Source organism: Ambystoma mexicanum, chromosome 8 (assembly GCF_040938575.1).
Source record: "Ambystoma mexicanum isolate Mex_15411 chromosome 8, UKY_AmexF1_1, whole genome shotgun sequence".
Classification (NCBI taxonomy): Eukaryota; Metazoa; Chordata; class Amphibia; order Caudata; family Ambystomatidae; genus Ambystoma; species Ambystoma mexicanum.
In genome coordinates, this window is record NC_090929.1 from 1,514,146,779 (window position 1) to 1,514,218,867 (window position 72,089).

Below are 72,089 nucleotides of genomic sequence, written 5' to 3' on the forward strand. Positions count from 1 at the left end.
TGTGCTGTCGCAGGTAAGGGTTTCTGGCAGGGATTCTGTTCTGTCCAACCCACCTGCATCAGGTGTAGAACCCTCTATGGGGATGTCAGTGTTGGTAGGTCTGCCTTTGGCGGTTACGGATGCAGGGTCACACTCCACAACATCTGATCCTGGGCCAGCAGATCAGAGGGGGAATGCAGTCCTGCAGCCTCAGGCAGTGCCGCACAGCAAGGTGCAGATCGCCTTGCCCCAAACAGGTGAGGTGCCCGCCGACGCGGTTGCCGTACGCCATCAGGCAATACTGTATGGCAAAACTCCATTTACAGTATAGCAGCACAACAGGGAGCATCGGTTGAAATGATGGTTCAGGCAATGGCGAGGGTGGCCACTTCCATTCTCCCCCCTGAAAGGCAGATGGAGCAACAACAGCAGGCAACAGACTCCATTTGCCAATCACACAGGGAAGAAATGTTGGCGTCCAACAGGGACCGACGGGCGGCACTGGAGACTCTGCGCGAAAACCATATCAATAGAGTCACAGGGCCACAGGGATGCCCTGAGGGTAGAACTCCATAACCTCAGGGAGACTCTGGTTGAACTTGAAGCTTCCTGAAATTTTAGGGCAGAACAGCAGCTGGAGCAGCTCACACGTTCACTCTCAGTTGAGCTGCAGGCTACCCGTGAGGAGATCCGGGCATCACGCGAGGCCATCCGTGCAGAAATGCAGGCAACCCGTGAGGTGCTGCATGGGGATCTCCGCACTATCATCCTCCAGAATCATACCTTCCACACCCGCATGCTTGCTGTCATGGAGGACCATACCAGGGCTTTGCGTGGGCTGCCTCCCATAGCACCACCACCTCCTGATGTAGCAGCAGAGGGTGATGAGAGCGACAGCAGTTCTCCCACAATGGCATAGCAGTGCCGGCCATGAGCCCATGGAGGTATTTTTTTTTCCGCAACATCCACTTAGGTGGCTGTTGGTGTGCACCCTGTCCTAGAACCTCCTGGGTGGCGTCCCCCCACTGGCCCCCACATGGCCACTTTTGATTTTTTTTGTTTTTTTTGTTTTTTACAGTGTGTTGCCTTGTGTGGCTCCCGTGGGCATCCACTGTGTATTCCGGCTGGGCACATGCAGGCTTGTCCTGTTTTTGGATTAGATGCTTGGGGTCCCCTCCTGCTTCCTGTTTTCATGGGCTTGCAAAGGGTATGACCAAGTGACAGTGACTTACACAGTGACATTGGGCTCCGATGAGCTGTGTGGGCAGTCTGTAGTCAATACTGTGTGGACATCCCTAGTGGGTATTGTTGTTGTATTGAACACAGCATGGTGTATTGATATGTGCTTGTGCATCCATGTCTTCCTCCTTATTCGCAGGTACCTTCTTCATGTCTTCACAAGACCGTCTCCTTTGCAGATGCAGTTCATGTTGTATGCAGTACACTGACACATTTGCCTGACAGCAACACTCTGCAGTTGGAAGGGATCAATGAACTGGCTTATTCAGGTTGTAAGACTTACACTACTTTGAGTTTGTACTGTCATATTTATGCAATGTTTCATGCTGTGTTGCTGTATTGTGTTGCTGGTAAGTATTTGGTCATGTGTGCTGTTTGTTATTGATTACTGGGAGCATATTGTCTGTGGCCTGTTTCCATTTGGGACAGTGCACTTTGTGACACGTGTGCCAGGTGTTGTGCATTCCTTTGTTTGCTTTCACATTGCATGACATGCCATGGTGTGTTGGGTGGCAGAGATGGGGAGGGGTTGGGTGACATGGCGCTATTTTCATGTTGTATTGTGCAAGGGGGTTGTCATTCATGCTGCATAAATGTGTCTCTTTTTGTGACACAGCATTGGTTGTCTTTCGGTAGGTAGGGATGCACACAATGTGACAATTCCAGGTGACCAATCACAGGCTGGTATGGTTGTGACAGTTGACTGTCCCTTATGTCATCATCATTGATTGTCAGCTGGTATGTGCCAGGGCTGTGTGCACTCCACAGGAGTGTGATTTTAGGTGAAGTAATTAGACACCAGCTGTGTACGGGCTGCCTCACCACGTGCCCTTTCCCCTCCCATGCGCAGCGGCCGTGCATGTGGTTGGGAATGTGGGGGCACCACCATGTCCACCGGCAGGCCCCGGCGTGTTGGAACATTGTGCAAGACACATGCTGCCACTATGATCCTGCACACTACTGGGGGAGCGTATAGCAGCTGCCCACCAGAGCGGTCAAGGGAGCGAAAGCGTGACTTGAGCACTCCGAATGTGTGCTCCACTATGCCCCATGTTGTAATATGGGCTGTGTTGTATCTTACCTCGGGTGGTGTGGTGGGGTTCCGAATTGGTGTCATCATGTGGGTGCTCAGAGGGTAGGCACTGTCCCCTGGGGAGGTGATGATGGGTATCATTAGTTGGGTTGTGACATTACTTAGTATCTGGCATGCATGCATGTGCAGTGGCATTTATACTCACCAAGCAGCCATGTATCTCCATGCCGCCCAGCTTCTAGGTCCCGGTTTAGGGTTGACATTCTGTAAATGAAACTGTCATGGGTGGACCCTGGATAGTTGGTATATACTGTGGTGATGATTCCCTTGGCATCACATACTACCTGCACGTTGATGGAATGCCAGTGCTTGCGGTTTTTATAGATGTGCTCAGTTGCCCTTGGAGGACGTAGGCCTACATGGGTCCAATCAATGGCACCTAGCACTTTGGGGAAGTGTGCGACCCCGTAAAAATCCTGGATGGCAGCCTGCCTTTCTGCAGGTGTTCTGGGCAGGTATATGTGCTTGCGGACTGATGGGCGTGCAGTCATGATGGCCAACACCTGGTGTAGGCAGCGTGACTGCATGGCCTGTGACACCCCCCCACTATGGCACTTGTCCGCTGAAATGAACCAGTGGCCAAGAAGTGCAGTACATTGAGCACCTTTTCCAAGGGGCTCAGTGCTTGGGAGCACAGGGTGGGTGATGAGAGGTCATCCTCCCACTCACTCTCCAGGTCGAGTATTATGTGAGGTGGAAACCTGTACCTCCCATTCACCTGGTCATCAGGCATCCCAAAAAGGCTGGTCCTGGGTGTAAAAATTCTGGCCCTGACTATCCTCCTCCTCCTCCTGCGGTATCCCACAAACACTGCTGTGAGGAACAGTATATTCATCGTAGCGTCTAAACTTGTTTGTTGTTTGCGCGCACTTTTATGCTGCATGGGTCCGCGTATGCCTGCTTCCTGCTGGCATACGTGTTTCCGGATTAGCGTGTCTTTTTTGGCACACGCGTTAGCCCTGTTCGATTACATGAATACGTGTTGCAGGCGCGCGTGTGGGCGTTCTGTGCATTTGCCTCCTGTACTTCCCCCATACCGCCCACATTTTCACGCGTTGTTGCCCATTACACGTGTTACACCCCGTGTTCCGCCTACTTTTGTTGTGTGCGCCGTGCTATGTGCGCTTTCGCTGTGCACGTAGCGCACGCTGTTTGATGCCATGTGCGTCCACGTGCGGCACGTAGGATTTTAGCGCACATCCATGGATTTACACGCGCATGGACTTCCATGAATCGATGTGCGTGGCTTTCACTGCGATTTTCGCACTTGCACTGCGATTCGCACGCTTTCACACGCTTGCGGGAAGATTTTCGGTGCACATTAATTCCATGAATCGGCCTGTTAGTATTTTCATAACACTTAATATTAAACTTCTAACTATTCCATTTTCTTTAACTATTCCATATGCTTATTATATCATGTTTGAAATACCTGAAATACATTTCGCTGAATCAGGTCCAGTCCCTGCAAAGAAGTATTGTAATTGCTTGCTAATACATGAAACTCAAACCATTTGTATAATGTTTCATATTTTTATTTTAAATTGTCTAAGTTCATAAGTACTACAAATTAATGCTCCACACATAAGCATATGATACTTTTGTATCAGTGTATTGTTTCCTGCCATGTTGTTATTTATTGAGTGTAATAAAATATGTATCAAAAGAGGTGAACAAAGAACTAATTTATATAATCAATAATGTCATATATGTAATGATAGATTTCCTCTGTGATGTCCTGTATGATGTCATTAGTGACACCATTAATGATACCTCTTGTGATGTTATCCGTGATGTCATTAATAATGTCGCCAGTGATGTCATCATGGTGGTGACATGCTGCACAACAGGGGGTGCATAGTTAAGGTGAACTTATTGGAATGTAAGTGCTGAATTTCAGGGGTTTTGTTGCATTAAATCTGATCACCTTAACTCTCGCTTAACTAAATCTTATTCACTGAATTTCAAGGGTTTTATTCTTCAGTTTCCTCAGGGACCACTAGCCATGGCCCTCAGCCGTGGTCACTGTACACTCTGGCGGGTCAGAAGAAGGATGCGGATACAGTGATGACATTTCCAAAAAGTATTTATTAAATAATAGAATAATGCCTAACTTTCCCTATCACTATGTGGGTGTTCCCTTCCTATGTAAATAACTAAGGTGCTTGTCAGTCATCAGTACATGTCCAAATGAATAAGGCTGTTGTCCAAAACGAACTGTAGCGCTGACCCTACCACTATTGTAGCAAACTACGGTCAGGAGAATGCATGCCTTCTGCTGATGGTCACTTTTTGCACTTATATTCTTTTACTTTAGACTTCCAGTTAATATGGTATTTTCAATCTCTGGCACCTTCTGCATCATTTCTTTTAACTCTCTCACAAGGCTTTTGGATTTTCCCTCCTCTTTAGGATTTGTTTTCCATATTTCCCTTCTTGTCTTTGGCGTATACTTTGATCCATGTTAATGGACCCTGGGTAATCTTGTAAAGTACAGTGTTCTATGTGCCGGTAGCTATCTGGATGATTACAGTTTAGACTTTTCTGGAGTCGTATGTCTTGTGTATCTTCCTATGTGCTTCTCTTGCCTTCACTTCATACTATTCTCTCTCTGATATATTCCACTACTCTGTGCTTCTTAAGCAACAGGGTATTTTCCCCTCCTCCCAAGGTAGTGATAACCAGGTTTTACTGATCTCCCTCTCAGGATTACTTGTGATTCTCTTTCTCACAGTGTTACAGTTTAAGTTCATCAAGTTTGTTTCCAAGGTTTCATCATTTGTACTGGGACAGGTTTTTCTGCTTGCATAGCAAGCCCTTGGCATCCTCCCGGTCTTCCCGTTCTCCCCGCCACCTTTAATATTACCGGGGGAAATCTCCTGAATCGATGGTTGCTTGGGACCTCCGTACTATCATCCTCCAGAATCATACCTTCCACACCCGCATGCTTGCTGTCATGGAGGACCATACCAGGGCTTTGCGTGGGCTGCCTCCCATAGCACCACCACCTCCTGATGTAGCAGCAGAGGGTGATGAGAGCGACAGCAGTTCTCCCACAATGGCATAGCAGTGCAGGCCATGAGCCCATGGAGGTATTTTTATTTTATTTTTCCGCAACATCCACTTAGGTGGCTGTTGGTGTGCACCCTGTCCTAGAACCTCCTGGGTGGCCTCCCCCCACTGGCCCCCACATGGCCACTTTTGATTTTTTTTGTTTTTTTTTGTTTTTTACAGTGTGTTGCCTTGTGTGGCTCCCGTGGGCATCCACTGTGTATTCCGGCTGGGCACATGCAGGCTTGTCCTGTTTTTGGATTAGATGCTTGGGGTCCCCTCCTGCTTCCTGTTTTCATGGGCTTGCAAAGGGTGTGACCAAGTGACAGTGACTTACACAGTGACATTGGGCTCCGATGAGCTGTGTGGGCAGTCTGTAGTCAATACTGTGTGGACATCCCTACTGGGTATTGTTGTTTTATTGAACACAGCATGGTGTATTGATATGTGCTTGTGCATCCATGTCTTCCTCCTTATTCGCAGGTACCTTCTTCATGTCTTCACAAGGCTGTCTCCTTTGCAGATGCAGTTCATGTTGTATGCAGTACACTGACACATTTGCCTGACAGCAACACTCTGCAGTTGGAAGGGATCAATGAACTGGCTTATTCAGGTTGTAAGATTTACACTACTTTGAGTTCTTACTGTCATATTTCTGCAATGTTTCATGCTTTGTTGCTGTATTGTGTTGCTGGTAAGTATTTGGTCATGTGTGCTGTTTGTTATTGATTACTGGGAGCATATTGTCTGTGGCCTGTTTCCATTTGGGACAGTGCACTTTGTGACACGTGTGTCAGGTGTTGTGCATTCCTTTGTTTGCTTTCACATTGCATGACATGCCATGGTGTGTTGGGTGGCAGAGATGGGGAGGGGTTGGGTGACATGGCGTTTATTTTCATGTTGTATTGTGCAAGGGGGTTGTCATTCATGCTGCATAAATGTGTCTCTTTTTGTGACACAGCATTGGTTGTCTTTCGGTAGGTAGGGATGCACACAATGTGACAATTCCAGGTGACCAATCTCAGGCTGGTATGATTGTGACAGTTGACTGTCCCTTATGTCATCATCATCATTGATTGTCAGCTGGTATGTGCCAGGGCTGTGTGCACTCCACAGGAGTGTGATTTTAGGTGAAGTAATTAGACACCAGCTGTGTACAGGCTGCCTCACCACATGCCCTTTCCCCTCCCATGCGCAGCGGCCGTGCATGTGGTTGGGAATGTGGGGGCACCACCATGTCCACGGCAGGCCCCGGCGTGTTGGAACATTGTGCAGGACACATGCTGCCACTATGATCCTGCACACTACTGGGGGAGCGTATAGCAGCTGCCCACCAGAGCGGTCAAGGGAGCGAAAGCGTGACTTGAGCACTCCGAATGTGTGCTCCACTATGCCCCAGGTTGCAATATGGGCTGTGTTGTATCTTACCTCGGGTGGTGTGGTGGGGTTCCGAATTGGTGTCATCATGTGGGTGCTCAGAGGGTAGGCACTGTCCCCTGGGGAGGTGATGATGGGTATTATTAGTTAGGTTGTGACATTACTTAGTATCTGGCATGCATGCATGTGCAGTGACATTTATACTCACCAAGCAGCCATGTATCTCCATGCCGCCCAGCTTCTAGGTCCCGGTTTACGGTTGACATTCTGTAAATGAAACTGTCATGGGTGGACCCTGGATAGTTGGTATATACTGTGGTGATGATTCCCTTGGCATCACATACTACCTGCACGTTGATGGAATGCCAGTGCTTGCGGTTTCTATAGATGTGCTCAGTTGCCCTTGGAGGACGTAGACCCACATGGGTCCAATCAATGGCACCTGGCACTTTGGGGAAGTGTGCGACCCCGTAAAAATCCTGGACGGCAGCCTGCCTTTCTGCAGGTGTTCTGGGCAGGTATATGTACATGCGGACTGATGGGCATGCAGTCATGATGGCCAACACCTGGTGTAGGCAGCGTGACTGCGTGGCCTGTGACACCCCCCCACTATGGCACTTGTCCGCTGAAATGAACCAGTGGCCAAGAAGTGCAGTACATTGAGCACCTTTTCCAAGGGGCTCAGTGCTTGGGAGCACAGGGGGGGTGATGAGAGGTCATCCTCCCACTCACTCTCCAGGTCGAGTATTATGTGAGGTGGAAACCTGTACCTCCCATTCACCTGGTCATCAGGCATCTCAAAAAGGCTGGTCCTGGGTGTAAAAATTCTGGCCCTGACTATCCTCCTCCTCCTCCTGCGGTATCCCACAAACACTGCTGTGAGGAACGGTATATTCATCGTAGCGTCTAAGCTTGTTTGTTGTTTGCGCGCACTTTTATGCTGCATGGGTCCGCGTATGCCTGCTTCCTGCTGGCGTACGTGTTTCCGGATTAGCGTGTCTTTTTTGGCACACGCGTTAGCCCTGTTCGATTACATGAATACGTGTTACAGGCGCGCGTGTGGGCGTTTTGTGCATTTGCCTCCTGTACTTCCCCCATAACGCCCACATTTTCACGCGTTGTTTCCTATTACACGTGTTACACGCCGTGTTCCGCCTACTTTTGTTGTGTGCGCCGTGCTATGTGCTCTTTCGCTGTGCACGTAGCGCACGCTGTTTGAGGCCATGTGCGTCCACGTGCGCCACGTAGGATTTTAGCGCACATCCATTGATTTACACGCGCATGGACTTCCATGAATCGATGTGCGTGACTTTCACTGCGATTTTCGCACTTGCACTGCGATTCGCACGCTTTTGCGCGCTTGCGGGAAGATTTTCGGTGCACATTAATTCCATGAATCGGCCTGTTAGTATTTTCATAACACTTAATATTAAACTTCTAACTATTCCATTTTCTTTAACTATTCCATATGCTTATTATATCATGTTTGAAATACCTGAAATACATTTAGCTGAATCAGGTCCAGTCCCTGCAAAGAAGTATTGTAATTGCTTGCTAATACATGAAACTCAAACCATTTGTATAATGTTTCATATTTTTATTTTAAATTGTCTAAGTTCATAAGTACTACAAATTAATGCTCTACACAGAAACATACGAGACTTTTGTATCAGTGTATTGTTTCCTGCCATGTTGTTATTTATTGAGTGTAATAAAATATGTATCAAAAGAGGTGAACAAAGAACTAATTTATATAATCAATAATGTCATATATGTAATGATAGATTTCCTCTGTGATGTCCTGTATGATGTCATTAGTGACACCATTAATGGTACCTTTAGTGATGTTATCCGTGATGTCATTAATAATGTCGCCAGTGATGTCATCATGGTGGTGACATGCTGCACAACAGGGGGTGCATAGTTAAGGTGAACTTGATTGGAATATAAGTGCTGAATTTCAGGGGTTTTGTTGCATTAAATCTGATCACCATAACTCTCACTTAACTAAATATTATTCACTGAATTTCAAGGGTTTTATTCTTCAGTTTCCTCAAGGACCACTAGCCATGGCCCTCAGCCGTGGTCACTGTACACTCTGGCGGGTCAGAAGAAGGATGCGGATACAGTGATGACATTTCCAAAAAGTATTTATTAAATAATAGAATAAGGCCTAACTTTCCCTATCACTATGTGGGTGTTCCCTTCCTATGTAAATAACTAAGGTGCTTGTCAGTCATCAGTACATGTCCAAATGAATAAGGCTTTTGTCCAAAACGAACTGTAGCGCTGACCCTACCACTATTGTAGCAAACTACGGTCAGGAGAATGCATGCCTTCTGCTGATGGTTGCTTTTTGCACTTATATTCTTTTACTTTAGACTTCCAGTTAATATGGTATTTTCAATCTCTGGCACCTTCTGCGTCATTTCTTTTAACTCTCTCACAAGGCTTTTGGAATTTCCTTCCTCTTTAGGATGTGTTTTCCATATTTCCCTTATTGTCTTTGATGTATACTTTGATCCAGGTTAATGGACCCTGGGTAATTTTGTAAAGTACAGTGTTCTATGTTCCGGTGGCTACCTGGATGATTACAGTTTAGACTTTTCTGGAGTGGTATGTCTTGTGTATCTTCTGTCCTATGTGCTTCTCTTGCCTTCACTTCATACTATTCTCTCTCTGATATATTCCACTACTCTGTGCTTCTTAAGCAACAGGGTATTTTCCCCTCCTCCCAGGGTAGTGATAACCAGGTTTTACTGATCTCCCTCTCAGGATTACTTGTGATTCTCTTTCTCACAGTGTTACAGTTTAAGTTCATCAACTTTGTTTCCAAGGTTTCATCATTTGTACTGGGACAGGTTTTTCTGCTTGCATAGCAAGCCCTTGGCATCCTCCCGGTCTTCCCGTTCTCCCCGTCACCTTTAATATTACCGGGGAACATCTCCTGAGTCGGTGGTTGCTTGGGACCTTCTCTTTCTTTCCTTTTCTGTTGGTTCGCTTTTGCCAGCGTCCTCTTCTGGCAGCTCTCTCTCTCTTGCTTGGCATCTCTGTACCTCTGCAGGTAACCAGACCGTTTGCTGATTCCTCAGTGGGGTGGTGTCAGAATCACTGACTGGGCAGCCTACCCAGCACAGTTCTCACGGTCATGCCACCACTGGGTTCTGTGCTCCTGTTTCCTTGGGTTCTCACTGTCTGCACCCACCATGTCTCCAGTGTTTGCTTCTCGTGTTCAGAGAAGTTCTGATTGTCACAGGCACCAAATTTCTTTTCAGCACCTCCTCCTTCAGGTGTTACGCTTCCAGAGAGCCTCCACTGTCTGCATATGCATTCCTCTCGCTCGCCTTGGTTCAGTGTGTACTCCTTCAGCCCCCTCATCGCAGTTAATTTGAGGTTTTTCTTTAGAGAGACCGATCCACTTTCTTGCTTATAATGGTGAAGGTTAGCTTTCTCTTCAGCCAAGCTTTGGGATTTGGGATTTGATACTGTTTTGCATATTGGCTAGTTCCATGCATACTATCATGGGGAATAGCTGAGGGAGTTCCTCACCAGAACGGGAGTCCTTGTCCCCTAAGGGGGAAGTCTCTCCCAGTGAGGCCCCACTAGCGAAGCATGATGGTCTCCCTAGCCTCAAAGAGGGAGGCTCCCCTTTGGGGCGAAGGGACGAATTCCCACGATTCGTCACAACACATCGCACCAACAGTTTTCTTTTGGGCCCACTAGCCATGGCCTTTAACCTTGGCCAGTGGCCATGGATGAACATGTTGCATAGTTTCTTGAGGTCTCACTAGTCATGGCCTTTGGCCGTGGCCACAGTATATGTTGCACCAATAGCTTTCTTTTGGGTCCACTAGCCATGGCACTGGCATGCCACACCAATAATTTGATACCAAACACACATTGACCCCTGCCCATTAGATGTGGGTGCTGCAGATGTTAAACCTTTTTTTTGTAACTACTTATTCCCACAATAGTTTTGCAGTAATAATTTGCGGATTCCCACGATAACAGAAAAAAATGCTCTGAATTAAAAACACTTCCCCCATTGTCACAGGCACTCAACATGTGTTCCCTTTCTTTTTTCTACGCCCTCCCCCTCCACTCAATTGCTTTTCCCCTCCCTAACCGTCTCCTATTGCCCCTGATCACTCATTGCTTCTTATGACGCACATTTGTTTCTGAGTACGTCTTGCAGGGTTATCGCTATAATCTCATGAGATTCCTGCAGTATTCCCCAGATAAATTGAATATTTCCAACCTGGGTCTTGCTCCCAAACCCATCCCTGACTTCCCATGGTGTTTTCTTTCCCACTAATGACCTCTAGCCTGATGTGATTGCTATTGGTATTTATATAGCGCCTATGGCCAGGCCAACTAAACGCTGTCATTTAAAACAATCAGTGCTCCCCTGGGAGCGATTACATAAACAGAAGAGATTTGAGTATCTTTCTAAACCCGAGAAGGTTATTAGACTCTCTACGGTCATGGGGAGTTCATGCCAAAGCTTGATCGCATCCCTTTTCCTCCTCCAAATGGCATTTTGAGTTCTTTCATTTTCAGCTTCTCCCAGTATTATCGTGGGAATCACTTGTGTCGTGCAAAATAAAATATTCATTCTCATTTCTGCAAAACATGAAGGGTGATACGTAGGAAGAATTTAATGAGCAGGGGCCACCCCATGTCTCTGTTGAATATTTTACAAACTGCAGAATGGATATACCACAGACCAGTCAAGGAAATAAAGTCAATCCTTTGTGCCCAAATTGTTTCTTATTTGGTCCAAATCTGCAAAGTGGTTTTTGTGCTGCAGCTGTTAGAAAACTGCACTTTTCCTCAATGGGAAAATGAATGGGAGTAGGCTGAAAACTGTGTTTTATGTTTTCTTGATAACTAATTCATTTTTTAACAAATTGTATCCAACATTTCCAATTTGAGGGCACTTGACAAACCTTTGTTTGGCAAATTTCATCTAAATTCATCCTGCAAGTCAAAGTTTATTAGCCATTCTGCTGCAAAGCACCAAGACTGATGTAAAGAGTTTAAGGAGCGGGGGGCACCACCTTCCCTGTCGAATAATTTAAAACTATTGGATTGGATTACCCCAAACCAGTCAAGGAAATTACGTCAACGCTTTGTGCCCAAGTTGTTTCTTATTTGGTCCAAATCTGCCCAGTGCTTTGTGAACCACGGCTGTGCAAAAAGTGCTCTTTTTCCCTATGAGCAAATAAATGAGAGTAGGCTGAAAATAAACTGTTTTTTTTGTTTCAATTGTTAAGGAATTCTTCCCAAAGTTTCCAGTTTGTGGGGTGGGGGGAATTTGACAAACATTTTATTCTGAAAATGTCTTCCAAATCCATCCAGCAAGTCAAATGTTATTAGCCTCTCTTCTGAAAAGCAACAAGGCCGAGCAGGGGGCATCCTGTTCTCTGTTGAATATTGAAAAAACTACTGGATGGATTTGTCCCAAACTAGTGAAGGAAAATAAGTCAAGGCTTTGTGCCCAAGTTGTTTCTTGAGTGGTCCAATGTTGCCTAGAGGTTTTCGTGTTACAGCTGCTCAAAAACTGCAGGTTTTCTGTATGGGAAAATGAATGGGAGTAGGCTGAAAACAAACTGCATTGTTTTTCTTAATTACTTTTTCAGTTCTTAACATATTGTTCCCAACATTTCCAGTTTGGGAGGGGTGTGGGCGGGCTCTTTTTGTTTGGGAAATGCCATCCACATACATCCAGCAAGTCAAAAGTTATTAGCAGTCGAATTTCAGGGAAAATGGCAAGTTTTCATTTCTGAAAAGCCTCTCTGCTTCAAAGCACCATGCGAGATTTGGCTAATTGTTTTGTGAGCAGGGTGCATCCACTTCCCCATTGAATATTTTTAAAACTCTTGGTTAGATTTGCCCCAAACCTGTCCCGGAAATTGAATCAATGCTTCATGCCCAAGCTGTTTCTTATTTGGTTCAAACCCGACCAGCAGTTTTTGCGCTTTGGCTGACCAACATGTGCATTTTTCACTAATAGAATTTTGGTATTTGCTTTAGTTTATGGGTTTCAACACCCTAACATATATAAGTCAAAACTATTACATTGATGTCCAGCTGAAGGTAGATGACATATGAGGAATGACATATGGGTTGTGGTGTTGATTGGTTATTTACACACCCACTGACTGCCCATGACCATACCAATCCTTCCGACCATTCCCACCGGCTAGCTGCCACTGCCCACCCAAAACACACAACCTCCTGGGCACTCTTGACCTAACTCGGTCAAATGGTAATAAACGTATTTCTAAGCACTTCTCTGAGAGTTAACGGCTTCATTTCAATTGCAAATGTGCTGCTTGTGCAGTACACATGCCTGATCAAATGTGACGTTAGCCACTTCATTTATATGTGTTCCTTAGACTGGAGTCCTGTTAAAAACAAGCAGTGACATAGCCTTCAGCTTTGGCTAGGTATTTGCCTGGCACTGCTATAAAATGCCCAGATAATCAGACCATTTTCCAGCTGTTGACATCTTATGGCCAGGAAATAACGTTATGCCACTGCCTGGCAAATGCCCCCACGCCTGCACAATAGCCAAAACTCTGGGCTGTGCCAGTGCTGTTTTTATGTTGCAGGAATGCACATTTGTCAGTAGATTCTAACGATATATCCCATTGAAGACTGTATTGTCTTAGGTTTATTTCATTTCCATATAATAGACTTTTTTGAAATATCTGACTGCCCCATAACCTCTTCTAAATGATGGAGAGTTTCAATTGTGTTTTTTTTTGCCATGTATTTAACCCTAAGGCCTGGAAAAGGATCCCTCGTGTGTCACTGTCTGCAAGAGTCAAAGTTATTTGCTCTGCTACATTTTAACCTGTGCCTGAAAACCTTTTTTTAATATGTTCTACAATGGAACACATTGGTAATGTGTGACAAAAATCATTCATTTACAATGACTGTGGTAACTAATGTTTGCAGCTGCTATATCTTGCTGCAGATTGATGCAATCCTTACACCTATTAATTGCTCACTGTTGCACTTAGATCTGCAGCCATTCATTCACTAGACCCACCCAGGCTGGCACCATTTCTAAATGGCTGAATCATGATCATGACGGCTGATTCATGGTGAGGTCCTCATTGCACGCGTGACCTAGAGGGTTGCTGCCTCAGAGACTGCAGAGAGCCAAGGCTGCATTTCATGTCGGGTGGCATCAGTCAGCTTGCATTGTAAAGACGCTTGGTTGGCACCAGCAGGATGGAGATGGCTCTTTTCATTGCTTTCACCTGGGTCCAGGCCATCCTCGTTGTGCCATTGACTGCAATGGATAAAATAATGGAACCCGCCATGGGTTAGCCTCTGGCTTCTCACAAGTTCTAAAAGGAATATCCATTTTTTTAGATGAAAGGGTGACGGGCGATATGTTAATAAGCGTTCACACTGTTTATAGTCATTCACAATATTTGTAGTGATATGTTGAAACATATTAAAGCATACATCAAAATTCAAAAACAAACGTACACACAGATGCATTCCATTGTCAATAAGCACAACCACCAGATTCGGAGAGTTTGTCAATTATCACAAAATGACCAATTTTCAGAATTTGTCAGTTGTCAATAAGTTATGATTTCCAACCTACCACGTTCACTTGGGATCAAGCAGCGAGAGAAATTAAGATAGAAACTAAATGTTAGTGAAAAAAGTGTGACTCTACTCTCAAGGTCAACCAATATCCACAAAGTTGTGTCTAATATTGCCTGATAATGTGGCCAGAGTTCTTATATGTGCTTGACAAACATTAAGAACGGATTCTAATTATCAAACTGTTAATAAAATCATAGTCAAACTTACTTTCTAACTGTAGTGGCAAACGTGCCTACCTCTTGGCGGTTTCTGTTGTGTACACAGAATTCTTCCCATTGCTTATAATATGCCAATGGTGCTATCATAGATTTGCTCCAGGGGGAAAAGTCCACTATCAGAAGCTCTTCAAGCCACAAAAAGGCCTTTTTCGTTTCCCACTGACATTTTGAAACACTTAAACTACTACTTCACACCCCTGCACTTCTGTTGACATATGCAGGCTGGTTTTACCAGCAGTAGGCAACGGTGCTCCCAAATACTATTTTGAAATGAGTCCCCACCCCTGTCCAGCTGGCCCGCCTCTTTGGTATTTGTATTTATACTGTGCGCTTGGTTTCAGGCCCTGTGGCGTGAACATCAGAGCACCGCTAAACTGCAAAAGCGGGGGATGGAGCACTCGAGCATACCGAAAGAGAGGGGATTAGAAGCATGGGCGCAGGACATTGAGAGGGTGTGCATAAAAATATGCCCAAGCCCCAGCCAGGGCTCACATTTAAGCTCCAAGCATTGGCCAACACAGACTTGCAAGGCCGCACAAAAACATACGGAGGCCATTCACCTATACAGCAGAGGATCAAGGGTGCACATTGGGAGCCGGTATATATTGACATGTACATGCATTTTCTATACAAATGCCACAACGCTGTTTAATATATTATGCATTGCCTTTTTCAAGGAGAAGGGCGTTACGATTATTTTTGCTGCTTACGCTATACTAGTGCCCCTAAATCATCAGGTTACTTTGAGATTGTTTCTAGTTTATTTCCTTAGAGTTGAATCACGCTGACTGCACCTGATATGTTTCACTGCAAAAAAACATTACAAATTCTATGCATCTATAACTGCTTCCCAGGCCCGGTCCCCCAGCTGGAGGTGACATCTATTGCTGTGACACTTTGTCCCTCTTCACACTCACTCAACATGCTTAGCATACATGGAGCAACAAGAAACTCTGTTAGAACATTTACGATTGAGGTATTTCGTTATAGTGTACACTGCCAACTGAGTCACTTCTAGGTGATCCCAAGTAAACATATAGAGAAACTAATGCACAGTGTGGGGGTCACACGATTTGCCCAGGATCACACAATCTGGCGAAGACTGGATATTCTCCAAGATGTCCCTGTACCCCAGGCCTGGCTTACAAAGTGCAGACACTGCCTGAGATATCAGCCTGACATTGTATACGAAATCCTCATGAAACCATATAAAGTAAAAATGAGGATGAGCCAATCTCAATAAGGGCCGCTACGTGGGATGTGTGCTCTTTTTCATAGTAATGTCTAAGGTAGGCAAGGGAAAACACTTGATGTATACTCTAATATCAATAGGTCTCACTTAAGACACACCCCTCAACCTCTTCCCACCAACTCACACCTGCTTGAAGTTTGGATGGTACCACTTCTAAAGCTTGGTCTCTGACATGAGGGCAACCTCATTTCACTAGTTCAAACCCAGCAGCAGGGTCCACTTAACCTTTCATAAATTCAGTACTGTTCAAATGAGGGTAATAATACCTGTAATTACATTGCCTAGAAGCTGAAAGCATCTAGCATGAAGCGCTATGACCAAAGTGTTATTATATTCCATAAAACAAACTATCACAGACCTGAACTCTGTCCCTGCCCAAAATAAACCATTTGTTGGTGCCCAGCCTGCACATATCTTAAAAGAAAACAGGCGCTAATCTTCTGTAGGTCTTGGCTAAGCTTCACCCTGTTTTATTCAGCCTGGCTGTTTCTGTCAGCGTACTTTAGTAGTCGTAGTGCAATCAGATTTTGGGGGTAGAGCGTAGGCAGTATGTGGATTTAGTGACTTCTGTGTCTGTCCCCCCTTCCAAATATCCATGCTCTGACAATGGGCCTTTTTAAGGTCATGAATCTGGCATGCCTGTTCCAGCTTATTCTGAGAAGCTATATGGGGTGGTTGGTCATGCAAGGCAAGCAAGAGAAAACCTGTGAAATGTAAGCCAGGATATCGAGCGTGCTCTGAAGACTGAGGAGAAAGTGCTGAGTAAGTGTAGATGAGAGTTGTAAGGTGCTGTGATGAGGGAATGGGAAGCGAGGGACTGGGTAGTAGAGTGTGGGATTGCAAAGCGAAAAAGGGTAGAAAGGGTTCAGAGGACAGAAAAAGAGAGAAGCAAGGGCAGTGATTGAAGTGTAAGAAAAGAAGTAGTGGAACTATGTTCCCTGCTGGTCTGCCCCTCTCCCCACAAACCCCATTGCCCTGCCCCCTCCCACGCACAATACAAACCCCCAAACACATTTGCCTGCTGTTTAAGGGAATGTTCAGTGCAGTGCACTGAAAGTGCAAGTTTCAACTTCTCCCTACACTGTTATTTTAAAACGAAACTGTTCCGGAACGGTTTCTTTTTAAAATATAAATATAGGAGCTGTAAAACTTAATTTTAAAAAGTAGAGGAGCGCCGCTCCCAACCGCTCCCGCTCACTTCAACCACTGAGCAAGGGAGGGGAGAGATGGGAACGGAGTGCAGATGAAAGATAGGCGCGGTTTGCAGCATGGGGTGACCAGTGTGTGCAGGGGACAGAGCGGTGCAGGAAAGACCAGAACACAGGGAGAGTGGTGTATGGCGGAAATGGCATAGGAGGTATTTCGGGTTTTGCAAATGAGAGAGAAGTACAGACAAGTGAGAAAGTACAGGGGGCAGTGTGTCAGAGGAGTGACTTGCTGCTGGGTGCAGGGAAGGAACTTGGGAGAAAAGGGTGTACAGTAGTCGAGAATGTGGAGTAGAGAAGGGTACAGAGGGGAGATTTGTACGGGGAAGAATGGTGCCTCGACTTATGTTCCCAGATAAAGGGTGCAGTCACAAATGCGTCTTCTTCTAATGCTTGATCCATGCTCACGAGGCCTTCATGAGGACGATTAGAAATAATTTGTTGAAATAATTGCAGATATATACACTACACCATATCTATCCGTGCATTTATTGGGCCTGATAATACACAAAGTGGCCCCCCGCTCCCAGGTGCAGGCCGGCATGTGGAGGATTTATTAGAGGGAACGTCAGGCTCGGGCTTGGTGCTCTCCCACTGCCCCAATGTCATCTGCGCTTCTGTCTGGTTCCTCTCCAGGAAGAGATAGTCACAGCAGGCTGTTCCTGCATCAACTCCCTTTTCACTCAATCCTACCTGCAGCCTAGATCTGAAGTCAGGACTAACCTTAACTGAGGTATATATTCACCTCTGGACTATCCTGTAGTGGGAGCTTGTGCCAGGGTGCGTGACATCTTGCCTTGCGACACAGCATCATGTTATTTGGGCTACTTTAGCAAACTTTCATGGGTTTTTGGTGGATGGATGCCACGTGGGTCGCAGACTCATTTTACGCCTAAACCTATTCCTTTAAAAAACACTAAAATGATCTATAAAGGGCACATAAAGTGCCAGTTCTGGTTTAGATAAAGCCACTGATTTAGGGATGTTTACTACAAAGCCCTATGTAGTTAATAACTTCATTGGAGCTGGGAACATACTACTGGTGTGATACAAATGTCTCATCAAGGGATGCCTTCATCCACTCCTTTTCTCCTTCATTCTTCACTGCACCTGCACTGTCTGAAATGCCCTCAGGCTGACCATGATAGTTATTCTTCACATTCTTAATTGTTTCAAGGACCTGTAAGAATGTACCTGTATTTCTCCCATGCTCCCTCCCCCCTTGAAGCGCTTTGAAACACATTGGGCCTCATTATAGCAGTGGCGGTACAGTGATAACGGCGCCGGTAGTGCTGCCGGTGCCGTTATCACTGTACCGCCACATTACGAGTTCTGCTCGCGGGGGCCGCTCTGCACGCCTGGTCAGACCAGGCGTGCAGAGCAGCACCCGCAAGCAGAACTGGATGGTAGCAACGGTACCGTTATGAACGGTACTGCTACTACCATACTCCCCATTCCCATTTGAGCCCTATAGGGGCTCAAATGGGAATGGGGACGTACTGCCTCCGGGTCCAGCGAAAGGGGAATTACCGGGCCCGCCAAGGTAGGAATGGCCCGGTAATTCCCCTTTTGCGGGACCCAGAGTCGGACCTGAGTTTGGGGGTAGCCATGCCGGTATAAACGGCATGGCTACCTCCAACCTCGTAATGATGCCCATTCTGTATAGGCGCTATACAAATAAACAATCAATCAATCAAAAATCTATCAATCACTCTATTAGCACTATGCATTTCTTTCACTGAAGTCCTGCTTAAAACCAGCAATGGCAAGCGTTTGCTTGTCTATACGTAATGGGCATTTACCAGGCACTGCTATTAAATGTACAGGTACGTGCACCATTTTGCAGCTGCTACCATCAGTGGGTACCTAATACCACTATGGTGGTGCTTGGCAAGTGCCTTTTCCATGCCTACATTAAAGCCCAAACGGTTGATGTTGCCAAAGCTTGTTTTGAAATAGGGATGCAACTGCATTTTTGGTACCCTCCACCAGCTAAATAATGAGTTGTAGACACCTTTTAATAGAGGCCACCATAAGCCATCTGGATGATCCAGAAAAAAATAAAGCAGAGCCTCGAGATTCAAAACAGCACTTTTTGAATATCCGCTATCGACGTAAATCCAGTGAATACCCTGGTGCCGAGGTATGATTGCAGCCCATACACTGCTGTAAAGGGGCACACTCATGTTCCATCATTGAGGGTTCAAGTGGAATAGGATAGGATGGGTTGGCGAAACTCCATAACGCATCTGCACTTAAAGCGCAGGTGAGAGTATTATAAAAGATCTCTCTAAAGGTCCATCACTGGGAGGATTTTATACTTTGAATTGCTTTTCTTTTTCTTAATTTTCTTTGGTTTTCTCTTCTTTACTCTTTTTTTATGCAGTGATGATAGATGAAAATTTTAATTTTGTGAAAAGTCGAGTTCTGTGATTAAAACACAACACATAAAATAAAAACAAAGTCCCTAAGGTGTCCCTTGTCCCACCCCAGATTTGATGGGTCTAATACGCCCCTGACTAGAAGCTAAACGGGACTTTGGAGGTAGTCACAGGACACCTGTACATGAATAATTCTGGCTGACGTTTCTGCTACCAACAGCGCTTAATCCAGTGATGCAATCACGGTACACCCCATTTGGCGCGGCCAGTTCAGCGACGGGATGTTTTGGCGCTGGGATGTTTGGCGCGCCGTGGGATTCTCTGTTTTTTTGCTTTTGGACAATCCTTTGTTCCCGTGCCAGTGCAGTGCACAGTGTGGCTGCTGAATAACCCCAGCATGAACGTGATTGTTTTTGGATGGGAGAATCCAAGGCCGGTGAGTTTCTAAAGGCTGTGACCTGGGCGCTCATGTTTTAAGTTGTGGGCAAGTTCTGTGAACAAGACATCAGCCTATTTGAAGCCTCTTTGTGGGTTTGAGGTATCAGAGCAATTTTTACCGCAAATTATGTACTGTTTCTTTGCCACAAAATGTAGATGATAGCTTTGGGTTAGGCAATATCAGATTTTGCAGAACACGTGGTATGAAAACGTGCAGTAAACAATTAGTAAAAATATGGCTGGTAAAAGCACATGGGCCCATCACAGCAGATTTCAGTACCAAGGCTGATGCAGTGATGTATGCCAAGTTGGCTGTGCACAGTTTGCCAACCTTATAATGGTATCTGAACTACCCCATATCATATGTTTCTCTTCGGCTCTGAAGGAAGTTGTGTGTTTATTACCAGTGCACGCGCTTACTGGTAATAACTGATCTACTTCTTGGCGCTTTCGGCAAATTCAGAAATCAGCGAAACAGTGCAACATGAAAATAGCCGCTCTCCCTTGCGACCAGTTCAGCAGGACAATTCTATGCGGCCAGTTCGGCGCGGGCTGCCGCGCCGGCTCCCGCGCCGAACTGGCCGCGCCAAATCTGCCCGCGCCGAAACGGCCGCGCCGAAATGTCCTGCTGCGATGCAATCATGCTCGTTTACTTTCTCCTTGTCCTGCACGGCCATCTAGTGGCGTAACGGAAAACAGCACTCATCAGACAATAATAAAGCAAAGGCTGAACTCACCAGCTCCACAAACGAAGGGCTCAGACAAGAACGTCATTTCCTTTGGAGAAAGCCAACCCACGTTATCAAACTAATAACGCATTGCTCAAAACGTTTTGCTCAAACACAGGAAAAACTGCAAACACCTCAAAGATCCCTAAGCAAGTATTGCGGATGAAGTACATACTGTAGGAACAATAAACGACTTCCAAAACATCCCAGAGCAAGTGGCGTCAAAGCGACGCACGAGAAAACAAGCAATGGCAAAACGAATGCTTTTGCCTTTTCCAGTTAATCAGCGCATTTTTGCATTTAAAGGCCTGACTGCGTTGAGTCTATGGAGAGCGCCCCTCTCATGGAACTTTCCAGTTGAAGGTTGTGGGAGTCTGGGCTGGCGAGTTTGTTCTGATGAGAGTCCCTTTGTGGGTGCCTGTTGGAATGCAGAGTGGATGATGGATGCGCGTTGGGGTGGGTGCCCCGAGGATGACAGTCCTGAGTGGTTCTTCCTTGTGAATTGAATCCACGATGGGCCTCCTCCTCCTACTCAATACCTCACATGTGGACCTCCTCTTACCTGCTTGACGTAGCACCAAATGAAGTGTCTTCTGCCAACCTGACGTCTCCTGTGTGGTCCAGGGGACCTGACACTTTCTTTAATTGCTGCACCGACCATCACGTGATTACTATTACGTCCAATGTTAGCTTCTGCTGGTGGATTAAATGCTTCTAACGTTTTAAATCGACAGCTGAGGCACAAAGCCTGCAGTTTATACAGCTTACACAGCCGTTTAGGAAGGCCCATACAATACTTTTGTTTTCTGTCCCTTCTAGCTTGGCTTACTCAAAAAGGTTAAAACACACCTTCAATCCCAAACGTCCCTTGGCTGTTAACAACATTGAACAGAACTGTTTAACGCCCAAGAATCCATTTACTACGGGGCCAAAAGGTAGGACTGTACCACTCCAGAAGAAAATAACTATATGAAACTATATGTACGAGGGCATATACCGCTTGATAAGAAATACTTGCTGCAAGGTAACAATATTGTGCTGTGCGCACACCTAGCCCCAGTTTATCATCCATGCTCATGCAAAGAGGGCATCAACATATAAGCAAAGATGCTCCTCTTACTGATGTATGGAAGATCCCATTAAGTGAAGGCCATGTGCCCCTTTCTGGCTGAGAAACTTCTGGGTGGCATTCTTGTCTGGCCATTTACCCCTGGGACAGCTGAAGCAGCAGCTCTACTCAGTCCTTGCCTGGAAGTTTCATGCTTAACAAGAGAGCATAAGTTCCATGCATGCCTGCAACCCTGCAAACAGGCAAGGCCCCCAGATGCAAAATGTAGAAATACCATGCACAGATCAATATGCAGGCTTAGGTGGGCAGTTGTTTCAGCATAGAAAGGTGAAATCCTCATAAATGACATCACATTGTTTACATTCAGTGTCCAGTCCCCTTACAAACTCTCAAGGCGTCCATTCATTCTTTCTTTTCCATCTCCTGCGCCAAGGAGGCGCAGCTCTTCTTACACTACCACCAGCAGGTGATCCAGGAATTACACATGGAAATAACCAAGAGCTAGAAAAAATCTACAGGAAAACACAAATGGAAGCCAGTCTTAAGCGCTGGATTATTATGCCCCAAAAACACCAGGAGAGAGAGAGAATAAACCACAACCAAGCGAGAAACAAACATGACAGCACATAGCTGTAGCGCATCGCTATGAAGTGACCCGATACCACACAACAAAGGACCCACCAAAGTGAACAACTGGAATAAACACTCAACAAGGAACAAACCTAAAAAAAAACACAAACTCCATTAACTCTAATCATCTTGACACATCACATCACACGGCCACAACCCATGAAGCATCACCACTGTTGGGACACACTCCCAGGTAAACCAGAGGGCGACTAGGAGTTTGTGGACTCTCAGAAGACCCAACACCTTCCACAGGAAGAACGGAAGACTCAGTCAAAAGGCAAGTTCGAACGGCGGTTTATTACAGCAAAACCAACAGGGATCATTACAAGGGCAGAAGAAATCCGTGGGTGTCTCAACATCTCCTGGCTCGCAGGCCAGTTTTGACCTAAAATTGCATCAGAGTGATGTTACAACCTGGGCCCCTCACCAGAAAACCTATAGGGCTACTGAATTGGTAATCAGGAGCCTAATAACCTATATAATCACCTGTATGTGTTATTCTACTGACTCTCGCCTGTCAGGTGGCTGACCTGGCCCATCCCCAAATTACCATCTCTAACAATGTTGCACTGTGGGGGTCTTACCATTGGTTCTTGCTTGTTGCTAACCACCCCTAGAATACTGAACTGTGGTTGGCTAGAGCTGACGTCCCCAGACTTGGCTGTCAATTGAGGTCTCTTTAGTTGCAGCCTGGGGCTCCTCATCCACTCTGGGGTAGACCTGTACAGCATCTGGTCTGTAAGGTTGGCTGAGGGATATCTCTCAACATACTTATCAATCAATGTAGCACTAGGAATTGGTCTGAAATAGTATGGGCGTTCACGGTATCTCCTGGCCTTCTTCCGTGTCATATCTTATAGGAGGGTGAAGAGGGGGCAAATTTCCCCATCCCTTTTCAGTCCCCCCTCTGGTCGACTTGTCGACCACATCCTTATATGACAGTCCTTTTGTTCTGGACTGCCATGTCTTCGTTATTCCTCTGAGGTGTTCGTAATAGTTTGTGTGGTCATTGAATGACCAGTGCATATAACAGCACACTCCTTCGGGGTTGTACCAAACCCACTTCCCTTCATAGAACTTTGGGTCATGTGGATTGTCCAGCTTTATGGTCCCTGCTTGCAATAGTTCACACTGTGCAATCTCTGATCTCACCTTGTCACATTCTGCAACAATCTCATCTTTTGTTCCTCCTATGTTCACATCCATCAGGATCTGTATTCAGATAGCTTCTTCTGCAGTTTTTTTGCATTTTGCCATGCAGATCTTGATCCCACACACTGATGTTGCTCCCAGCACAAGGGCTCATGCTATCACCTTCAGTCCGTCTGACAGCCATGATGTCATCCATGACCCTATACATGCTAGGCAGCTCTTGTCCTTCCCTGTTCATCGTGCCTCATCTTCAATTTTTGCATGCATCTGTGCCAGCTGTGCTACTGCATCTGAGAGAGTTCTGTTATCTTTGCGATTAGCTAGTGTAAATGTGCAACAGAAACTCCCTATCTTTGCGCAAACTCCTCCTTCCATAGCTGTGAGGAGATCCAGAAGATATCTATCCTGGAGCACCACCAACCTTATTGCTCAGAGATCTTCTATTATAGCATTGAACCCATTCACCGTCGAGTTAATCATTACCATCAGGTCCCAAGGAGTGATCTGTAACCACTTGGTAGTTGTGTATGTCTGCATTCATGGTAGTATTGGTGCAAAGAACATTTGTGTTCTGCTGAATAGTCTGTGCTCTGCAGGGAGTTCGCCCAATGCCATTTCTGATGCTTCTGAGAAGTAATTCCCCCCTCTTTTCACTCTTCTCAATCCGTCCTGCCTCTCCATCATCTCTATCTGTGCTGTTGGTGCCACCTTGACTGATTTCTCCCTTCTTTTGTTGTCCATCTTCGGGAACTCATCAAGCTTCACATACTTTTTGGGTACCACCAACAAAGGCATGTTGATGTGTACCAACAAGCATATCCCTCCTCCACTCAATGGCAGCTTGTCATACACCTTTAACCCACACACCAAGTAGTGGTCCATTAGAACTGCTGTTCCTGCTCTCATTGCTGCAAGTTGTTCAATTGTCTTGCAGCCTACATTCTCGCCAACTTCAACATCACCATTGTTCTGATAGCATCGGTCCAGCTTCATTCTCTAGCCATGTCAGCAACTTTGCGCTCGCATTCCATTCCTTCAGGCACTTGTCATTTTCTTCCTGCGCCTTGTTCACTGCCGACTGTACTAGTGTCAGTGCCTTACTTTCCACCACTCCATATTGCCATCCATAGTTAGTGTTCACTCGTCCATACACTAATATCTGTGGCCTTCCCCAGTATCCAGGCTCTCCTCCTATCTCCTTCACCCTTGTCCAGGTACATGGCAACTCCTTCAGTTTGATAGTCTTTGTTTCTCCTTTCTCAGGTCTGTCAGTTATGTACTGAAACCCTTCATCTAGCTGCCAGTAATTGTTCATCATGTCTAATGTCTTTATGTAATTATCTTCACATGGGAATGTTCCTTTGAACATCCACCTCAATGTTGCTCGCTTCCCTTGGAATCTTCCTCGCATTTGCATCATTACGAGATACATCAGGCATTTTTCACTTGCTGCTGGTATTTCAGTTGCTATGAACGTTAGAGGCACTCATAGCGTAGGGGATTAAAGAGCAGACATAACAGCTCTCCCTGGTGGTTTCCTTACCTACTTTTGTGATGTGTTTGTACAACATGTTGTTAGATACTCAAGCAGTGTCAGTGAGATACATGTCTACTCCCTTCATGTCTGTCAACATTGCGCTTACCTCGCCTTACCTTATCAGCAGTGTCTTCTCGTCCACCTGATATGGTCGTCCCACCTGCTTGGGTAGGAGGAATGTTAGTATAGGGTACAGCAGTAGTGATAACAACAACATATAATTGCCAAAATACAAATCCCATCAAGCCACTGGGGATTAATAGACATGACATGATAATGATGTTCTTTATTGTTTCTTTCATATCCACTTACACTGCGTGATCCTTGCAGCCTGGTGATAAAGTTGCCTGCCTGAAATTCACAAAAGAAAGCGTTACTTGGTTAGTATTTATCAGTATCTTTAAGCCCTGCAAACCAAACAAATCACCAATTGCAAAGACAGAGACCTCCTCCCAGACCTTTCTAACGGAGGGGTCTCTCAATGTAGGCAATACTGGGAATTCACTGTATTCAAGTTGTGGGTATGCTTGGGCCAAGTACTCTACAAAAACAAGGTAATATACTACAGGGAATTGTGCTCTAAATCACCTAGGTCTCCTTATATAGTGGACAAACTGGTTAGAGAAGGCTTCAGAGTGATTGGTGTATAGTAGCATCAGGAAAACAACCTATACAATCCCCACGACATTCACATAGAGCTGTGTGTGCGAAAAGGACAAACATACTGTGTATCCTTAGTCGATCTGCACAAGTACCCCAGTTGCTGTTTCTAACCATGGGGTGACCGGGTCTCCCTTACTCAGTGAGGTCCGCACCCACTTGTAGGGCTGTCATAGTGACCCCCAAACATAGACTCCATATACCCTGGGACTGACTACTGTCTCCCAGGGCATGTAAAAGTTACCATTGGCTTTACTAGTCAAATCTATTGAGCAGACCCAGTACAAACCATCTTATATGGAAGTACTGGAGGGGTTAATAATGTTTCCCCTGTGTCTGTTTTGTAGGGGACAATGTCTCATCCCCCTTTTATCAGAGTATGGCTGGTGGCAGTGGTTCTACCACTTTTCATTTTACCACTAATAGTTTCCTATGGGATTTTCCCATTGTTCAAGGCTATTTTTTTAAATAGTAGCCTCGAACATACCCCCGGTTTATTTAATTATTATTTATTCTTTGGTTGGGTATTTTTGCCATATCTCTGTTAAAACTTCTTTCTCGTGTCTTCCTCTGTAACCCTAACCCAGGTTGGGGATCCTTTGTTTGTCCTTTTGGTGGCCTTCTGGATAGAAGCCCTCTTTTCGGCACTAGTGAGTCTGGGGTAGACAGGATGTGTGGGAGGGGAAATAGGCACCCTGGACAGGGTTGTCTAAGCAACCCAAGTCGCACTCTGCCCTGATAGGCTGGGGGGTTATCCCGCCAGGATAACCACGCCGCTGTGTGAGTGACAGCTAGACTTTATGAATGGGGGGGTTTTCTGCATAAAAGCAGGGCTCTGAGGACTGGAGGACAAGACGCCGCCACTGGAACCGGGAAATCTGAAGAGGAGAGAAGCTTAAGACATCTGCAACAACTGAACCACCGGTGAAGCCCTGCTGCAGACCCTCACCACTTTTTCTCCAACGACGAGAGAAGATCTTCCCTGCAAGAGCCTTCTTCCCTTGAGCTGGTGGGGCCAACCAGTTTGCCAATCGCCTTCCAGGACTTGCCTTGGTTGAATCGCCAGTGCCAAGCACCAGGAGACTGGATAGCCAGGCACCCGTCCACCACGACTGCGATTTAAAGAAGCGTACCTTTTATTCGGTTGGGCATCACCGCGGCCGGCTTCTTTTCTGGGCAGTGCAGTAACTCGAACCTTCCTCCATGACGAGAGCCTCTCTTCCTCTGCTGGATCTCCCGAACTGCAGGAACTGCCAGGAACTACTGCCACCGCCGGAGCCTCTTCCACTTTTAAGGTACATTGTTCCGCCAGGCCTCCCGTTTCGTTGGGTACTGCTAAAAGTGTTTTAAATCCTTTACTTACCTTCTGGGCTGGCCGCCCTATTGTCTAACATTGTCTTTTTTTTACTTACCTTCTGCACCATCCTTTTCAACCGTTAAAAAAAGACTTGACTGCAGCTACTAGAACCGTTTGATCCTGGGCACTTTGCCTTGTACCACTGACTCTGGCACAGGCCTATTGACTCTGGCTAATTCTGTTACAACTGCCTTCTCTAGATTTCTTTTCATCCAGAAATGTGTTGGTGCACCTAACCTCTTATAACCACCCTTTTCTTCCCCTTTATATATTGTTGAACTGCCATTTTTCTCGGGTTTTGCCTAAGTATTGTTTATACTAAGGTAAGACCTTTCCTAACTTGTTCACAATCCTATTGGGCAGTGTTGCTGGTGTGTTTAGGAGTCTAACCCTGTAGAACTTGACCTTTCCCTCCCTCTGAAGAAATTGTTAGAGTGCCATTTTTGCTTGGTTTACACTGTGCCATTTTGCTCAGTTTTCACTCTTGCTAAAACTTGTCTACAATTTAAATAGGGAGTTGTGTATACTTTTCTTGACTGTTTTTACTTGCTTTAATGATAGTGACTTGTGTGTTGTTTTAGGAGTGTGTAAAATAAATATATATTCTTTTTGATACAAAACTTTGGTCAGTGTTTCCTTGTCCCATAGTGCTGTAGTCCAATTGTGTAAACTCTGAATACTGCTCATCTCCCTCTTGAGATAAGTCTGGCTGCTCGGCCACAACTACCAACTAAATCTGTGTGGTACAGACTGATACCAAAGGGGATTTATTGCATATACCTGTAGTCCTAATCTTCTGTAGTGCTCCCTAAGGGAACTGCATAGGATTCTGCCTAACACAAGTCTAACAGCACGTTCTGCTACCTCTTAAACAACATGAGGTCCTGCATATCTGGGTGCATTCCAGCGCCTCACAAAATTACGCAGGTGAACAATATCTCCCACTTTCACAGAATGCTTTTTTTCATTGCCCTGTGGTGTGTCGTCGCAGTCGATCTCTTTGCTGTCTTCTGGGCCTCCCTGGATCTGCTGTATCTGGTGAGAGTTAAAAGAAGCACTAGAAACCAGAGAAGTAATGTAGTCATACATTTCCTGTCCTAACACATCTGCACTGTTCTCACAATCTTTCAATGCTCTTGTGGGAGGATCCAGGGGAAGATTCATGCGCTGTCCTGCCACCACCTCATGGGGTGTTAAATGGTGGTCAGACCCTGGCTCACTGCGCACTTTAACCAAGGCCAAAGGTAAACAATGCAGCCAGTTTTTCTTGGTGCTCTGCTGTGTTTTGGCTATGCACTGCGTTAAGTGTCCATTCAGGCGTTCACATATCTCATTTGCTTGTGGGTGGTACGCACAGGCAAATGTATGCTTAATGCCTAGCAGAGTTGTGCTGTGTTGGAACAGCTCATTGGCGAAGTGAGGGTCATTGTCAGACCGCAGGACCTCACACACGTCCCATCTTGGTAAAAACTTCCAAGACCAGAAACGTAGCCACTCTAAGGGTGTCTGCATGTGAACAGGGCCCTGCCTCTATCCACCTAGACAATGGGCAGACGAAAACTATCATGTAGAGGTATCCTTGACAAACTTGGATCATATCCATGTAGTCCACCTGGAGGTGCAGAAATTGGCATACAAGTTTTGTTATGGCACCTCTCACAACTCTCAAAGTATGCCCTGCTGTAAACTGCTGGCAGGTTAAGCAGTTGCTAACAAAATCAGCTACATGTTATTTCAAGTTTGGGCAAAACCACATTTCTCCAATGCATGTAGCAATGACCGCCTTCCCTGTGTATGTTAGATAGTGTAATTGTGCAAATGCTGTCTTCAGCAATGCCAGTGGCATGACCACTTTCCCTATGTTGTTCTTTCGCCATAAGGCTTCGACAGAGACATGGAGCATCCTCTTTTTATCCATAGCTCCTTCTCCCCTTTGGGCACAGCTCCTTGCAGCTCCATAATCTGTGTTTCTGGTAGAACATTGTAACCTTCCCTCTCCACCATGTTTCTCACTCCTCTATGAGCCTTTGATCTCCGAGTTCGCACAATTGGCCAAAATATGCTGCACATTTTGCCTAATAATCTGCTGCTTCATTTCCTCTTGACATAGGGTCCTCCCTTTGTGTTGGCCTGGAACATCACTAGTGCTACCTCTTTTGGATATGCAATCACCTCGATCAACTTGCCCAATGATAGCGCATGCTGCACTGGGGTCCCGGGTGCTCTCCTGAACTCTTTCCTGAGCCATCGCGCCAGTCCTGAGTGTACTGTTGACGTCAAGTAGGCGGAGTCAGAATAAATTGTCGCCTCTTTCTCTACCGCTGTTGTCTAGTGCTAATATGAGAGCCACTAGTTCTGTTGCTTGTGCTGAATAATGGGGTGGTAGTCACACACTTACAACCACCTTGCTTGTCCCATCATCCTTCGGTCTTACCATTGCAGTCCCAGTACGTCTGATCCCATCAGTTTGATCAATTATCGATGAACCGTCAATGTACTGCACCTCTCCCCATTCAAGTGCATCTTCCTCTACTTTGTGTGTCTCACTGAACATCTCTATGTTCTTTGTGCAGTCATGTGCATAGTCTCCTACATTGAGAACATCTGCCAAAAATGTCACTGGATTTACTGTCTTGCATCTTACTATCTTCAGTCCTACATTCAATAGTATCACAACATACCCTGATGCTCTATGTGTAGTCAGTGGGCTCTTTGGCTTATGCAGTATCGGAAAGAGGGTGTGCTCCACGTACAAGGTGGTGGTGAACCCCATTGTCACTGCTGATGACTTCTCCATGGCGAAGGCTGCAGCTGCCAAAGATTGTTCACACAGATAATGTCTCATCACTGGGTCAAGTTGTCCACTGTAGTAATCAATTGGCTTATGGCCCATGCTTGTCTTCTGAGTCAGTACCACCTTCATCACTACACCATCAGTGTGTGAAAATAAGAAAAACATATTTTTGTAGTCTAGGGTTGAAAAGACTGGAGGGGGGGTTTCTGTACTCCTGCCCTCTATATGGCAGAGTACACGCACAGAGCACCCCAGCCAAGATTCTCTACAGGGTAGCAATGGACAAGCAATCAAGGCTTAAGCTCTCTGGAGGTGATGCAGGCTGGTTCTTAAGTACAGTGTAGTGCCCAATGTGGAATGTCCACACACTATGTTATGTGATAACACAGTTCTTTATATAAATAAGGTTCAGAATATATACCCAATTCATAACACACTTTGTGCTCTGGCAATTCTACTATGGTAAATATGTACGTCTATGTGGTACCACCGTTAACTCTTGACTCCTTTAAAATGTACCAACTGCTGACAGTTTCAATGGCACAAAAATCAAATAGGAAAGTGAATCAACAATAGACGTAGGAAGGAAGACAGGTTGGGTTAAACAAATGGCAGAATACTTTGTCCCTACCAAAGACACAGTTCTGTGTGAGGATCCCCCCACCTGGGCAACCTGTAAATAAAGTATTAACAAGCCCCATCTATATATTGTTCAAGATAGTCTTGGTTCCTTCTAGAAAGGTTCTACTACCCCAACTTACCTGAGTTTAGCAGAGTTCTTTGACGGATCCCACTTGAAGGCAGGAGCCACAGGTCGTCGAGATTCCTCAAAGAAAAGGTGAACAAGGTCGTTGAGACGGCAGCTTCAGCCTTGGCAGTGCTCGTCGAGGATCGATCGTAGATGTACTACGAAGACGAGGTGTGCGGGGAACCTGGATGATGAGTTCATTGCTGAAAAGAAGATTCAATGAAGATCGTAGGCCAGCAAGGGCATCGGGTCATCAGCATTTGGCATCAGCGATCGGTACTCGGCCACGGCTGGCTTTTAGATCTTCGTCTGCGTCTTTGTGGACTTCAGGTGGCAGGAAACCCAACGGAAGATTCTCCTTGGTTCGTCCATGACCTTGACTTTCTCCGGTGGGACAAAGCGGTCGATGGCGATGAGCAAGGGAGTCCTTGATTTCAGTGTCTTAGACAATGGAGCGTTGCAGCTCCGGTCGATGAGGTTACATCGGTCCTCCGAACCTCGGTCGATAGTGATGGTCGTCGACAGCCTCAACGTCCTGGCACTTCCCTTCAGATTCCTCAGTGGTCTTCGTCTCCAGCTGGCAGCCTTTTGAGGACGGATTTCCAGGGAGCTTTGTTGAAGGTTAGCTGGTGCACGATGTTCTCTCATAGCTCGGGAAGAGGTCTCCTAGCCACGTCCTCTCTTGGATCAGTTCTTGGAGACACGCCAGCTTTCAGATTGTGTCGAAGGAAAGCAGCAGCAAATCTGCCTTCTTCCAGCTGGGTTTCAAGGTTAAGCATCAAGTTTTGACTTCAGCTTCTGAACAATTCCAGTAAGTTAGAGGTCCCCAGATATGCTGTTATGTCTCTCATTCACACTGCTGAGCCAAGCTAAGGCAGCCAATCGTTCAGAAGGGCATTGAGCAGACAGGCAGCCAATCAGGCTCACAGTTCATTTAGGCCATTCTCTTCCATCCACACACTCACAACAAGGAATGTGGATTGGGACAAGCACCCCGCCTTTCAGCACACCACACTGCATTCATACCAGTTTTGGGCAGGGCTGTCTCATTCATTGTGTTACACACCAGAAATCGGACACCCATAACATGAAATGTATTTCGGTCACACACTCCATTCACCCAGGTCCCACCCCAAGGGTGTATCTACAACATACAATCATTGGGAATGCTCCAGCCAGCCTTCCCTGGACTTCCCCACAATACCATATATGGAACTTCCACCCAACAGCCAGTCAGGGGAGGGGACAGAGTCAGGGCTTCCCAGGACTTTGGGAAAACAAGGTAACAGTTAATAGAAAGCAAGAGGCCACAGGGGCCATCTTGTCTCTTATCAGGAATCCACTGATTCCTTTGGCAGGGCCAGTGTATCCCAAAATAGAGGATACTCAGAGCACCTGTGAAATTCAGCAAGGAGTTGCCACCAGCCCATACCCTGCTCTGTGGGCCACATGCAGGTGCCCATAAATATACACTAGGGGTATAGGGTTGTACCTCCACCCATGGGTGCCCTAAGGGTATCCCAAGGGTCTGTTTACCACAACCAAAAAGAGGAAGAGCTGCACTGCCAGGAGTCCCACATGGACTCCTGTGCAGAAAATAATACATAACAAACATGATAAAAGGAGTACAGGACAAGGACAGGGTGGCCCTGTCCCTCCAATGCATTTCCAGCATCACAGTCACTCCCCCCAGACTGAGGTTAGGGTGGTCTAATCTCCCACGAGATTTTCACCTTCATCCAGACAGTCAACATACCTTCTGGAAAGGCCATCCGCATTATCATGACTCTTCCCTGGCCTATGCTCAATGGTGAAGTCTAGCCCCTGCAGGCTAATGGACCACCTGAGCAGTTTCAGGTTTTCACCCTTCATCTGTATAAGCCATTTTAAGGGCTTATGGTCTGTTTGGACCTTGAAGGTAGACCTCATAAGGTAGGTCCTAAAACGCCTAAGGCTACATACTATGCTAAACATTCCTTTTCAACAGTAGCCCACCAAAGTTCTCTACCCTTGTGTTGCCTACTGATTCATATGACAGGATGTCCCCCCCCCCCTTTGTCATGTAACCTCCAATTCCGGTGGCATCACTGAACGATAAAGGGTTTGCTGCAGTCAGGAGCACACAACACAGGTGCCCTATACAGACTTTCCTTCAAGCCAGTAAAGGCCCTCTGACAGTCTTCTGTCCATTTAATCTTCCTTGGTTGTTAGGGTGAAATCAGAGCTGTAAGAGGGGCATCTATGGTTCCATAGTCCACCATGAAGTTACGGTAATACCGAGTGAGGCCCAAAAAAGCACTCACCTGGGTTTGAGTAGTGGGAGTCTCCCAGTCATGTACATCCTGTTCTTTACTGGGGAGAGGTTGGATTCAACCCCCTCCTGCCTCATGACCAAGATAGGTGAATTTCCCCTGAGCTATCTGGAACTTGGTGGCCTTGATAGTGATGTTAGCCCTTTTCAGGGCCTGCAACACCTTATCCAAATGAGTCAAATACTCTTCCCAGGTGGAACTGTAGACAACAATGTCATCTAAGTAGGCCACACAAAATACCTCCAGCCCACTGAGCGCATGGCTGACTAATCTATGAAAGGTGGCAGGAGCGTTTTTCAACCCAAAAGGCATGACGATAAACTGGTAGAGCCCCTCAGGTGTTGAGAACACAGCCTTTTCCTTGGCATGGTCCGTCAGAGCTATTTGCCAATAGCCCGAGGTAAGGTCAAAGGTTCTCACACATTTGGCAGCACCTATCGTGTCCACAAGCTCATCAGCCCAGGGCAATGGGTGCGCGTCCGTTTTGGTGACGGCCTTGACCCCTCTGTAGTCCACACAGAACCGCCAATCCTTGGTACTTGCCTCTAAACTTTCCTTGGGGACAAGGACCACTGGACTGGACCAAGGAGGACTGGTTGAGGGTTCAATAATGCCCAGATCCAACATCTTGGTGACCTCAGCATGGATGTGGTTCTTTACAGTGTCTGACATCCGATAGCATCTGCTTTTGACAGGTACACTGTCACCAGTGTCAATATCGTGCCTGTACCATTGGGTAAGGCCTGGTGTCAGTGAGAACAGAAGGGCATACTGCCAGAGCAAAGCCCTGCAGGCCCTTTGATGCTCTGATGTCAGATCTGGGGAGAGATGCACTCCCTCCACTCAGCCATCCTGAGGGTTGCTATGCAGCAAATCAGGAAGGGGCTTACTCTCATCCTCTTCTTGCTCTGAAGCTAGCAAGAGACTTGAGACATCTGCTTGCCTTTGGAAAGGCTTGAGCCCGTTGACTTGGAATACCTGAGGGGCTACCCCAGAAACTCCCATGTGAACCAAATAACTGACTTCGCCCATCTGGAGACTATCCTGAAGGGTCCAGTCCACTTATCTGCCAAAGCTCTAGGCTTGGTATGCTCCATCACAAGGATCTCCTGTCCTGGAGTCCAATCCACTTGTGATGCTTTAAAGTTATGCCAGTATTTGTTCAATTCCTGGCTTACCTTAAGGTTTGCTGTCGCCTGGCCCATCATCTATGTCATCCTCGATCTGAGGCCTAACACATAGTCCCCCACTTGTTTGGCAGGCCCTGGAGGGGTGGCATCCAAGCCTTTTCTGATCAAGGCAAAGTGCCCCCTCAAGATATGGCCAAAGAGAAGCTCAAAGGGGCTGAAACCTACACCCTCTTGAGGTACCTCTCTGTAAGCGAACAGCAGGCATGGCAGGAGGAGATCCCATTTCCTCCTTAGGGTCGCTTCCAATGCACTCAGCATGCCCTTGAGAGTTTTATTAAATCTCTCAACCATACCATTGGTCTGGGGATGGTAGCAGGTGGAGCACTTGTAGGTTACTCCGCACTCTTTCCACAGTGCTTGCATGTAACTCGACATGAAGTTGGATCCTTTGTCAGAGACCACCTCTTTAGGGAATCCAACTCTGGTAAAAATGCCCAGGAGAGCCTTGGCAACCACTTTGGCTGTAATGGTCCGAAGGGGTATAGCCTCAGGGTACCTGGTGGCATGATCAATCAGGACCAGGATGAACCGATGTCCACCTGATGTGGGAGGGTCAAGGGGACTGACAATGTTAATGCCAACCCTCTCAAATAGTGTGCCAACCACTGGCAACGGCTGCAGTGGGGCAATGACACTGCCTCCAGTCTTGACAGACAGTTGACAAGTAGGGCAGTTCTGTCAGTGGGACTCCACTTCTACTCCCATCCGGGGCCAGTAAAAATGTGCAGAGAGCCTCTGCTTAGTATTCTTAGTCCCAAGATGACCAGCTAAGGGCACCTCATGCGCCAACTGCAACAGGAAGGGCCTGTAAACCTGGGGTACCACCAACCTCTTGAGGGCACCAGGTTCAGGCTTAGTGGTTTCACTACAAAGGAGCTCGTCCTCCCAATAGATTTTAAAAGACCTAGTCACTTCACCCTTTGTCTGGGCCCGGGCCTGTTTTCTTAGACCCTCGAGAGAGTAGCACTCACTCTGGCACTTACAGAAGCTTCCCTAGAGGGACCCCCTTCAGCCAGCAGGCATTGAAAGTCAGAGTGATCCTCTGGGTTGACCACCTCTCCCGCAGGAGGGTCTTCTGGCTCTTCTCCCTCAGGAGTTGAGTCTCAGGTTACCACTGGACCCAGCCCGTCTGGAGCCTGAATCCCAGTGGGTGCTGCTGAAGCAGAAGGAAGAGCAGGAGCACCCTTCACAGAGGTGGCCTTCTTGCTCTTCCTCCTTGCCTTGGGTTTCACCTTGGACTTGGGTACCTGACTCACAGTCGGACCCGGTGCAACCTTTGATCTTGTGACTGCAGCATCAGTCAGGGGTAGCCCATCAGAGATCAACCCCAACTCCACTAGATCATTCCCCAACAAAATGTTAGCAGACACATTGCCCTGAACCAGGACAGGAAGCTTTGCTGTCTTGTCCGCAATTGTGATGGTGACTAGGGAAACAGGAGATAATTTGGGAGGTCCACCAGCTAATCTGGTAGTTCTCAGAGAAGCACCTACATAGTCCTCTGGCATGACGAGGGTCCTGTCCAACACTGTCATACTTGCCCTAGTGTCTCTCAAACCAGTAGGAGGCTGGCCATTCAGGATGTCACTTCTCAAAAATCTACGGGTGTTTTGTGGGATAGTAGCCAGGACTTCTGCATACTGGTCCTAGGCCCCAAGGGACACTAGGGAAATCTCTGCAGGAGCACCAAATGTGATTCCTGTAGAGGAGGGGAGGACAGTGGCCTTCACCTCAGGCATGAAGTAAGTGTAGGTTAAGCCGAAATACTGGACTGCAAGTGCCTTACCTTTACAGTTGGGGTCACCCTTGTGGTCCAGAGTACCACAGTCCCAACAAGTGCCAGGAATGTGAGGTATGGTACTGGAGCCACTGGGAGCCTGCTTTGCAGCAGGAGGACCGCTACTCTTGCTCCCTCCCACATAGGATTTATCCCCACTAGATTACTGGGTCATAGGAGAGGAAGGTTTTGGTTTATCCGACTGGGTATGCTTCTAGGACTCCTCAGACTTCTGAGAGGTCCCCTTTTCTTTGTCCTTGTCCTTGTCCTTTCCACTGGGTTACTTAGGGGACGCCCCGTGGGAGACCCACTTGTCAACCAGCCTGGCCAGCTTGAAGGGATCTAAAATGGTCTGGTCAGCAACATACTGACGCAGCTTCAGTGAACAGGCTTCCGAAAACGCTCAAAGAACAAAAGGTGGGGCAATTCAACAAACGTTTTCACCTTGTAACCATCAATGCACCCCATCATGTTCATATGTGCAGCATAAGCTCATCCTAGTCAATTTATCATTTGCAATAGACTCCATTGCTTGTAATGTAGTTATCTAGGACACACTTAAACCTCAAACTACCAAAGTGTGGATATTTTTTAAGTGGCAAGGTTACACACTGATTCTTAAAACCATTAGTATCCCACCTCTGCCACCAGTGTAAAGAATGGAGTTTTTTTCTGTACTCCTGCCCTCTATGGCAGAGCAGAAGCACAGAGCACCCCAGCCAAGATTCTCTATAGGGTAGCAATGGACGAGCAACCAAAGCTTAAGCTCTCTGGAGGTGATGCAGGTTGGTTCTTAAGTACAGTGTAGTCCCCAAGCCCCCAGAAAGGAATTTCCACACACTATGTTATGTGATAACACAGTTATTTTTCATAAATAAGGTTGAGAATATATACACAATTAATAACACACTTTGTACTCTGGCAATTCTACTATGGTAAATATGTACAATGTCTATTGGTACCACAGTTTTTTCTAAAAACTTTATTTTAACATGCACAGTTACATCATATATCATTGACATTATAATGTTGCTATCACCATTACTCAGCCTCTTACCTGCTGGGTACACGTTACTTTAAATGTTTATGTTCCCGTTGAGTCTTCTTCTCTTTCACATTTATCGCAGAGATATTGCCTGTACCTGCCCCATATGTCTTTAGGGTGATTCTGTGTGGGTAATAGACCGGCATATACTTCCTCACAGTCATTCGCCCACATCATGTCTTTCTCCCAGTCACTCTTTGTAGGAGGTTCTTTACATTTCCAGTGCAACAGTATTGTCTGCTTTGCAAATAATAGACTAAGATTAAGCAACTTGTGTCATATGGGGTTCATTTTACTCACTATTCCCAATAAACACATATCCGGGTTCCATTCAATAGGCTGGTCTGACATCTAGTCCAATACATTACACACGTCTGCCCAGTACTCAGTTAACCATGTACATGCCCACAGCATGTGTAGTGTGTCCGCCCCTTCGCACCCGCATCTTGGGCACCTTCCGTCAGTTGTGGGATATATGCTCTTAAGTCTGGCCAGGGTGTAATGGGTTCTGTGTAGTATCTTCTAATGTATCAGTTGATACCTGGCGTTCTAGGATATATTCTTCGTCAGTCGACACAGTTGTGTCCACTGGGTGTCTGTGAAGGCGTGGCCTAGATCTTGTTCCATTTCCCTCTAGCTTCTGGGGCCGGTACCTCTCTGGTTGATAATGCTGTTTTGTATAGCGTGGAAGTGGATGTCTTTGATATGTTCGCTGTAAATATATAACCCAAGCCTAAATGTGCTTGCGGTTCAGTTGGAAATATTTCCCATATGTCCGCCATGGCAGAGCACAGTCAGAGATATTGTAGCCTCTGTAGTGGATTATCCCCTATGGTTGTTTTGATCTCCCCCCAACTGACAAATTGTTTATTTCAAAATAGGTCCTCGAAATGGTTTATGCCTCTGTCTTTCCAGTAGGTAGCAAGCATTTTATCTTGTGTTGAGGGAAGGTAGGGTGCATCCCACAATATCATATTCGGATTGTACAATACAGTGTCCGGGACGTCCTGCCATCCTGGCCCAGGCGGTGCACATTACCAGTGCTGGGTTTATGGTGTTATTTCTGCTCGTCGCTTCTGCTGCTCTGTGTAGCAGTTTCGTTGGGCCTAGTGTATGTGTCTCAATGGCCGAGTGCGGTGGCTGAGGATTTCCTTCTATCCAATATGTTGCGTAGTGCGCTTGAGCAGCGAGAGAGTATAGTTCAGAATCAGGGGCAGCAAGCCCCCCCTTGTGGCTATAGGTTGGTAAGACTCTGCCAACTTATTCTTGGCTGGCCATTCCATACAAATGCCGTGCACGCCCCTTGAATTATGGAAAAGAGTGATCTGCCTGGCCATACTGGGACAGTGTTGAATAAGTAAAATAACTTGGGTAGTATGATCATTTTAATCAGAGCAAGTCTGCCCATCAGTGAAATTGGGAGGTGTTTCCAGCAATCGAGTTTAGCACAGAGCGCCTCTATAAGCGTCCCATAGTTTAGGGTGAGAACAAGTTGTGTTGTGCATGCTATTTCCATGCCTAGATATTTTACCTGGTTGGGGCCCATTTGAGTCCATGTAATTCTGTGGGTTGTAGGGTTGCCTCCGTGAGAGGGAGCATTTCAGACTTGGTAGCGTTGAGTTTTAGACCAGAGTGTTCCCCAAATTCCCTAACTGTGTGTAGTACCTTCCTCAAGTTAGTTTCTGGGTTTCTTAAATATAGCACGATATCGTCTGCATATAAAATGATAATCTCTATTTTGCCAGCCAGCGGGATCCCGGCCATGCAATGTCTGTCCCTCAGTAGGTCTGCAAGCAGTTCTATGACCAGCGCAAACAGAAGGGGTGACAATGGGCAACCCTGTCGGGTGCCTCCACCAGGTTAAGGATCGCTGATAGGGTCCCGTTTACGCATACTCTGGCATAAGGTTGTGTGCAGAATATCCGAACCCAGCTTACAAAGTTGGGTCCAAACCCATAGTTATTCAAAACCCTTAACAGGAATGACCAGTAGACGGTGTTGAATGCCTTCTGCATATCTAAAGCTAGTGCACTCCCTGCATGTTTTTAGGGATCGTAGTGAGAATATTGTAGCATCAACGTATATTGGTTGCTGTGGATCTGCCCAATACAAAGCCCGCCTGATCTTCATGAACCATGTGCAGTATCAGAGGATGCTGCCGTGTGGCCAATATTTTTGCACATTTTTTTGCATCTGTATTCATCAGTGATAGCAGTCTATAAGATTTGCATTCCTCTTGGGTCTTCCCTGGTTTCAGCAGCAGGGTTATAATTGCTTCCCTGGTGGTTTCAGGAAGTGTTCCCATGTTTAGGGCCTCGGTCCAGACAGCATAAAGTTGGGGTGAGTATAGGCCGGTGTAGAAGTCGTAAAAGACTTTCTCTATTTCTTTCTGTTATGTAACGACTACCCCATCCGGCCAGGTTATACATGGGATGTTTGTGTTTCCCTTTTCTCCTCTTACCATCTTCGCTAAGAGTCTGCCGGGCCTTTCCTGTTCCCCATACTCCCTAGTGGCTGCTGGTCTGTCCAAATACCGTATCTCAGGGTCAGCCGCTTTCCTGAATTCCTCTAGTTGGATTTTGATATCTAGCTTAATCTGTGCCATTGGGTCGGTGGCATTTTGTTCCTGTAGTTTAGCTATTACCTCCTCTCGCCTCCCCAGTTCCCTTCGGATATCCTTAAGTACCCCAAGATCTGTTTACATGGCTATGACGTGATTTGCACGTCGCAGGTTCAAATACCGGCAAGGCCAACTCAGCCTTTCATCCTTCAGAGGTCGATAAATGAGTACCAATTTCGATTGGTTGATATTGTATGTAAATATGTGCTCTGTTAGGTGCTTTCGATTAAGGCGCTATATGAATAACACATCATTATCATTACGCCTTTAATATATGCTTTGAATGCTTGCCATAGAATAGCTTGACTCTCAACCGAGCCATCATTGTTCTCGAAATATTCAGTGATTTGCTAGGTCATAGTGGCTTTGTACATGTGATCTGATAAGGCAGTTGCTTTAAATCTCCACGGAGGTCTTTGTGGGATTACTTTGGGAATATTCATGGATATCATTACCGGTGAATGGTCTGATAACGTTCTACGGAGAATCTTGGCTTCTGTTACCCAGTCTACTGCCCTCTGTGATACTTGCCAGATATAGATCCTGAAGTGCATGTCATGCACTGACGAGTAGAATGTATACGCACGCTGTGTGCCATGAAGAGATCGCCATTACATCTCGCAGGTCAAGGTCTGCCATAAGTGTGTGTATCACATGGGCAGCACTGGTGAGCGCCCTGGGGGTGCTGGACGTGACATCCAGCTCCGGGCCGAGTATTGTGTTGATATCTCGACCGCTAAGTATGTGTGCTGTAGGGTATTGTGCACATTTCTGGAAAATTGAAGTGTAGTAATCAGGGTCATCTACATTAGGACAGTATACATTAATGAGTAGGACTTCCACTTTGGCTAGCCTTCCATGGACTATCACATAACGCCGTTCTGGGTTGCACTCTGTCGCATAATGTGTGAATGGTAGCGTTTTGTGTATTAGTATCATCACTCCCATGGCTCTGGTGGAGTATGATGTATAAAAGTGTTGGTTCCCCCACCCCGTTGCAAGCTTGTGAGCCTGGTATCCCAGCAATGTGTCTCTTGAAGAAATACCTCTCGCGCTCCCATTCTATTGATGTATGCCATTATTTTCCTTGCTTTCACCGGCATTCCAAGCCCTCTCACATTTCAGGTTATTAATTTAATCTCTGCAAGGTTCTTATTAGCCATACTCAGCCTTATCTCTACTCGGATCCGTTGCGTTCAAGCGTCCCATACAGTCCATATATGCCCGGTCAATGTGTAACTGTGCGTTTTTAACTTTAACTCCCTGAACATTCCTACTTCCCCCGCCCCCACATTCATAGTTCCCCGAACTTCAACTATGCATTCCCCATCTCTCACAGCATGCCCCCTTCCACCCCAATTAACAAACTCATGCACACGCATTGGCGGGCCACCTCTGTGTTGGCCGAGGCCGGAGACCATAATGTTACTGTCCTTGTGGTTTCCAGACTTGCTTGCGTTACCAGTACTCATGATAAACTGAGGCAGCCGATACTATAACTGGTTGTCCTGGGGGAGTAATGAGCTGTGGTGAATCTGAAATGTGGCCTCATGTCATTGTCCTCTAATTGTGGCGTCGAATCACTTGCTTTTACCCATCTTGTCCCTGCAGCGGTGATGTACTTGTGCCGTCCCCATGTCACTAGATTTCTGTTTTGCAGGGGGGGCATGGCTAACCGCCATGTAGAGAAGACGCACATTCGGCAAGCTCTGCATGATGTGATAAAAATAAGCTTCTAAAATACGTTTTATGGACGTCTAAAGCATCAGCGTATTGCTACAACTGCTGCCGAAGATATCTGATGACTCTGCCCTGATTCCTGAGACTCTGCGAGCCCTAACTTGCGCAAGACATCGAGAGACACAGAGCGTCGGAGCGGAACGGAAAATGGCGCCCGCCGATTGAGGGACTTGAGCGGCGCTGCGTTCCCACACACGGGTTAATGATCCGAGCCCAGGCGGGCTAATAAGAACTGAAGAGTGGACAGGTGCATCGGGCACAGCCAAAAAGGCTGAAACAAGCGGGGAACCCGCAGCGATGGAGGAGAGGACACGGGAGGGCTTGCAGGCACTGCCTGGCTCTGGCGACCCAGCGAGCTCGGGGCTCTGTGAGAGGACCGCCTCCCAAGGGAACCGAACAGGCCGTAGGAAAACAAAAGAAGCACTGCACCCTGGTCCCAGTGCAGACATACCCAGGAGCAGCAGCGTCGCTGTAAGAAGAGATCGCTCCCGGTGGAGTGGCCGCGACAGTGCTGCAGCAAAGAGACTCGAACGCGGGAAGATCACTGCAGGGAGAGGAGTGGGAGCCCAGGAGCTGTGGACGGCATCGCCGAAGCAGAAGAGCACGTAAGGTGAGGAGATAGCGGGAGGGGAGCCCCAGCCAGACTGCCACACCATAGCACCCCGGGAACTGTGCCAACCTTCCTCCCCGCCGCATCCTGCCCTCACAGAGCAAGTGGAAGCCCTGAGGCGAGACGGCGCAGGGCCTATGACAGAGCGCAGAAGGCGCACAAGGCAAACAACAGAACCACTGCCTGAGAATCGGAGAGGCAGAGGGGGAGTAAGCGCTGAGGGACTGGTGCCTCCTGTCCCACAGCGCGGCGCAAACAGAGGACCCGGCAGAGATGGGGTACTGCTCTGGTGGGGAAAGGGACTGGCCCTCACACTGAATATACGTGCCACAAACATCTAGGGTTGGGTGCACTGATAGCGCCCGACTGGGCGGCAAGCCCCGACACCAACGCGGCCCTCAGCCCAGCTCTCATGTAATAAGGGGTTGGGGGAAAAACACACACGGACGGACAAACCGCAAATGCATCACTAACCCCAGGTGCTGACCAACACACCCCAGAGGGAGCACTTAAGACAACGCCCTGTGCCCAAGCTGTCTAATGTCCACAAAAGGAGCTAGAGGAAAAGAGAAACAGACCACCTTGGAGACCTACAGGGCTGGAGGATCAGCTAGACCCGACATCAGCACCACAGGTGCCGCAACAGCGCAACCCGAACCCCCTGAAATGACCGCAGAACCAGGTAACTCGCAGATCCTGGCTGCCATCAAAACGCTCCAAACGACGATGGAAAGCAAAATAGATGCAGTAGCCATAGACCTGAACTTATTGCGACAAGATTTCCGCACCATTGCTGGCAGAACCGAAGCGCTTGAAACCCAGGTTCGAGACAACACTGATACCAAAGCACAACTAGTGAAGGACGTTAATGAACTGGTACAGAAGGTGAAAAACCTGGAAGATGGGGCTGAGGAAGCTGAAGGGCGGGCGCGCCGAAATAATATTAGAGTTTTAGGCCTGCCAGAGGGCATTGAAGGAAACGACCCCACGAACTATATAGAAGATCTCCTACTGCAACAAATCGGGGCTGGGAAACTATCACAAGGCTTCACCATTGAGAGAGCTCATCGATCCCTCACCAAATGGCTGCCTCCCGGACCCCACCCAGGCCAGTAATTTCTAAAGTGCTCAACTACAGAGAAAGAGAGACAATTCTAGCCTTTTCGAGATCAGGTGGCCACATACAAAGAGACTCTGCAAAGATAGCCCTATATCCGACTACACTATCCGCCTCCAGCAAGGCCCCCGAGATCAAGGCTCTCTTCCTGTCCAGAGCCTGTGTTACCTTCTTCGCGGGTGGAGCAGGAGCTCCCCCCAACCACTGCAGGAGCAGTGCCTCCCAGCACACGGCATTCGCTGAGGTAAGGCTTCACTGCCTCCTGTCCCCCGCCGAAATCGAGCATTATTTCTGCGCTTCGCTCGATATATTTGCCCATCAGGCAATACTGCTGCGCATTCGGAAACATACACTCCTCGGCTGAGGAATCCACATTTTTCTGCAATCCGGTCATTGAAGGCCACGAGATCGACACCATCGTAAGATGGCCGCCCGCATCCTGCACTGCTCGCCCAGCAGTAGCCCAAGCCTGCACCTCGCTTGATTGGATGGTCATCTGCATTTACAGACCAATCCAACACCGGCAGGCGAAGCCGGCCCGCCTCCAGCAAGGCCCCCGAGATCAAGGCTCTCTTCCTGTCCAGAGCCTGTCGTGAGCCTAAGGAGCCGGGGCCAGAAACGCTGCCCAACTCTAGTCACATTGGTGAGATCCCCTGGGTAAGTGCCTACTGCACCCTGCCACTCACGCTACACCATTGACTAATGCGCGCAACTTTCCTAAGACTATCCGAATCCCACGTGGTCACCACCCGCTACAGATGCTAGCCACCATATTACACCCCCCAACCCTGAACGCTGCTCAGGCAACAATTGCAGCAGCACTAACTCGTAATCACCCCTCTGCTGATTGATGTCCTATCCACCTGCACTTCGCATAACCCCACCGGTAACGCCGATCAGCCAACAGCCCACGTCTATTGATCGCAGCACTATCTGATTATTTTACATCACACCCCCATTCCTGCCACTTCTAACAAAGTCAAGATGTGTGTTACTCTGCATGTGTACCTCAACCAATGTGATAAATTTGGATGCTGCCCTGTCTTGTGAATCTCAGCGCACTGCGGTCACATCCAGATACTACCAGGTGCACCTCAGCCTAACTGTATCACCTCTGCCCGGTACATCCCGGACCACCGTGCTTAACGCCCTTTGAAGTCCTCAAATGTTGATGCCCTCCAATGTATACACTTTAGTCGCTGATAGAATCTGTCACACCCAGATGCCCTTTGAAATATGCATCTATGTCAGTCACTGACAGGAATTTCAAACCTAGCTGCCCACTAATGTATGCATTTTGGTCGCTGATAGGAATTGTCAAATCTAGTTGCCCACTCAGGTATGCATTTTAGTCGCTATTAGGAACTGTCAAATCTAGCTGCCCACTCATGTATGCATTTTAGTCGCTATTAGGAATTGTCAAATCTAGTTGCCCACTCATGTATGCATTTTAGTAACCTAGCTGCCCACTAATGTATGCACTTTGGTCGTTGTTAGGAATTGTCAAATCTAGTTGCCCACTCATGTTTGCATTCTAGTCGCTGATAGGAATTGTCAAATCCAGTTGCCCACAAATGTATGCTTTAACCTCGAATCTAGCTGTGTTTTAATCTAGCCACTATAGTGCCCAGGCTGCACCTTAACCAATTCTACCCGACCTACTAGCCATCAACCTCATAGGCTGGCCCGCTCCCCACCAGCGCCCAGCTCCACCAGCCTCCTCTGCTATCTCCAGACCATGAACCTCTGGCTGGCCCCAATCATGCTCCCCTTCTGCATAATACTGGACAATGTACCCTGTAGCAACAATAGCTACATAGCCCACCAGGATGGCCTGGCGAAACTAGGGTGTCCCAGACACCACCCCATCCCTTGCCCCACTCCATTCCTTCCCTCGACATCCCCTTTCCCTTCCACTCACCACCAACCTCCTCTCACATTCACTATCAACCAAGGCCTACCTACCAACAGCCACCCCAGGCCCATTGCTAAGTCTACCCAAGATAAACCGACCACTAAACCTCCTGCCCGCTCTAGGCCTGCTCTTACTCCCAACCTCATAGCCCGCAATGACAGATTAGGCCCCAGGCTCCCCACTACTTCTAGTTCTAACTCCAAACCCAACACCAAAACCAATACTAAGCACAATGCACCAATTAAGCCCACACCTCCCCCACTAAAAGGCGCCTTACTCAACGTCAGATCCCTGGCCGCCCACCCCACGGAAACTGCAGACATCATCCTTACCAATGACCTTGACTTTCTAGCCCTAACAGAAACCTGGCTTCATGAGGCGTCTGGGCCACATTTATCGCTAGCCATCCCAGACAATTACTCTATCCTCAGAGCGGATAGACCAAAGGCCAAAGGTGGAGGTGTAGCGATCATTTCCAAATCCGCCCTAGACCTCAGACCTACCGTTACAGCCGCACTTACATCCTGCGAGCTACTCATAGCCAAATTACAAACTTCCCCTACAACCACGATCACCATCCACCTCATATATAGACCCCCAGGCCCTCCTGGGAGCTTTGAAGAAGACATCACATCCCTCATCACCGAAAACTCCAAACTATCAGCACAAATTATGATTCTCGGAGACTTCAATCTCGGCTACCAAGACCCGAACGATGCACATGCTGCATCCCTAGCCAATGTCCTAACCGAGCACGATCTCACCCAACTCATCGTACTCCCCACCCACCAAAAAGGCAGAACCCTTGATTGGGTAGCAACCTACAATTGCAATACAACCTGCAAAGACCCCCAACCACTGACATGGACCGATCACCACATGATCCCTCTTGAGGTCAACACCAATCAGGCACTGCCCAACAAACACCCCCTGGCACCAGCATGTCCCACCATGAACAAATGCAACATTACGGCTGAAGCCCTACTACCACTGGTCCTACCTACTCTCAACGCTCTCCCAGCCAACACTGACTTAAACCTGCTGATCGACACCTTCAACGACTCCATCGCTAGAGCAATGGACACCCTTGCCCCCCTGAAAATACGCAAAATCAAACCCAAGGCGCACCTAAACTCGTGGTACACCCCTGAGCTTAAACTACTCAGAAAAGAGAAAGCAAAGGCACATCACACCTGGAAGACTAACCCCACCGCGGAAAACAAATCCAACCTCACCAACCTATCCTCACTTTACAAAAAGGAGATAATCCGTACCAAAAAAGATGTATACAACACCAGGATTGCTCAGGCAGGATCCTCCACCAAAGAATTATTTAAAGTTCTGAAGGAACTAGAAAGCCCTATTGCACCTCCAGACACCTGCCTGAAAGACAAATCCTGGTGCACCAACATCCAAAACGCCCTCAACAATAAAATCTTAGGACTCCAAACTAAAATCGAGGACAAACGGCAACAACTCTCCAACAACAAAGTCACCAAACCCAGCCCTCCCACACCTAACAATACTAGCTCAGGCTTTTCGTTTACGAAAGTCACCATCCCGGAAGTCCAAAAAATCATCACCTCCCTGAAACCCTCTAATTGCAAAGGAGACAGCTGCCCGACACAAATCATAAAAGATGCAGCCAGAGAGCTCTCACCTTTCATCACCAAACTTATCAACCTATCCTTCACCAAGAACTCTATCCCTAACAACCTAAAACAATCATGGGTCCTCCCTCTCCTGAAAAAACAATCCCTCGATCCGGCCATACCCACTAATTACAGGCCCATTACCACAGTCCCTTTCCTACTGAAAATCTTGGACAGAGTAGCCTACATCCAAATTCAGAAATACCTGGAATCAAACCAACTGCTAGGAATACGTCAATCTGGCTTCAGACCTCAACACGGAACAGAAACCGCCCTTGTTGATCTCAAAAGCCAGATTGACGAAATCAAAGACAAAGGCAATGCCGCAATCTTACTCCTATTAGACCTCTCAGCGGCCTTTGATCTGGACAGCCATGAAATCCTCTGTAATCACCTTGCCACCGCAGCCCACTTCTCACCCTCCGCCATCACATGGATACAGTCCTTCCTGGCAAACAGAACCATGCGAGTCTTCTCCACTACAGATGCAGCAGACCCCATCCCCATCACATGCGGGGTCCCACAAGGTTCCTGTGTATCCCCCACTTTGTACAACATATTTACAAAGCCTCTATTCGACCAACTGGACCGTCTGGGTGTCACCTACACAAACTACGCAGATGACACCCAGATACTCCTCACCATCTCAGGCAATTATCAAGCAGACTCCGCCCGGATCAACAAAATATTCTCCATCATTCAGGCATGGATGGCCTTCCATGGCCTCTGCCTGAACGATGAGAAGACAGAGCTCCCAATCGTTGGCTCCCCCAACACTCTAACTAAACTCGACCCTAGCTATAACAACATCACCATTGACGGCCACACCATCCCCATAGCCAAAAGTGTAAAAACCCTTGGCTTCTATCTAGATGCCAACACCAACCTTAGCAAACACACCAATATGACCGCCTCATCCGCTGCCTACACCGGCAAGCTCATCAGGGCCAGGAGACCATTCCTCTCACCCAACAACTGCCTCACCCTTGCCAGGGCCCTCATACAATCCAAACTGGATTACTGTAACGGTGCTAATCAATCCGTACTCAACAAGTTGCAGGTAATACAAAATAACGCCCTGCGCGCAGCCCTCAACATTCCCAGACAAGAGCATATCTCTGCTACCAGGAAAGCCTGCAAATGGCTATCCATACGCCAAAAAATTGATCTAAAAACCATCTGCCTCACATACAAATCCCTCAATCATCTAGCACCACCTTATCTAGCCAACAAATTCACCCTGAAACCTGCTACCAGATCCACCAGATCCTCCAACACTCTTTCACTGACAGTGCCCAGGTTCCACCTCAAAAGAGCTGGAGGGGCAAGCTTCACAGTACTCACCCCCCAACTCTGGAACACCTTACCGCTCAACATCATAACTATCAAATCCTTCCAAATCTTCAGGAAACAGGTCATCAGATGGCTCCTAAACAAAGAATAGCGCCCCTAACACCAGACCCCCACGCGGTAACTGGATTAGGTACTATACTTATACTGAAAATTGTATATTATGCATACTGTATGTGTTTTGTATATTGACAACTGTATATATATGTATACTCTATAACATGTATGGCAACACAAAAATACTTTGCAATGCTGTAACCATTTTCTTAAGCGCCCGTCTACCCCTGGGTTTGGAGCGCTATACAAATAAAATAAATACAAATACAAATACTTTCCAAGTCCAAATGAAAAGAGCCCAATTCATTTACACCAAAGCGAGACTGAAAAAAGCAGGCCTGCGTTACATGCTCCTATATCCAGCAAGACTGAAAGTGCTGCATAACAACAAAGCGCACCTGTTTGACACGCCGGCAGAAGCCAGAGAGTGGATGGATGGGGAACAGATCCCTGACTTAGAAGCGAAAGAGCGCAAACCACGCTAAGCCACGATAAGAACGGCCATCGTGATCCCTGCCATTAGACAAGGCAAGCATGCAAAAGGCAAAACTTACATCCCAACGCAGCGAGCCACATTCAGTGAGGAGTCATACCAAAGACGGACTGCCTCTAACGTGATAGCCTCCGGAGTGGACTTCTTCTACCCCCAGAAGTAATTTGGGTACACCCTACCCCCCTTTAGGGCACCAAGAGACCACTACACAGTCAAATGGAGCGGAAATGGGGTAGTCAGAACGGGGGAAACCTCCCTGGACAAGTTTTGTTACAAGGGAGTTTAAAGTTTAGGGAGAGAGGGAACACGGGAGTTTGTATTTCAGTTGGGGAAGTATGTAAAGGAAAGCCAAGACCACCCACTGCACCGAAAACCGCCAGAACCAGAAGGAAGTCCACCATGAGCGCCACCCCTGAACCCTTGGACACGCAAAATTCATGGCTGATAAAATCAGAATCATGACATGGAACGTTAGGGGAATGAATAGCTACGTCAAGCAACGCCGGATTCACACATTCATAAAACGAAACAGGGTCGGACTCATGAGACTCATTTGGATGCGCAAAAGCTTGCAGCATTGGCCAAAACCTGGAGAGGGACACTGATAGGCTCCACGTACTCCACGTACGCCAGAGGAGTCTTGATCTGGATTGCCCCAACGATCCCCATAAAACTGATACACTCGAAAACAGACGACGAAGGCAGAATAGCCCTGGTTCATGGCACAATAGAAGGAAAGTAAGTCTGCCTAATTAGCACCTAAGCCCCAACCATGACGCCACGGTCTTCTTTCGCTCACTATACCATCGGCTAGGCCCATACAGAGATAGTACCCTGATATGGGCGAGGGGAGACCACAGTTGCAGCCTAGACGCCTCCAAAGACAGATCTGATAGCAAACACACCCGCCCGTCCCCACCTGCCAAAATATTGATCGCACTGACACAACAATTTGCCCTTAAAGACTTATGGAGGGAACAACACCCCGAAAAACGAGAGTACTCCTTTTACTCACCCCCACATGCCTTTCACACCAGATTAGATTGCATATTTGCGAGTGAAGAGCAACAAGCCTTGTTTGGGAACACGCAATACATGGCCAGAGTGTTGTCTGACCATTCTCCATTAACAACCACCTGGACAGTGTTCGCACCCAGACCCCCTGCGCCCATGTGGAGGCTTATAGGTGAGGCCCTGCTGGACGAGGAATCCGCGAACAGATCAGGAAGTCCACACTTGACTTTTGGCAAACAAATGAAAATAGCGTGCAACACATTAGCACAGCATGGGAGGCATACAAAGTGGTCATGAGGGGGAAATGATTGCAGCTATATGGGGAGCTCAGAGATCCATCGTAACCTCACTAGCACCCACTGAGGAAAAGCTGGTGGAATTAGAAGCCAAGGCCTCCTCGGATCCAGACCACATGCAAAAAATGGTTGAGCTCAGACAAGCCTGTTTACTGCACTAGGAAAAACTGGGGAAGCTTAGCTACACCAAACACATGGAAAGGAGCCACGCCCTCGGTGACAAACCAGGGAAGCTCCTAGCCTGGCTTTACAAATGGGAAGCCCACAGAAAGCCCATCTGCCAAGTCCGTAGACCAGATGGCACAGTAGTACACACACAGGCTGAGATAAATGTGGCATTTTCTGAGTTCTACCAGGACCTTTATACCGACCCCCCGTCACCCACAGACGCTGTAATAGAAGATGTCCTGGACATTATCAGGCTACCCAAACTAGAGGCACAAACGGCCGAGGACATAGACGAGCCCATCACCCCAGACAAGGTGGTAGCCACAAGCAGATCCGTACCGTCTGGAAAAGCCCCAGGAACAGATGGGCTCCCGGGGGAATTTTATAAAACAAATGAAGATGCTCTGGCACCTCTCCTACCCAAAGTCTTTAACGAAGCATACGAAATAGGCACCCTCCCAGACACCATGAGAAGCCGTAATTATCCCCCTATTAAAACCTGGTAAGAATAGAGAGGAGTGCAGCTCGTACAGGCCCTTATCTATCTTAAACTCTGACAACAAGATCCTGACAGCGCTACTTGCGAGGAGGCTGCATAAAGTGGTCCCCTTGATGATCCACCATAACCAGACTGGCTATGTGCCAGGGCGAACCATTACAGAGAACCTGCGCAAATTACACCACGTTATATACAGCACCCATTGCAGACCGGAGAAATGCGCAGTGGCGTCCTTGGATGCCACCAAGGCATTCGATTCAGTCCGGTAGTCCTGGCTGCACGCCACCATGACCAAGATGGGGATAGGGCCGTCCTTCTTAAAATGGACCAAACTCATATACACCGACCCCACGGCCAGGTTGCGTATGAACAATACATACTCTAACAAGTGGCACCTCTATAGGGGCATGCGGCAGGGATGCCCACTTTCCCCCATGTTGTACATAATAGCCATTGAACCTGTTGCAGCATACCTAAGGCAGGAATACGGAGATGGGGGCATAGTGACAGATGGAGTGACCCACCTGGTCTCCATGTATGCAGACGACACTCTCCTATACCTCAACAACCCAGAACACATATTGCCATACATCCTAGAGACTCTAGACGGGTTCCATAGATACACAGGGATACAAATCAATCACGAAAAGTCATGCCTCTTCCCTCTAGCCGCTCTAAGTGAGGCCAGAGAAGAATGTCTCCCTACCATGGCCTTTAAGTGGGAGACCACCTCCTTCAAATATCTGGGAATTACCATCCACCGAGACCCTAAGACCGAATACACCCTGAACACCGTCAGAGCGAAGGAAAGCTTAGAAAAATCAATGGACTTCTGGAATAAACTCCCGCTCTCAGTGTCAGGTAGAGCTGGGCTTCTTAAGATGGTGGTGTTGCCCCGGCTCTTGCATCACTTCACCAACGTCCCATTCAACATCCCCCCCAGTTCTTCAAAGACTTAAACAAGCTTTGCAGGCGATTCCTCTGGCAGGGAGGGTGGCACAGAGTTGCACTAGAAGTGCTGCAAAGACCCTACGACAAAGGAGGCCTGAAAATCTCCAACTTTGAGCTATACTACTTAGCAGGCCAATTAAAACATGTGGTGCAATGGATGGCAGATGAAACCACAACTGACACCCGACTCCTACAACCAGCTATCCCCACATGCTACTCAGAGACCTATTCTGGACCCCCGCAGGAGCAACTCAACACAACCCATACCTGGTGAAACTAGGGATCCAAATCTGGAAACGAGCATGCAAGACTTGACCCATACTCCCCCCAGATCCCAATAGCCGCTATTATGACAAACAGACCAGGTGGACTTAACAGAGGTAAAAAACACATGGGAACCCTGCAGAAGTCGCCACCCTGGGTGACCTAGTGTGTGAACAAGGGATCTTGACATTCACGGAGCTACATGAGACCTCGGGACTCCCAAAGGGGCAGTTCCTACTCGATGGAGCAGTGGTACGAAGGCTCACGGATAGATGGCCTGAGGTCGAAAACATAGAAAAAGGCCACGAGCCCATAGAGAATATGCTGAATGCAGCCAAGGGAGGACATGAAACCTCGAGGCTCTACGAAACACTGTTAGACAGCACGACCAAGCAAGAAATCAAGAGCAAAGAGAAATGGGAACACGAGCTGGGCCTGCAATTTGAGGATAAGGAATGGGGATCTATAACCCACTATTATAAAAAGGTATCCAGAAACGCCTGATTGCAACTCATACAGTTCCACATCACTAATAGAGCATACCTCACACCTGAGGTCATCTCCAAGTTCAAGGGGGCGAGCACCAAAGAATGCCCAAAATGCAACGAACCCCGCGCGGGGATGACACACATGTTTTGGGGATGCCGGATAATACAATCCTTTTGGACACAAATCGCTGCAAAGGTGGCCGAGGCAGACATTAACTTAGACGTACTGTCACCAAAGGCATGCATTCTGGGCAGATACAAGAAAAGCAAGAAGAACAAGCCTCTGAATAAACTTAAGGACTTGATGTACATTCGAGCAAAGAGACGCATCGCCATGGGTTGGAAAAGCCCCAAAAACCCAAGCACAATATTATGGTGGGAGGACCTCGGAAAGTGGGTGACAGCAGAAACTGGTGCATGGGAGAATGCGCTTCGAGAACAAAAACTGGACACTAGCAAAGATCTACACCAATGGGTGTCTTTATTCAATCCCAGAGAGGAATTCTACTTCCACCGAAGAAGCAGGCACCCCATGGACGACAACTGGCGAGGGTAGAACTGATGAAGGAAAAACTGTGGTCTTGGGAGGGCGGGGGGAGGGAGTGGAAGGCGGGGGGATATTCAAGTTATTACGAAATAGCACATTGATGACACCAATTGTTATATTGTTATAAAACCCAATAAAAATTATTAAGAAAGGTTTCTGTTTTGCAGGTGTTGGTATGTTAGTTTCCACAAAGGTGGCGGCTTCCTCTGGGAAGGTAAAGAAGTATGTTTTATTGTTATATTGTAAACGCAATCTTACTGGGTACAACATAGCGTATGGTATAACGTGCTTGCAGAGCATTTTCTTGACACATGTGAATGATCGTCGTTCTTGTTGGTCCGCCACGGTATAGTCTGGGAACACCCTGATCATATTTGACCCCAGCTTCAACTCCTGCTTATCTCTTGTGTCGCGTAGCACTAGATACCTGTCCCTGTAATTCATTAGTCTAGCTATGATCAGCCTGGGATAAGTGCCTGGTTTGGGACGGGGTGCCAGCGATCTGTGTGCCCGTTCTACGACAAACATGGGTGACCAGCCTGGGTCCCCCAGCAATTCTTTAAGCAGTTCTTCAACAGTGAATTCCATAGAGCCCTTTAGAGCATCCTCTGGCACCCCACTATGCGCACATTATTGCGCCCGGATCTCCCTTTCAAATCCTCACATTTGAGCTTCACTGTCACCAGGTCCTTGGCCATGTCAGTCATGGTGCTTCGCAGGGTTTTGAGTGCATCTTCTGTCGTGCTAATCCTCAATTCAACTTCCATGATGCGGGTTGTGGCTTTCTCGAGTTGGTTTATGATTGATGTAAAATTTGAGTTGATTCCGTCGAGTCTGTCATTCAGAGCGGCAAAGCCCTGTTGCATTGACATAATGACTGCCTGGGATCCATAGTAGTAGATGTGGCGTTGGCAGCGGTCGGTGTGGGGTGCGTGATCTGTACCACGCTGGTATTGTTCATGGTGCTTGCCTTGGTGACTGCCGTTGTAAACTTATCTATGGCACCTTTTCCCTTCTTGGTTGCTGCCCCTTTGGGCATTGTATTCTGACGTGCTGTCGTTTACTCAGCAGGCGCTGCTTCCAGTGGTAGTGAGGAGGTTGATGATCGCTGCTATCAGCACTTCTCTTGCTTCACAGTGGTAATGGAGCTGTTCTTCAACTGTACTACACCTGTGGTGCAGTGCCTACTGTTCCAGGAGTGCAGCTACCTTGTTCTGTGTCACGGGGTGGCGGGGCCTGTTTTCCATAGCTATTTTGTTCAGTTCGCATGTGCCTTACCCCATTAATTTGGAAGTAGTCTCCTTTAGAACAATGGATGCCTAGCCCCGGGGAGGGCCTTGGCCGCGTGGGTCACCCTGGCCTTGTTGCAATATGGTGGTACCATGCCCGTTGCTGATGATTGGGCTGCGTCTTACCATGAGGTATGGATTCTTGGACTGGCATCCACCATTCTCAAGTATTTTCAGTGTGTCGATGTGGCGCTGGTATTGTGGGTCCCTGGGGGTACAGCCTCCAGCACGGTCTCCCACGGTGCCTGCAGTACAGGGTCAGCCAGTGTCAAGTCTGTTCCATTCCGCCCTATGTGGTTAGACAGTGTCAATGCCTCTGGAGTTCCAGCTATATGGGGTGAAGTGCCTCCTTTATGCCTGGTGTGTCACCTCCAGGTCGATATGGTCACCTGGTATCTGGAGCCTTAACATAATGTATAGCCACACTTTAGCAGGGGGGCGCAGGTTGCATGTGGTCCAGGACTGCTGCGCAGTGCGTTTATGGTGTGCGCTGTCCCTCCTGCCTAGCCGTTCGCATTATGACTAATACATGCAGGGTACCTTGTCCATTAAAGCAAATGGCCTGTGCGGCCGCCACTCAGGCGTTCGTGGTGTTGTGTTGGGACGGAGCGAGTACGGGGAGCCTTGGGCTCTGTTTCCCTTGGTCAAGGTAGCCGCCTACCGTGCCACAACGTGTGGCGGTTTCGCCCGTTTGCACTGCTTACCATCTCCTCACCTCATGCATATGGACCTGGGGCCACATTACCAGTGCTGGCTGCTTGCTCGTCTCTGCCGCCTGCAATACCGGCCAGCAGCGCGCCTCAATAAGTGGCCTCTCAAGTGGCCTGTTTCGCCTGGGATCTCTACTCAACTCTCTGCATGATTGTTTCTTCGTTTTCAGGAAGATAGAATACTACGTTTGTGCAATCACGTGACAAGAACTTGGCCTCGCCCACAGAAGGGGAGGACACCATAAAAATACGAGGCCGCGCGCCATCAGCGCGCGCGCCTCAGCAAGTGGCCTCTCAAGTGGCCTGTTTCGCCTGGGATCTCTACTCAACTCTCTGCATGATTGTTTCTTCGTTTTCAGGAAGATAGAATACTACGTTTGTGCAATCACGTGACAAGAACTTGGTGATTATATATTAAGAAAACCTTTTCTATGTATAGAAAGAATATATTTATAATAATAACATAGATACTTATCTGGTATAGGCCACGCCCACAGAAGGGGAGGACACCATAAAAATACGAGGCCGCGCGCCATCAGCGCGCGCGCCTCAGCAAGTGGCCTCTCAAGTGGCCTGTTTCGCCTGTTTAGCCTGTGGGGCTGTGGGTTAGGTAAGAAACTTTGGAGTTTTGAATGCTAGTTCCCTATTTAAGTACAAACATAGTGATAGCCACAGCCTAGCTGAACGTAAGAAGTGGCTTAAGAAGTGGTGTCGAGACAAAAATGAGTGTAAAAAAAGCGGTGATAAGTAAGCAACATTTAACAATAGCGCCGCCTACAAAGCAAATGACCACTAGGATGAGTGTAGCCCGTGCTGCTGCTGCGAGTCACTTAGGCTCACCGTACTTAACTGACGAGCTTATTGAATGCGCAATTCAGTGTTCTTTAGAACAAAGAATGGATAGACAAGCCCAAGAGCTGGGAACTAACACTGAACTAATTGAAAGTTCGCAATCATTGTTTGTAGAAGATGGTCATACAAATAGCTTCCAATTGAACGTTGACCCGGGGAATAATATTGAAAAAATGGCTAATGGAAATAGGGAGTATGTTGATACACCCCAAGTTTTTCACACTATTGATAATTCCTTGTTGGAGATGTCACAACACATAGATAAAAATATGTTGGATGATTTAGAGAAAGCGAACCATACTGACACAACACAGACCACAAGTAACGAAACGCAAACGCAAGTATTAATACTAGCTGAATTGAAATCCCAAACAAATCTCTTAAAAGAAATGGTAATGGCATTTATAGCATTACCGGACTTCATCAACGAATTAATGAACAAGGCACGACGTGAGGTAACAGATAAAACGCAAAACTCGATACCTATCAATAAAGAAGTATATACTGGAATTGAAGGCATAGACAGAGAACTCAATAATGGTAATGAAACAAATTGTAAGGTGACAAAATCTAATGTATCGACTATTAAGATACCCTTACAAAATGAAGACAATGGCAAGACATCAGAGCCCAACATGGAGGTAATTGTGATAGAAACCAGCGAATCGATAGAAGCGGTTAGTAATAATCCTACCACTGTAACTGAAATAAGTGATGATGACAACTCTATGTTTGTAGAAAAAACTTCAAAAAGGAAAGAAAAAAAGCAAAGGAAAAAACAGGCCAAAGCTGCGAAAGCAAACAACACATCCTCAAGAAAATTCTTGAGAAATATGGACATACGTAAGGCATGGCCTGATTGTCAGGCAACAGACAAAAGTAAGAAAGATCAGGAAAAAAATACACCTAGTGACAAAACAAAGACTAAGATAGTCAAAGAAATAGAGATTGTCAGCAATACTGGAAATGATGGTATTTCTGAATCTAGTTACAGTGAAGGATCTTCCTTGCTCTCAGAGGTTCTGAAAAATAAAGTAACATCGGAAAGGATTGATAGTAATCTTAGAGCCGTAGAGAGAGGAATCCAAGATATCTTTGACATATTTAAAAACCCAGATGCTCCATCGAGACCTAATACACCTGTGTTAATGAATAATCCTGAGTTGTTAGCCAGCAAGCCATTGTTGAACTCCAATACACTGCAAGAATCGAAAGAGATATTAGCCTCATTAGCTCACCCGAAGGAGTCACAAGAAATTAAACAACTAAAGGTACCATTTGATGACCCCAAGGAGCATACGTTGAAAGATACGCAACTAAGCAGCGATGCAATAAGTTTAATCATAGAAAACTTATTGAAACAAAAATATCAAGATCCAAATAGCTCGCTGCATGTCTCAAACACTTTGCCAAAGGGAAATACTCAAAAAAGGAATGGAAGTAATTTACCCCCCGAAGATGGAGCAATAGGTGAGAATAATTCGATCACTCAAGAACAAGCGAGATCGATAAAATTGCAGAAAAAGATAGACACTGACTCAGCAAAGGCTACCCTTGATACAAATAAAGCCATCCAATTAAATAAAATAGACTTAAGTACATTGGTGGAGGAATTAATACATCAAAAATTTAATGAATCTAATCGCCAATTACCAAAAACTGATGATCTAATGCAAGATAAAGATCCACAGCTTAATAACATGAACCATCAGTATTTAGACTATAAAAAGGAGGGGTTGTTATCAGGTGTCACACATGACTTGAATCATTGGAATAAAGAGTATAAGGTATCATCCATACCAAATTTAAAAAGACCGGCTTTTTCAAATGAACCGAGTATAATCATTTACTATGTGTTTGACGACGGTGGCCCACAATCTCTCAATAGATCTTACCTGCTATCTTTATTTGGGGAGATGCCAGAATTAAGTTTAATAACAACTTCAGATATCCAGCTTGTGGATTTCATACACAATGAAATGTATGATTATGTCAGATTAATCATAACATCTCCATTAGTGAGAGCTCTAATACTGAAGGAGGCAGGTGCTCTACAGAAAAGGGGTTTTGATGTACAAAAGTATAAAGAATGTACACAAGGGGATGATGGTTTAAGAAAACAAGAGTTTAGCAGACAAGAAGCAGCAGGATATGGCACCGACAGACTGGGAATACAATCATTATCGACAAAAATGCAAGATAGGATAGTAACAGACATTGCTAGGTCTCAGTTGATTGACATGCAGGAATGGAGGTCACTTGCAATATCGCTGCGAGACTCCATAGAGAATCTGAAATCGGCAAAAATATCACTTTGACAAAAGGACCCCATTTAGTTTAGTTTCCTGGAACACAAGGGGTTACTCACATATTGTGGCAAATAAAAATATTGTGAGTCAACTGGAAGAATTTGACTTTGTGTTATTACAGGAAACATGGGCAACTAACAACTTGCTGTGGGATGGGTACGGAATTATCAACTGTAAAGCGATCAAAGGAACAATAGGTCGACCTAGTGGGGGATCGATCTTGGCATACAAATCGGATACTAATATTACTATGATAACTAATCAACAAATATCAGAGAGCATAATAATTGGCACATTTAAAATATGAGCAATTCAAATGGAAATAGATATTTTGATAGTAAACATATATTGGAATGTAGCCAGCCACTCAAATGATCAGTTGATTGAGGTCTTGGAGTTGTTAAATGATAGAATCACGGCCTGGTTAGAGCTCTACCCTATGGGTGCGCTTGTATTGGCAGGTGATTTGGATGCAGATTTAGATACCACATGGACACTTACATCTACAAACCCCAATTCGGTAGTAGCCCTCAGTAAACGATATAGAGGCAGTCTCTGGATTGATTTTGCATCAAGTTGGGGCTTGCAACTTATACCTAACGCACAACCAACCTGGAAAGCCAGAGGACATAATAGCCAGTAATCACTTTGTTGTAAATAACTGTGAAATGAAAGTGCAAAGCTGTAAGGAAAGTGATCATGCAATGATATCAATACAGATGCCTTGGAACAAAAAAAAATGTGAATGGAGAAGATTGGGATATGCATATAGAAATAAATACAGCAGGTAACAGAGTAAAATGGACACCAAATAACCTCGAAAAGGTAAACTTTTTGCTAATACAGGATTATATGCCTTTCCCGATGGAATGGAAAATGTCCACTTACTCTGGTGAGGTTTTTAAGGATTATATACAAGAAACACTGGAGAAATGTAATGTAAAGAAAACATATGAACAAATACCTGTAACTAAAAATGCTCATGTCTTTGACATTGATATAAAAAAAAGAAAGGCGCAATTGCGTAAAGATGTGCGTAGCCTAAAAAAATTAAAGGGTAACACAGATGAAATCACCCAAAAAAGTAAGCAATGCAAACAGAAATACAAAAATTGGATAATATCATATCGCTCACACATGGCGCAAAAAGACGGCGAAGCCATGTTGGCAGCCATGAAGGGTTGCAATACAAGGAAAACTTGGGCATTGATTAATGGCACTGAAATTACGCAAATGCAACTTTCTTTAAACCCGATTGCAGGAGATGTATGGGTAACCTATTTTGAAGACTTATATATGAGCTCAGAGGTTCAAATGATGGATATCTATAGGTGTAATCAGACATGGTATTTGGATATCTCTGTAAAGACGATTGCGATGTATATAAAAAAAGTTAAATCCTCAACCACTCCGGGCCCAAATAATTTATCCAATATTACCTTAAAATATAATATTGATTTATGGGCTAACATTCTACATTGCTTGTTTAAAGAGATTATAGAAACCAAACAAATCCCAACCTCCTGGAAGATGGCATATGTAATCTTAATTTTTAAGAAGGGAAATCGTTTAAGCCCTCTAAACTATCGACCCATAATGATATCAGATGTGGAATCAAAAACTTTCACAGCTATGGTATTGGAAGAAATTAATATCTGGATCGAGAATAACAATATACTATACCCGAGACAAATAGGCTTTAGACAAGCCATGGGAACTGAAATAGGAGGCTTGATAGTAGCCAGTCTACAAGCTAAGGCCAAAGTAAAATATAATCATGCACTGTACATAGCATCAATGGACCTTTCCATGGCGTTTGATAAAGTAGATAGAGGAATGTTATGGAGAACCCTGGATAACCTAGGAATGGAAAAAGGTGTACTAGAAATAATAATTATGGTATATTCCGATACGGTATTGAAAGTGCGCTTAAATAATAGAGGCAAATTATCAGAACAAATAAAAGCAAATAATGGCTTAAGACAGGGTTGTAGACTATCAGCGACTTTATTCAATCTCTATGTCTCTCAGATAGGAAAAATTATGGATGTGAGTGGCCTGGTCTCACCAAAGACAGGCAAGCTCTCCATAAAATGGATAGCATATGCAGACGACTTCTTGTTATTTGATGGCACGAAAGTAGGTCTACAGAGGATGATGAACACATTTGTAAATTTTATACAAGAAAGGAAACTGATGGTAAACCCAAACAAAACTGTGATTTTTCATACTGGTATGAAATCTTTAAAACAAGATTCTTTGGTAATGTTTTGTGATGGTGTAAAAATAAAAAACCAAGCTGTCCTCAGATTTCTAGGATATACCTATACGAGTAAATACACACTTAGCTATATGATAAAGGAGCTTAAAAGGAAGGCTGTGGGTATTGCTAATCAAATGATGGTAATTGAAAAGAAATATGGCAAGTTCACATTAAGCGCATGTATTCTTTTTTATCGCACTAAAGCCATTCCAAGACTGACATATGGTCTTGAACTTTGTTCAAATAATCTGATACCACATTTGAAAACAGTTGAAGCTTGTATATGGCGTAAAGTTTTGAGACATCTACCAAAATGTCTACCAATAGAAGCAATAAGATATGAATTGGGCCTAACGTCACTGAAAAGTATTGTATATCGGAAAAAGATGCTATTATTGCGAAAATGTATCCTTGGTAAAAATAATACAATGTATCAATGTTTAGGAAATGACCTAGAGGGTGTTTTCATGAAAGAACTAAAAGAAATATGTGATTCGAAACTACGGGATCTAGGCCTTACAAACGAGACCCTACTGAAAAATCCCCAGAAGGTAAAAGAATTAATAAAAGCTTATGATTGGCTAGAGAACAACGTGGTGATATTGAATTCAACACTATATCATCAAGTGATATCCTTTTGGAAATGGTATGCAGTTCCGGAAAAATACTTAATGAAATATCCCTCTAGATCTTTCTGCAATTTTAAGATGAGATTAAGATTCAATGTACTGAATACCTATGAAATACAGAGTATCAGAACGAATAATGATGTGACTTTTAAAACCTGTAGATACTGTGAAATATCAGGAACGAAAGAAACGCTAATACATCTGTTACTGATATGCCCTAGTTTATTGAAACCACGAATAGAATACTTTTCCAAGTTTGTAAATGATACTTCGAATGTTAATAGGGAAAATATATGGTATGAGATGATGCATGGAAACTCAACGATACTGAAAATACGCATCAGTGAATTTCTGAGAATAGTATGCGATGTTTCCTGAAACCTGAGTTCAATCTAGATTATCGTAATAATTTCATAAATAGCTGAGTACACCTAGATATCATGACAAATGTTGCCATCTAAAAAGCTTTTAAAAGTATAAAAAGAAAAAATGAAATGATTAGAGGTTTAAGGTTTTAAATGTGGTATAGTTTCTAGTATACTATTATGTTCTAAAAAATAGATTTAAGGTTGGTATTGTTTTGATTTGAAAGTTGTGTTTTAGTAACTTGTAAATGATTGCTTTTAAGGAGACGGATATTTAATGTTGTTGTATTGATTTGAAAGTTGTGTTTTAGTAACTTGTAAATGATTGATTCTTAAGGAAAAATGTATTTAATGTTGGTTTTGAATTGTTTAGAAAATTGCGTTTTAGAAAATCAAAAATGACCAACTCTTAAGGAAAAAGTGTATTTTATACTAGTATTGAATTGATTGAAAATTTGTGTTTTAGAAACTTGTAAATGATTGCTTCTTATGAAAAAGAAAAAAGATTTTGTAAAGGTTTGTAAAAAAACCAAAAACAATAAAGATAATAATAATAATAATACCGGCCAGCAGCGATTGATGGGGAGATCCGCCCAGTCATCCCCCCGCCTGGGAGAGATGAGTTTCTTCACTTGCTAGCACTTGACGGATCCCACCGGAGCACCAGTCAATGTCTGGGGAGCTGGGGTGGAAGCCTCTCCTTCCCTCGATGGCGTGGAAATCGTTCAGGGGTAGGAGCAGTGTCTTGTGAGCCGGGTCTTCCCAGGCGATCGTGTCTGCAGAGGCGGCGGCAGTCACGTGTCTCTCTGGGTGCAGGCGGCTTCTTGGCCGAGTCTTACAGTTCACATGGTATATTTGCAGTCATACTGTTCCATTCCTCACCATTTTTAAATTATAGATAGCTGATGTCTTCATACGCCTTCTCGTTGCATTCTGGCAGAAACCAGGCCAATGTCAGCCAGTTCTTCAGCTCCGAACCTCGGTATGACGGATTCCATTCAATAGGCTGGTCTGACATCTAGTCCAATACATTACACACGTCTGCCCAGTACTCAGTTAACCATGTACACGCCCACAGCATGTGTAGTGTGTCCGCCCCTTCGCACCCGCATCTTGGGCACCTTCCGTCAGTCGTGGGCTATATGCTCTTAAGACTGGCCAGGGTGTAATGGGTTCTGTATAGTATCTTCTAATGTATCAGTCGGTACCTGGAGTCCTAGGATATATTATTCGTCAGTCGACACAGTTGTGTCCACTGGGTGTCTGTGAAGGCGTGGCCTAGCTCTTGTTCCCATTTCCCTCTAGCTTCTGGGGCCGGTACCTCTCTGGTTGATAATGCTGTTTTGTATAGTGTGGAAGTGGATGTCTTTAATATGTTCGCTATAAATATATAGCCCAAGCCTAAATGTGCTTGCGGTTCAGTTGTATTTCCCATATGTCCACCATGGCAGAGCGCAGACAGATATATTGTAGCCTCTGTAGTGGGTTATCTCCTATGGTCATTTTGATCTCCTCCCAACTGACAAATTGTTTATTTGAAAATAGGTCCCCAAAACAGTTTATGCCTCTGTCTTTCCAGTATGTAGCGAGTATTTTATCTTGTGTTGAGGGAAGGTAGGGTGCATCCCACAATATCATATTCAGATTGTACAATACAGAGTGTCCGGGACGCCCCCCCATCCTGGCCCAGGCGGTGCACGTTACCAGTGCCGGGTTTACGGTGTTATCATTTCTGCTCTTCGCTTCTGCTGCTCTGTGTAGGAGTTTCGTTGGGTCTAGTATATATGTCTCAATGGCCGAGTGCGGTGGCTGAGGATTTCCTTCTATCCAATATGTTGTGTAGTGCGCTTGCGCAGCGAGAGAGTATAGTTGTGGCTATAGGTTGGTAAGTCTCTGCCAACTTATTCTTGGCTGGCCATTCCATACAAATGCTGTGCACGTCCCTTGAATTATGGAAAAGAGTGATCTGCCTGGCAATGCTGGGACAGTGTTGAATAAGTAAAATAATTTGGGTAGTATGATCATTTTAATCAGAGCAAGTGTGCCCATCAGTGAAATTGGGAGGTTTTTCCAGCTATCAAGTTTAGCACAGAGCGCCACTATAAGCGTACCGTAGTTTAGGGTGAGAACAAGTTGTGTTGTGTGTGCTATTTCCGTGCCTAGATATTTTACCTGGTTGGGGGCCCATTTGAGTCCATGTAATTCTGTGGGTTGTAGGGTTGCCTCTGTGAGAGGGAACATCTCAGACTTTGTAGAGTTAAGTTTTAGACCAGAGTGTTCCCCGAATTCCCTAACCATGTGTAGTACCTTCCTCGAGTTAGTTTCTGGGTTTCTTAAATATAGCATGATATCGTCTGCATATAAAGTGATAATCTCTATTTTTCCAGCCAGCGGGATCCCGGCCATGCAATGTCTGGTCCTCAGTAGGTCTGCGAGCGGTTCTATGACCAGCGCAAACAGAAGGGGTGACAATGGGCAACCCTGTCGGGTGCCCCCCGCCAAGTTAAGGATCGCCGATAGGGTCCCGTTTACACATACTCTGGCATAAGGTTGCGTGTAGAATGGTATCCAGTTAAATTATCGAAAATAAATTAACGGAAAAAGAAAATCTGAATGGTTATTTTTTTATTTAATGTTTTTTGTTTTTGTTTCATGAGTATAACAAAGTGTCTAATAAAAAAAAAGGGGGGGTTGGGAGGAACCCCCATTTAAAAATCAATAAATAAAAAAACATTTGAAAACATTTTTTTTTCTGCATTTTGGTGTCGAAAAAAATGGCATTTCAAAAATATGACATTCGAAAATGTCACTAGGAACCATGTAGAATATCCGAACCCAGCTTATAAAGTTGGGTCAAAACCCATAGTTATTCAAAACCTTTAACAGGAATGGCCAGTAGATGGTGTTGAATGCCTTCTGCATATCTAAAGCTAGTGCCACTCCATGCATGTTTTTAGGGATCGTAGTGAGAATATTGTAGCAGCAACGTATATTGGTTTCCGTGGATCTGCCCAATACAAAGCCCGCCTGATCTTCATGAACCATGTGTGGCATCAGAGTATTCAGCCGTGTATCTGTATTTATCAGTGATAGCAGTCTATAAGATTTGCATTCCTTGGAGGTCTTCTCTGGTTTCAGTAGCAGGGTTATAATTGCTTCCCTGGTGGTTTCAGGAAATGTTCCTGTGTTTAGGGCCTCGGTCCAGACAGCAAAAAGTGGGGGACTAATAACTCTGCGAATTCCTTATAAAAATCACGCCCCAGCCGTCGGAGCCCGGTGCCTTCCCGTTCGTCAGTGATTTAACGGCTTCTGTTATCTCTGTCTCCGTCAGGGGGCTATCCAAAGCATCTTTAGTTGCAGTTGATAAAAGTGTAGTGGGTATTTTCGATAGGTACCTGTCTATGTTTTCTTGCTTGACTGTGCTTTGGGGTGAGTATAGGCCGGCGTAGAAGTTGTGAAAGACTTTCTCTATTTCTTTCTGTTATGTAACGACTACCCCATCCGGCCAGGTTATACATGGGATGTTTGTCTTACCCATTTCTCCTCTTACCATCTTCGCTAAGAGTCTGCCGGGCCTTTCCTGTTCCCCATACCGCCTAGCGGCTGCTGGTCTGTCCAAATACTGTATTTCAGGGTCAGCCGCTGTCCTGAATTCCTCTAGTTGGATTTTGATATCTAGCTTAGTCTGTGCCGTTGGGTCGGTGGCATATGGTTCCTGTAGTTTAGCTATTACCTCCTCTCGCCTCCCCAGTTCCCTTCTGATATCTTTAAGTACCCCAAGCTCTGTGACATGGCTACGGCGTGATCTGCAGGTCGCAGGTTCGAATCCCGGCAAGGCCAACTCAGCCTTTCATCCTTCCGAGGTCGATAAATGAGTGCCAATTTCGGTTGGGTGATATTGTATGTAAATGTGTGCTCTGTAAAGCGCTTTGGATTAAGGCGCTATATAAATAACACATCATTATCATTATGCCTCTAATATATGCTTTGAGTGCTTGCCATACAATAGCGTGACTGTCAACCGAGCCATCATTGTTGTCCAATTATTCAGTGATTTGCTGGGTCATAGTGGCTTTGTACATGTGATCTGATAAGGCAGTTGCTTTAAATCTCCACAGGGTCTTTGTAGGATTACTTTGGGTATGTTCATGGATATCATTACCAGTGAATGGTCTGATCACGTTCTAGGGAGAATCTTGGCTTCTGTTACCCAGTCTACTGCCCTCTGTGATACTTGCCAGATATAGATCCTGGAGTGCATGTCATGCACTGACGAGTAGAATGTATACGCACGCTGTGTGCCATCAAGTGATCGCCATTACATCTCGCAGGTCAAGGTACGCCATATGTGTGTGTATCACATGGGCAGCACTGGTGAGCGCCCTGGGGGTGCTGGACGTGACATCCAGCTCCGTGTCGAGTATTGTGTTGATATCTCGACCGCTGTAGGGTATTGTGCACATTTCTGGAAAATTGAAGTGCAGTAATCAGGGTCATCTACATTAGGGCCGCTTTGGATTAAGGCGCTATATAAATAACACATCATTATCATTATGCCTCTAATATATGCTTTGAGTGCTTGCCATACAATAGCGTGACTGTCAACCGAGCCATCATTGTTGTCCAATTATTCAGTGATTTGCTGGGTCATAGTGGCTTTGTACATGTGATCTGATAAGGCAGTTGCTTTAAATCTCCACAGGGTCTTTGTAGGATTACTTTGGGTATGTTCATGGATATCATTACCAGTGAATGGTCTGATCACGTTCTAGGGAGAATCTTGGCTTCTGTTACCCAGTCTACTGCCCTCTGTGATACTTGCCAGATATAGATCCTGGAGTGCATGTCATGCACTGACGAGTAGAATGTATACGCACGCTGTGTGCCATCAAGTGATCGCCATTACATCTCGCAGGTCAAGGTACGCCATATGTGTGTGTATCACATGGGCAGCACTGGTGAGCGCCCTGGGGGTGCTGGACGTGACATCCAGCTCCGTGTCGAGTATTGTGTTGATATCTCGACCGCTGTAGGGTATTGTGCACATTTCTGGAAAATTGAAGTGCTGTAATCAGGGTCATCTACATTAGGGCCGTATACATTAATGAGTAGGACTTCCACTTTGGCTAGCCTTCAATGGACTATCACATAACGCCCCTCTTGGTCGCCTTCTGTCGCATAATATGTGAATGGTAGCGTTTTTTGTATTAGTATCATCACTCCCGTGGCTCTGGTGGAGTATGATGTATAAAAGCGTTGGTTCCCCCAACCCGTCGCAAGCTTGTGAGCCTGGTATCCCAGCAATGTGTCTCTTGAAGAAATACCACTCGCGCTCCCATTCTATTGATGTATGCCATTATTTTCCGTTCTTTCACCGGCATTCCAAGCCCTCTCACATTCCAGGTTATTAATTGAATCTCTGCAAGGTTCTTATTAGCCATACTCAGCCTTATCTCTACTCAGATCCGTTGCGTTCAAGCGTCCCATACAGTCCATATATGCCTGGTCAATGTGTAACTGTGCGATTTTAACTCTAACTCCCTGAACATTCCTGCCTCCCCCCGCCCCCACTTTCATAGTTCCCTGAACTTCAACTATGCATTCTTCATCTCTCACAGCATGTCTCCTTTGGCCCCAATTAACAAACTCATGCACACACATTGGGGGGCCACCTCTGTGTCGGCCGAGGCGGAGACCATAACGTTATTGTCCTTGTGGTTTCCAGACTTGCTTGCGTTACCAGTACTCATGATGAACTGAGGCAGCCGGTACTATAACCGGTTGTCCTGGGGGAGTAATGAGCTGTGGTGAATGTGAAATGTGGCCTCATGTCATTGTCCGCTAATCGTGGCGTCAAATCACTTGCTTTGATCCATCTTGCCCCTGCATCTGTGATGTACTTGTGCGTCTCCTGCGCCACTAGGTTTCTGTTTTGCAGGTGTTGGTATGTTAGTTTCCACAAAGGTGGCGGCTTCCTCTGGGAAGGTAAACAAGTATGTTTTATTGTTATATTGTAAACGCAATCTAACTGGGTACATTTTAGCGTATGGTTTCATGCGCTCACAGAGCATTTTCTTGACACCTGTGAATGATCGTCGTTCTTGTTGGACCGCCAGGGTATAGTCTGGGAACACCCTGATCACATTGGACCCCAGCTTTAACTCCTGCTTATCTCTTGCTGCGCGTAGCACTAGATCCCTGTCCCCGTAATTCATTAGTCTAGCTATGATCGGCATGGGATAAGCGCCTGGTTTGGGACGGGGTACCAGCTATCTGTGTGCTCGTTCTACGATAAACATGGGTGACCAGCCTGGGTCCCCCAGCAATTATTTAAGCAGTTCTTTGATGGTGAATACCATAGGGCCCTTTAGAGCATCCTCCGGCACCCCACTATGCGCACATTATTGCGACAGAATCTCGCTTCCAAATCCTCATATTTGAGCTTCACTGTCACTTGGTCCTTGGCCATCCTTGATTCAGCTTCCATGATGCAGGTCGTGGCTTTCTCAAGTTGATTTCTGATTGATTTGAAATTTGAGTTGATTCTGTCGAGTCTGTCGTTCAGAGCGGCAAAACCCTGTGGCATTGACGTAATGACCGCCTGGGGATCCATAGTAGTAGATGTGGCATTGGCAGTGGTCAGTGTGGGGTGCGTGATCTGTACTGCGCCAGTATTGTTCATGGTGCTTGCCTTGGTGACTGCCGATGTAAACCTATCTACGGCCCCTTTTCCCTTCTTGGTTGCCGCCCCTTTGGGCATTGTATTCTGACGTGCTGTAGTTTACTCAGTGGGCGCTACTTCCAGTGGTAGTGAGGAGGTTGATGATCGCCACTATCTGCACTTCTCTTGGTTCACAGTTGTAATGGGGTTGTTCTTCACTTGTACTACACCTGTGGTGCAGTGCCTACTGTTACAGGAGTGCAGCTCCCTTGTTCTGTGTCACGGGGTGGCGGGACCTGTTTTCTATAGCTATTTTGTACAGTTTGCACGTGCCTTACCCGTAATGGAATCATCCATTCTTTACTTGTTCCTATATATGTATACATTGGCGCATGCTGCAATCTATTCACTACTTAGCTAGCCTCAAGAATACTTTGTTTGAGTTTCTTTTCATATGTACACGTGTAAAATGACTTAATATCTTCATCGTTTCTGTAGCATAAGCCTCTTCATCTTGAGCCCAAGATGTCACTTATCTTTGATACTTTCTTGATGCCTTATAGAATATCTTCATTCTCTTGTCTCTGCATCTCTTCTATGTACGTCAGTCCAACTTCGTGTGACATCATCAATCTGCTCTTTCGTTCATTGGTCCCATTCCTTCATGGATTTCATTCAAATGACCATCACACTGTCGTGTATGCAGGTATGGCTTTCTCAATGAGAACCTGGTACTGCACGTGTCTCACACTCAGGTTCCCAACATATAGGCAGTGTGGGCGCGATGGTTGAGGTGGGGGTACTTGGCTCCTTCTCTACAGCACTCTCCTGTTATCGTCATAAGCTCTAGTTAATCATCCTCTTAAACAAGTTATGGCTGTTTCCCCCTTGCTTCGTCCTGGGAGATCCCTTAGTCTGTTAACATAGGTGCTATGTGAGATGCAAAAGTCGTCAGTCTGATGTGTCTGCTCATCCGAGCCACCTCCCTCTTCTCCCTGTGCATGTGTCCTGAACCGCCATGAAACCTGTTTGTCTGTTCCTGATCCTGTGAACTGTGATCAGTACTGCTCCCCTCTCCCGTCCCTTCTGTATTTGTCTTCGCTTTCGCATCCTGTGTCCATGTTGCTACAAAAATCATCGGCAAATCTCAGTCTCCTCGTTTGTGCTCCTGCCCCGAGAGTTTGTGCTGGCTTGTTCTGTCTGTCTGTCCTCCTCCTGTTTATTCCATTCCATATCCAGTGCTGCCTGTGTCGTCACTGCCCTTATTGCTCGCTCATCCTCCTCCCTGCATGCTCGTTCTCTTGCCAATCTGGCCAACTGCGACTTTCTCTCTTCCCTCTCTGCTAACTTGCGTTTTTCTTGCTTTGCTTTCTCTCTCCATCTCTCTGCCATCTCCAGTTCCCTCTCGCTTTTCTCCCTCATCTCCCTTTCCGCTCTCTTCCTTTCTTGATGTCCCTTTCTATTCTTTCTTCCCGCTCCCTTTCCAAGTGTTCCTTTCTTCTTCCCTTCTCCATTCTCTGTCTTCCCAATCCAGTTTCTCCTCTCTCCTTCTCTCTGTCCACGCGCTCTAATCTCACTTCCCTGTCCTTCTCGCTTCTATGCTCCTCGTCCATCAAATCTGCCCAGTCTGTCATGTCACTGTCCCTCTTCAGGCTTTCCATTCCCTCAGTCGCCCCTTCTGCCTCTCCGTTTGTCTTCCATTGAAGCTTTAAAAGTACCTGTGCTGCTATCCATTTGTTCGTGCTTATGCCCTCGAACTCCTCTTTCATGCATTGCTGCGCCTCACTGCTCACCCCTACATCACTAGCTGGCTGTCATGCGCCTTTCGGCTTATCCTCTTTAGTATATGGTGGTGGCTTATATGTTGGATTTAAATACCCCTCTGCAGCCCTTAATTCCCTCATTGGATACATTCCCTGTTCATCGTCTGTATCATCAGATACTACACTTGGAGGAGCAAAGTGAGGTACAGAGGGATGGGTCCTTTGGTCCTTCAAATCCTGCTGGCTTAGCATCCACTGACACCTCGTGGCATCCGCCTCTCCCTCCTAAAACATGTGCCACAACTCAAATATGGCCATCCGCTTGGTCAATTTCTTCCCCTTGTAGGCACCCTGTATGTGTGTCAATAGCGATTGCTGCATGTCTTCGGAGAAACTTCCACCAGGTGGCCATGGTGTCAGAGGCTGAAGCAGCCAAAACTGGTTATCATTGCTTGAAGAACAGTGAATGTGAAACACTGTGGCATCCCTTGTTAAGTTGCAAAAAAAGAATACCATGAGTGCCAGGTTTCTTTATTCAAGACAATTAAATGCTATAACATGGCCCGATTCACGGTCTCCTGTCATCTGAGTCCAGGGTGGAAATAGAAGTGGGCATGCAGACCTGAACCTTGACAAGAACATGCTCACACTCCCTTATACTCCCAGAGGAGAAAATCTACTACAAGGTCAAGTTCAAAGAAAATCTCAAGGGCAGGAGGCACGAGTGTTGGAAGATATGAGGCTAATTGGGTGGAGAGACACAGTCAAGTCCACCCACTGACACTTGGGGTACCAGCTTATGTGCTGCTAAGGTACAAGCGTGCCAACCAATTGAAGAAGGCCATATAACGAAGGGCTGTATAGTTTGAGAGCCAATGATGTACCATATATCTATTAACTGATGAGAATGACTTGCACTAGGGGTGGGCATAGGTTGTCCACCTGACTGTAGAGACCCAATCGCCATCCAATCCCTTATAGAAAATATACGTAGATGTTTCCCTTGACCCAAACACAATCCCACCTAGGTTTTTCTTAGGTTGCCATATAGAATGGCATCATACATGATGAGTTTTTTCTATAAAAGTAATGTTTTTTATGAAATGCATTGAGATCATGCTGTGCGACGTCCAATGATGTCCATTGTAACTCCCCGTTCTAGACAATTGAAAATAAAACAGTCAAGAGAGAAACATTTTGCCAACTTCCTGAGTCAGTCTTGTTATTTGGTGTAAGAGTTATTCTGCATCCCCTCCATCGTACGATGTGTTACCTCAATTAAAAGGACCATAAGGGTTCATTGGAACAATGTCACAGCTGAATTCGAAATGAACCTCTTACAACAGATTCTTACAACATATTCTGCTATTAGCTTCCTACTACACTCAGCCTTCCAACACCTTCTCTAAAACCCTTCTTCCTGCAACATGTACTGCCATTTCTCTGCCTTCGCTGTATCAGTAAATATGTATTCTAAACATTTGGTGAGGCATAATTGCACATTTGCAATTAACTCTGTAATTTGCGGATTCTCTGTTCTCACATCCATGACTGCCCCAGGCAATATCACCCACTGTTATTTGTTGTACATTTGCCTGCATTTCGAAGCATTTTACTGCAATATTGGTGCATTATAAACTTCAAAATTAACAAATAAAAATACATGCACAGAGAAACTGAAGCAAGCAGGAAGGCACTCCACGTAACTATCAGAACATAATCTGGATCAGTGGGCATCAAATCGATACTATTTTTCCTGGCGGAGCAATACCTATACGGGGACTCCGGGAAGTGAAGGGACAGCTCACACTGATATTGGAGAAGAGGTGTAGAGGGGCATGGAGAGGCTAGGTCTCGCATGAGTTGCTCAGCTCATTTCCCCCAAACTACACTATGCGCTACCTCTGGGTGGGTTGTTGGGCATGTAGCGCACCCCAACTGACTACACAAGTACAGCAGACCCCAAAAGGCTGTCTATGAAGGTAATCTTATTAAAATATGATTTGGGGTTATTACATGGGGGTCGTTTTCCTAAGGGAGTAGTGTAATAGGCATACGTAAAATATGTAGGGGTGTGTTTGATGCTACTCCACATGTTCAGCGATTTTTATGGTAGAACTGGGTCAAGGAGAGGAATTAGCACTTCCACCACCCTGATCCCCTCTGCCAAGATTTTCATGCTGGCGGTAATGTATTGTATTCTGCTGGAATCCTCCCTGAATTTTACGCCTGCAAAAAGCAGGTGGATTCCTCTGGAATCCGCTCTAAATGGAAGGCAGCATTTGCACCATTTGAACTATAAAGTATGAAAAGAAGGCACAACAACTATTCTGCCTGCTTGTTACACCTTTTTGCACTGCGTGGTGCAAAGCCGGGGACAGATTACAGAATATTTGCACCGGTGCAAGTGCAAAGTTGCACGGTATTACCACTAGGGCAAAGTATGCCCTATTTCTAAAAACAGTGGGACGTATAAAAAACGATTTCACTATGACAAGTGGAATTTGGCATGGTATAAGCACCAGGGCAAAAATGGCCATAGTGCAAAAAAGATACATTTTCAATGCGCTTTGTCACCAGGGCAAGCCATTCCATATTAG